We start from the raw sequence: 59067 nt of genomic DNA on the forward strand, positions 1-59067 counted from the left end.
GTGTGTTATACTGAGAGAGTGACTGACAGCTGTGTGTTATACTGAGGGAGTGACTGACAGCTGTGTGTTATACTGAGGGAGTGACTGACAGCTGTGTGTTATACTGAGGGAGTGACTGACAGCTGTGTTATACAGGGGGAGTGACTGACAGCAGTGCTATACTGAGGGAGTGACTGACAGCTGTGTTATACAGGGGGAGTTACTGACAACTGTGTGTTATACTGAGGGAGTGTGACAGACAGCTGTGTGTTATACTGAGGGAGTGACTGACAGCTGTGTGTTATACTGAGGGAGTAACTGACAGCTGTGTTATACAGGGGGAGTGACTGACAGCTGTGTGTTATACTGAGGGAGTGACTGACAGCTGTGTGTTATACTGAGGGAGTGACTGACAGCTGTGTTTTATACTGCGGGAGTGACTGACAGCAGTGCAATACTGAGGGAGTGACTGACAGCTGTGTGTTATACTGGGGGAGTGACTCACAGCTGTGTGTTATACTGAGGGAGTGACTGACAGCTGTGTTTTATACTGCGGGAGTGACTGAAAGCAGTGCAATACTGAGGGATTGACTGACAGCTGTGTGTTATACTGGGGGAGTGACTGACAGCTGTGTGTTATACTGAGAGAGTGACTGACAGCTGTGTGTTATACTGAGGGAGTGACTGACAGCTGTGTGTTATACTGAGGGAGTGACTGACAGCTGTGTGTTATACTGAGGGAGTGACTGACAGCTGTGTGTTATACTGAGGGAGTAACTGACAGCTGTGTTATACAGGGGGAGTGACTGACAGCTGTGTGTTATACTGAGGGAGTGACTGACAGCTGTGTGTTATACTGAGGGAGTGACTGACAGCTGTGTGTTATACTGAGGGAGTAACTGACAGCTGTGTTATACAGGGGGAGTGACTGACAGCAGTGCTATACTGAGGGAGTGACTGACAGCTGTGTTATACAGGGGGAGTTACTGACAGCAGTGCTCTACTGAGGGAGTGACTGACAGCTGTGTTATTCAAAGGGAGTGACTGACAGCTGTGCGTTATACTGAGGGAGTGACTGACAGCTGTGTGTTATACTGAGGGAGTGACTGACAGCTGTGTTATAACTTATACCGAGGGAGGACTGACACAGAAGGACACACACTGATACATGAGGGATAGGTGCTATACAGGGCTCAGGGCAGGACACAGTGATAGGGGACAGGGGTGTATACGTTATACAGCGCCCGGGACTGAACACAGTGATATGGGAGGGGGTGTATACGTTATACAGCGCTCAGGGCAGTACACAAGGACAGGGGCTGGGGGTGTATACGTTATACAGCGCCCGGGGCAGGACACAGTGGTAGTAGGGGACGGGGGTGTATAAGTTATACAGCGCGCAGGGCAGGACACAGTGACAGGGGATGGGGGTGTATACGTTATACAGCGCCCGGGGCAGGACACAGTGCTAGTAGGGGACGGGGTGTATACGTTATACAGCGCTCAGGGCAGAGCACAGTGACAGGGGCCGGGGGTGTATACGTTATACAGCGCTCAGGGCAGGGCACAGAGATATGGGAGGGGTGTGTATATGTTATACAGCGCCCGGGGCAGGTAGGGCAGGAGGAGGGAGAGAGGCCGGACCCTCCCAGTGTCCTCACCCCGCAGCCACAGACCCAGGACAGGAGGAGGAAGTGACAGAGAGACAGACAGAGCTGGAGGAGACATCTGCACAGCGTGAGGAGACTGTCAGCCCCCCTCCCCTAACTCTCTATAGTGCTGTACCCCCTCCCCTAACTCCCTGTAGTGCTGTACCCCCCTCCCCTAACTCTCTATAGTGCTGTACCCCCTCCCCTAACTCCCTGTAGTGCTGTACCCCCTCCCCTAACTCCCTGTAGTGCTTTACCCCCCTCCCCTAACTCCCTGTAGTGCTGTACCCCCTCCCCTAACTCCCTGTAGTGCTTTACCCCCCTCCCCTAACTCCCTGTAGTGCTGTACCCCCTCCCCTAACTCCCTGTAGTGCTGTACCCCCTCCCCTAACTCCCTGTAGTGCTTTACCCCCCTCCCCTAACTCCCTGTAGTGCTGTACCCCCTCCCCTAACTCTCTATAGTGCTGTACCCCCTCCCCTAACTCCCTATAGTGCTGTACCCCCCTCCCCTAACTCCCTATAGTGCTGTACCCCCCTCCCCTAACTCCCTGTAGTGCTGTACCCCCTCCCCTAACTCCCTGTAGTGCTGTACCCCCTCCCCTAACTCCCTATAGTGCTGTACCCCCTCCCCTAACTCCCTGTAGTGCTGTACCCCCTCCCCTAACTCCCTATAGTGCTGTACCCCCTCCCCTAACTCTCTATAGTGCTGTACCCCCTCCCCTAATTCCCTATAGTGCTGTACCCCCTCCCCTAACTCTCCATAGTGCTGTACCCCCCTCCCCTAACTCTCCATAGTGCTGTACCCCCTCCCCTAACTCCCCATAGTGCTGTACCCCCTCCCCTAACTCCCCGTAGTGCTGTACCCCCTCCCCTAACTCCCCGTAGTGCTGTACCCCCTCCCCTAACTCCCTGTAGTGCTGTACCCCCCCTCCCCAAACTCCCCGTAGTGCTGTACCCCCTCCCCTAACTCCCTGTAGTGCTGTACCCCCCCTCCCCAAACTCCCTGTAGTGCTGTACCCCCCTCCCCTAACTCCCTGTAGTGCTGTACCCCCCTCCCATAACTCCCTGTAGTGCTGTACCCCCCTCCCCTAACTCCCTGTAGTGCTGTACCCCCTCCCCTAACTCCCTATAGTGCTGTACCCCCTCCCCTAACTCCCCGTAGTGCTGTACCCCCTCCCCTTACTCTCCGTAGTGCTGTACCCCCCTCCCCTAACTCCCCGTAGTGCTGTACCCCCCCTTCCCCTAACTCCCTTTAGTGCTGTACCCCCCTCCCCTAACTCCCTGTAGTGCTGTACCCCCCTCCCCTAACTCCCTGTAGTGCTGTACCCCCCCTCCCCTAACTCTCTATAGTACTGTACCCCCCCTCCCCTAACTCCCTTTAGTGCTGTACCCCCTCCCCTAACTCCCTGTAGTGCTGTACCCCCCCTCCCCTAACTCCCTGTAGTGCTGTACCCCCCTCCCCTAACTCTCTATTGTGCTGTACCCCCCTCCACTAACTCCCCATAGTGCTGTACCCCCCCTCCCCTAACTCTCTATTGTGCTGTGCCCCCCCTCTCCTTAACTAATAATACATAGTAATTTACTAGCCAAGCCCGCTCAAAGCAAATGCTTCGAATGTGATTGCCTCTGTGTTTCTGTATGTGTGACAGAGAGAGATGTAGTTTCACTCGCTGACAGTAGATGGCAGTGTTTCGGTTACACACAGACACTAGATATAGATAACACATGGATGCTCCAGTAACTGGCTGATCGGTCAGTGTACAGTAAAAAGATAGACAGTCAATAGTTCTAGAGATAATGCTTACAGGCAACTTGTACAAACGATCGACACAAGTTTATACTGGCTTCCTCTTCCATGTCGACTATGACCCAGTTCACCTATTGACTGTCTTCTGTTGTTACTGTATATCAGCTGAATCAGTGTTCATGTCGGTGTCTGTGGTGCGCATGTGCCGGAAGGAAATCCCTACTTTATGCTAAAATGTAAATTCGCCCCATCAGGTGTTAGTGTAGGGTCTGTATTTCCCCCGCTACTGTCTTATGTAGGGTACACAGCACGACGACCCGCTCACGATGCACATCGTGAGCGGGTCGTCAGTGTCTCGTCCGACCCGCTCACGGTGACGCGGGGGGCACGACCCGCTCACGATGTGCACCGTGAGCGGGTCCGATCCAATGGCGACCCGCACCCGGCAGTATGGTCGTTATCCAGATCCTACCTGCAGCAGGTACGGTCTGAATAACGACCGACCCGCGGGGCTGCGCATCGGACTGGTATCGGTACACACCAGGACAGACAAGGGCCCAATCACCACACAATCTACATCCAAATGGTCGGAATTGGATCTAGATTGAGGGGATCGGGCCCTAGTCGTCCTGGTGTGTACCAGGCATTACTCCCTCCTCCTGGTGTCACTGTAACTCCCCGGGGGGCGGGTTTAGAAGCCCCTTCCCAATTCCTCTGTGATGTCTGGGCGTCTCGCATGTAATGTGATCACGTTCCTACACAGCAGAGAGGCAAGGATTCCCCAACCGGACACCAAACTTCTGCAAAAGCAATCTGTAACCCAAAATGACTGGAATGGTCACTGTTCTAGAATAATAGTAATACATCCCATAAACTACAATACAAGACCTGCTTCTAATTTCCTTATTCCCTATAGAAAATTAGCATGCACACGGCAGTGGTATGTGGTGCACACGGCAGTGGTATGTGGTGCACACGGCAGTGGTATGTGGTGCACACGGCAGTGGTATGTCCCGCACGCGGCAGTGGTATGTCCCGCACGCGGTAGTGGTATGTCCCGCACACGGCAGTGGTATGTCCCGCACACGGTACGGCTGTGGTATGTCCCGCACACGGCTGTGGTATGTCCCGCAGGCGGTAGTGGTATGTCCCGCACGCGGTACGGCATTGGTATGTGGTGCACACGGCAGTGGTATGTGGTGCACACGGCAGTGGTATGTGGTGCACACGGCATTGGTATGTGGTGCACACGGCAGTGGTATGTGGTGCACACGGCAGTGGTATGTGGTGCACACGGCAGTGGTATGTGGTGCACACGGCAGTGGTATGTGGTGCACACGGCAGTGGTATGTGGTGCACACGGCAGTGGTATGTGGTGCACACGGCAGTGGTATGTGGTGCACACGGCAGTGGTATGTGGTGCACACGGCAGTGGTATGTGGTGCACACGGCAGTGGTATGTGGTGCACGCGGCAGTGGTATGTCCCGCACGCGGCAGTGGTATGTCCCGCACGCGGCAGTGGTATGTCCCGCACGCGGCAGTGGTATGTCCCGCACGCGGCTGTGGTATGTCCCGCAGGCGGTAGTGGTATGTCCCGCACGCGGTACGGCATTGGTATGTGGTGCACACGGCAGTGGTATGTGGTGCACACGGCAGTGGTATGTGGTGCACACGGCAGTGGTATGTGGTGCACACGGCAGTGGTATGTGGTGCACACGGCAGTGGTATGTGGTGCACACGGCAGTGGTATGTGGTGCACACGGCAGTGGTATGTGGTGCACGCGGCAGTGGTATGTCCCGCACGCGGCAGTGGTATGTCCCGCACGCGGCAGTGGTATGTCCCGCACGCGGCAGTGGTATGTCCCGCACGCGGCAGTGGTATGTCCCGCACACGGGGGGTTATTCTAGTTCACTCTTTCTGACAAATTCCTTCTTAGATGGACAAAACCATGTGCACTGCAGGTGGGGCAGATGTTACTTGTGCAGAGAGAATTAGATTTGGGTGGGGTTTTACTTCAAAGAAAGATCTATATTAGAGTGTAAGAATAAAGCAGCCAGTATTTACCCTGCACAGAAACAAAATATCTCACCCAAATCTAATTCTCTCTGCACATGTTACATCTGCCCCCCTGCAGTGCACATGGTTTTGTCCATCTAAGAAGGATTTTGTCAGAAAGAGTGAAGTAGAATAAGGCCCACGGTACGGTAGTGGTATGTCCCGCACGCGGCAGTGGTATGTCCCACACACGGTACGGCTGTGGTATGTCCTGCACACGGCTGTGGTATGTCCCGCACACGACTGTGGTATGTCCCGCACACGGCTGTGGTATGTCCCGCACACGGTACGGCTGTGGTATGTCCCGCACACGGCTGTGGTATGTCCCGCACACGTCTGTGGTATGTACCGCAGGCGGTAGTGGTATGTCCCGCACGCGGTACGGCAGTGGTATGTGGTGCACACGGCAGTGGTATGTGGTGCACGCGGCTGTGGTATGTCCCGCAGGCGGTAGTGTTATGTCCCGCACGCGGTACGGTAGTGGTATGTGGTGCACACGGCAGTGGTATGTGGTGCACACGGCAGTGGTATGTGGTGCACGCGGCAGTGGTATGTCCCGCACGCGGCTGTGGTATGTCCCGCACGCGGCGGTGGTATGTCCGGCACGCGGCGGTGGTATGTCCGGCACGCGGCGGTGGTATGTCCCGCACGCGGCGGTGGTATGTCCCGCACGCGGCTGTGGTATGTCCCGCACGCGGCTGTGGTATGTCCCGCACGCGGTAGTGAATGTAAGTAGTAAAATGTCGCTGATAACCCGGGTGACTGCGTACTGGTTGTGCACATGGTGGGGCCATAATTGTGTATTTACAACTGAAGACCAAGGGCCCAATGTGTTGCTTAAGTGCGTGTGTCCTAGGGATGGCCATCGGTGCAGTCGCCATCGATGGTGATACTGCAACCAGTCTTCTATAGTAACAAACTATGTGGTGGATAACCATTGATAGTTTCTTTGACTTACTGGCCCATGGGCCAATCAGAATGTGGGGGTGGGGCTTCAGGGTTTTGTGGGGGGCGTGTCCCGGCACCTTTAGATAAAAAAAAAAAAAAAGTTCTGCTGTGCCATCGATGGAGGGAAACCAACTCGTTCTCCCCCATCAATCACAAAAGTATTTGACATCGGCCATAAACCATTGCCGATTTTGAATCATGGATGGTCGATGGCAATGCCTGATGTGTCCCGATGGTCACTGCTGGTGGACGCAGGTCGGACCCTTGGAGCTGGGGTAGGAGCTCAGGGGTGGTGACAGAAGGACATTAGGTGGGGCCCCGCTCACTCTCATGTCTCCCTCCACCTTACAGATATCTATGTGACCTATGACCTTCCAGGACGCCCCATACGCTCTGCACCAGTGATGTCCCCACAGCCAGCGGCACATTACCCACCAGACCTTCTGAGATGACATCTAGTGAGCTGCTGGGTCGGCCCTTCTACTGCCGGGAATGGGCTCTTCAGAGGCTTGGCCATTGTCTGGAGCGGCTGGGGGGAGCGCCCGCACCCGGGATCCTCATTACCGGTGCCCCTGGGGCAGGGAAGACTGCCCTGTGTACGGAGATCCTGTGGCCCACGTCTGAGGCAGGACGGAACTCCCGGCTCAGCTCCAGGATCCTGGCCTACCACTTCTGCCAGGCCCACACGCATGCCAGCCTCAACCCGCATCTCTTCATCCAGAGCCTGGCACAGCAGCTGCGGCACAGCCCACTCATCAAGGGGTACAGAGGAGAGGCGGACTCCGAGAGCTGCAAGGGGGACCTCAATGAGCTGTTCAAGAGGTGAGGACTCTGCTGTGCTCTGCAGGGTATCTATAATAACCTGAGTGCTGTGCTCTGCAGGGTATATATAATAACCTGAGCGCTGTGCTCTGCAGGGTATCTATAATAACCCGAGCGCTGTTCTCTGCAGGGTATATATAATAACCCGAGCGCTGTGCTCTGCAAGGTATATATAATAACCCGAGCGCTGTGCTCTGCAGTGTATCTATAATAACCCGAGCGCTGTTCTCTGCAGGGTATCTATAATAACCCGAGCGCTGTTCTCTGCAGTGTATCTATAATAACCCGAGCGCTGTGCTCTGCAGGGTATATATAATAACCTGAGTGCTGTGCTCTGCAGGGTATATATAATAACCTGAGTGCTGTGCTCTGCAGGGTATATATAATAACCCGAGCGCTGTTCTCTGCAGGGTATATATAATAACCCGAGCGCTGTTCTCTGCAGGGTATATATAATAACCCGAGCGCTGTTCTCTGCAGGGTATATATAATAACCCGAGCGCTGTTCTCTGCAGGGTATATATAATAACCCGAGCGCTGTTCTCTGCAGGGTATATATAATAACCCGAGCGCTGTTCTCTGCAGGGTATATATAATAACCCGAGCGCTGTTCTCTGCAGGGTATCTATAATAACCCGAGCGCTGTTCTCTGCAGGGTATATATAATAACCCGAGCGCTGTTCTCTGCAGGGTATATATAATAACCCGAGCGCTGTTCTCTGCAGGGTATATATAATAACCCGAGTGCTGTGCTCTGCATTGTATCTATAATAACCCGAGCGCTGTTCTCTGCAGGGTATATATAATAACCCGAGCGCTGTGCTCTGCAGGGTATATATAGTAACCCAAGTGTTGTGCTCTGCAGGGTACATGTAATAACACGAGCTCTGTGCTCTGCAGGGTGTCTATATATATATATATATATATATATATATATATATCTATATCTGAGTGCTGTGCTCTGCAGTGTATGTGTAATTGGGTGCTCTCAGGCGCTCTGCAGCGTATGTGAAATCGGGCGCTCTGCAGTGTATGTGTAATCGGGTGCTCTGCATGGTATATATAATAACCCGAGCGCTGTGCTCTGCAGCGTATGTGTAATCGGGTGCTCTGCATGGTATATATAATAACCCGAGCGCTGTGCTCTGCAGCATATGTGAAATCGGGCGCTCTGCAGTGTATGTGTAATCGGGTGCTCTGCATGGTATATATAATAACCCGAGCGCTGTGCTCTGCAGCGTATGTGTAATCGGGCGCTCTGCAGCGTATGTGTAATCGGGCGCACTGCAGCGCATGTGTAATCGGGCGCTCTGCAGCGCATGTGTAATCGGGCGCTCTGCAGCGCATGTGTAATCGGGCGCTCTGCAGCGCATGTGTAATCGGGCGCTCTGCAGCGCATGTGTAATCGGGAGCTCTGCAGCGCATGTGTAACCGGGCGCTCTGTAGCGTATGTGTAATTGGGTGCTCTGCAGCATATGTGTAACCTGGTGCTCTGCACCAGGTATAGCTAATAAATGTTCTGCTCTGGTTTATTTGCAGGGTTATCGTGTTGCCCCTGGAGGCTCTGCCGCCGCCATCGCAGAACCTGCTTTTGCTCGTTGACTCGGTGGATGAGATGTGCTGCTGTTGCCACTCGGACAGCTTTGATGCGGAGCCCAGATGCAGCATTGCGGAGCTGCTGGCCAATAACTGCGAACTACTGCCCCCATGGCTGCTGCTTGTGTGCTCTGCGCGGAGGGTGAACAAGTCTATCACCAGGATGTTCACAGGTGAGACACGCCCAGTACAGTCATGTGACAGGCAGCCTGGCATACCACAAGGGTGCGTGCCCCCCATAATGTCACACTGCCCCCACATGTCTCCTCCCAGAATGCCCATCACTAGACAGACGCAGAGCCTCCCCGTGTCATGGAAAGTGGTGCCGAGAGACGGAGACCCAGTGCTCAGCATGTGGGCACCGCTTACACAGGGCAGACTGGGTATTACACAGCGCTGTACAGTATGGGAGCAGTCACAGCGCCCCCTAGTGATAGAACACTGGTAATGGCTCTGATATTAGATCTGATCACTCTGGGATGCGCTGTACTGTATGTAATATATTCTGTCTGGGAGCAGTCACAGCGCCCCCTAGTGATAGAACACTGGTAATGGTCCTGATATGAGATCTGATCACTCTGGGATGCGCTGTACAGTATGTAATATATTCTGTCTGGGAGCAGTCACAGCGCCCCCTAGTGATAGAACACTGGTAATGGTCCTGATATGAGATCTGATCACTCTGGGATGCACTGTACAGTATGTAATATATTCTGTCTGGGAGCAGTCACAGCGCCCCCTAGTGATAGAACACTGGTAATGGCCCTGATATTAGATCTGATCACTCAGGGATGCGCTGTACTGTATGTAATATACTCTGTCTGGGAGCAGTCACAGCGCACCCTAGTGATAGAACACTGGTAATGGCTCTGATATTAGATCTGATCACTAAGGGATGCGCTGTACTGTATGTAATATATTCTGTCTGGGAGCAGTCACAGCGCCCCCTAGTGATAGAACACTGGTAATAGTCCTGATATTAGATCTGATCACTAAGGGATGAGCTGTACAGTATGTAATATATTCTGTCTGGGAGCAGTCACAGCGCCCCCTAGTGATAGAACACTGGTAATGGCCCTGATATGAGATCTGATCACTCTGGGATGCGCTGTACAGTATGTAATGTATTCTGTCTGGGAGCAGTCACAGCGCCCCCTAGTGATAGAACACTGGTAATGGCCCTGATATTAGATCTGATCACTCTGGGATGCGCTGTACAGTATGTAATATATTCTGTCTGGGAGCAGTCACAGCGCCCCCTAGTGATAGATCACTGGTAATGGCCCTGATATTAGATCGAATCACTCTGGGATGCGCTGTACAGTATGTACTCTGTCTGGGAGCAGTCACAATGCCCCCTAGTGATAGAACACTGGAAATGGCCCTGATATTAGATCTGATCACTCTGGGATGCGCTGTACAGTATATACTCTGTCTGGGAGCAGTCACAGCTCCCCCTAGTGATAGAACACTGGAAATGGCCCTGATATTAGATCTGATCACTCTGGGATGCGCTGTACAGTATATACTCTGTCTGGGAGCAGTCACAGTGCCCCCTAGTGATAGAACACTGGTAATGGCCCTGATATTAGATCTGATGCACTCAGGGATGCGCTGTACTGTATGTAATATATTCTGTCTGGGAGCAGTCACAGCGCCCCCTAGTGATAGAACACTGGTAATGGTCCTGATATGAGATCTGATCACTCTGGGATGCGCTGTACAGTATGTAATATATTCTGTCTGGGAGCAGTCACAGCGCCCCCTAGTGATAGAACACTGGTAATGGTCCTGATATGAGATCTGATCACTCTGGGATGCGCTGTACAGTATGTAATATATTCTGTCTGGGAGCAGTCACAGCGCCCCCTAGTGATAGAACACTGGTAATGGCCCTGATATTAGATCTGATCACTCAGGGATGCGCTGTACTGTATGTAATATACTCTGTCTGGGAGCAGTCACAGCGCACCCTAGTGATAGAACACTGGTAATGGCTCTGATATTAGATCTGATCACTAAGGGATGCGCTGTACTGTATGTAATATATTCTGTCTGGGAGCAGTCACAGCGCCCCCTAGTGATAGAACACTGGTAATAGTCCTGATATTAGATCTGATCACTAAGGGATGAGCTGTACAGTATGTAATATATTCTGTCTGGGAGCAGTCACAGCGCCCCCTAGTGATAGAACACTGGTAATGGCCCTGATATGAGATCTGATCACTCTGGGATGCGCTGTACAGTATGTAATGTATTCTGTCTGGGAGCAGTCACAGCGCCCCCTAGTGATAGAACACTGGTAATGGCCCTGATATTAGATCTGATCACTCTGGGATGCGCTGTACAGTATGTAATATATTCTGTCTAGGAGCAGTCACAGCGCCCCCTAGTGATAGATCACTGGTAATGGCCCTGATATTAGATCTAATCACTCTGGGATGCGCTGTACAGTATGTACTCTGTCTGGGAGCAGTCACAATGCCCCCTAGTGATAGAACACTGGAAATGGCCCTGATATTAGATCTGATCACTCTGGGATGCGCTGTACAGTATATACTCTGTCTGGGAGCAGTCACAGCTCCTTCTAGTGATAGAACACTGGAAATGGCCCTGATATTAGATCTGATCACTCTGGGATGCGCTGTACAGTATATACTCTGTCTGGGAGCAGTCACAGTGCCCCCTAGTGATAGAACACTGGTAATGGCCCTGATATTAGATCTGATGCACTCATGGATGCGCTGTACTGTATGTAATATATTCGGTCTGGGAGCAGTCACAGCGCCCCCTAGTGATAGATCACTGGTAATGGCCCTTATATTAGATCTGATCACTCTGGGATGCGCTGTACAGTATGTAATATACTCTGTCTGGGAGCAGTCACAGCGCCCCCTAGTGATAGAACACTGGTAATGGCCCTGATATTAGATCTGATCACTCTGGGATGCACTGTACAGTATATACTCTGTCTTGGAGCAGTCACAGTGCCCCCTAGTGATAGAACACTGGAAATGGCCTTGATATTAGATCTGATCACTCTGGGATGCACTGTACAGTATATACTCTGTCTGGGAGCAGTCACAGCACCCCCTAGTGATAGAACACTGGTAATGGCCCTGATATTAGATCTGATCACTCAGGGATGCGCTGTACTGTATGTAATATATTCTGTCTGGGAGCAGTCACAGCGCCCCCTAGTGATAGAGCACTGGTAATGGCCCTGATATTAGATCTGATCACTCTGGGATGCGCTGTACAGTATGTAATATACTCTGTCTGGGAGCAGTCACAGCGCCCCCTAGTGATAGAACACTGGTAATGGCCCTGATATTAGATCTGATCACTCTGGGATGCGCTGTACAGTATGTAATATATTCTGTCTGATAGCAGTCACAGCGCCCCCTAGTGATAGAACACTGGTAATGGCCCTGATATTAGATCTGATCACTCTGGGATGCGCTGTACAGTATGTAATATATTCTGTCTGGGAGCAGTCACAGCGCCCCCTAGTGATAGAACACTGGTAATGGCCCTGATATTAGATCTGATCACTCTGGGATGCGCTGTACAGTATGTAATATACTCTGTCTGGGAGCAGTCACAGCGCCCCCTAGTGATAGAACACTGGTAATGGCCCTGATATGAGATCTGATCACTTTGGAATGCGCTGTACAGTATATACTCTGTCTGGGAGCAGTCACAGCACCCCCTAGTGATAGAACACTGGTAATGGCCCTGATATTAGATCTGATCACTAAGGGATGCGCTGTACAGTACTGTTTGTAATATATTCTGTCTGGGAGCAGTCACAGCGCCCCCTAGTGATAGATCACTGGTAATGGCCCTGATATTAGATCTGATCACTCTGGGATGCGCTGTACAGTATGTAATATACTCTGTCTGGGAGCAGTCACAGCGCCCCCTAGTGATAGAACACTGGTAATGGCCCTGATATTAGATCTCATCACTCTGGGATGCGCTGTACAGTATGTAATATACTCTGCCTGGGAGCAGTCACAGCGCCCCCTAGTGATAGATCACTGGTAATGGCCCTGATATTAGATCTGATCACTCAGGGATGCGCTGTACAGTATGTAATATACTCTGCCTGGGAGCAGTCACAGCGCCCCCTAGTGATAGATCACTGGTAATGGTCCTGATATTAGATCTGATCACTAAGTGATGCGCTGTACAGTATGTAATATACTCTGTCTGGGAGCAGTCACAGCGCCCCCTAGTGATAGAACACTGTTAATGGTCCTGATATGAGATCTGATCACTCTGGGATGCGCTGTACAGTACTGTATGTAATATACTCTGTCTGGGAGCAGTCACAGCGCCCCCTAGTGATAGAACACTGGTAATGGCCCTGATATTAGATCTGATCACTCAGGGATGCGCTGTACTGTATGTAATATACTCTGTCTGGGAGCAGTCACAGCGCCCCCTAGTGATAGAACACTGGTAATGGCCCAGATATTAGATCTGATCACTCAGGGATGCGCTGCAACTATCTCAGGCGGATCTTCGTCACTGATCCTGAGAGTGTCCTGTGCACATAACTATTACAACCTATAATATATAACACATATGATGTCATTATATATTATAGGTTAGGAGGTGCACAGGTGATGTGTTCTGCACACCAGGTGTAGCGCAGTCGGTTATATGGTGCTTTCCTGTTATGTCAGCAGTGAGCTGTGACCTCAGGTATAAGGATTATAAGGTGGCTGCTCACTCCGGACAGGAAGTGCTGTATCCCTATCTGTATACACTCACAGCAAGCTCCTCCGCGCACCCTGATATATACACCTGTGCTCAGTCCCTATCTGCATACACTCACAGCAAGCTCCTCCGTGCACCCTGATATATACACCTGTGCTCTATCCATATCTGCATACACTCACAGCAAGCTCCTCTGTGCACCCTGATATATACACCTGTGTTCTATCCCTACCTGCATACACTCACAGCAAGCTCCTCTGTGCATCCTGATATATACACCTGTGCTCTATCCCTATCTGTATACACTCACAGCAAGCTCCTCCGCGCACCCTGATATATACACCTGTGCTCAGTCCCTATCTGCATACACTCACAGCAAGCTCCTCCGTGCACTCTGATATATACACCTGTGCTCTATCCCTATCTGTATACACTCACAGCAAGCTCCTCTGTTCACCCTGATATATACACCTGTGCTCTATCCCTATCTGTATACACTCACAGCAAGCTCCTCCGCGCACCCTGATATATACACCTGTGCTCAGTCCCTATCTGCATACACTCACAGCAAGCTCCTCCGTGCACCCTGATATATACACCTGTGCTCTATCCATATCTGCATACACTCACAGCAAGCTCCTCTGTGCACCCTGATATATACACCTGTGTTCTATCCCTACCTGCATACACTCACAGCAAGCTCCTCTGTGCATCCTGATATATACACCTGTGCTCTATCCCTATCTGTATACACTCACAGCAAGCTCCTCCGCGCACCCTGATATATACACCTGTGCTCAGTCCCTATCTGCATACACTCACAGCAAGCTCCTCCGTGCACTCTGATATATACACCTGTGCTCTATCCCTATCTGTATACACTCACAGCAAGCTCCTCTGTTCACCCTGATATATACACCTGTGCTCTATCCCTATCTGTATACACTCACAGCAAGCTCCTCCGCGCACCCTGATATATACACCTGTGCTCTATCCCTATCTGTATACACTCACAGCAAGCTCCTCCGCGCACCCTGATATATACACCTGTGCTCTATCCCTACCTGCATACACTCACAGCAAACTCCTCCGCGCACCCTGATATATACACCTGTGCTCTATCCCTATCTGTATACACTCACAGCAAGCTCCTCTGTGCACACTGATATGTACACCTGTGCTCTACCCCTATCTGTATACACTCACAGCAAGCTGTGCATCCTGATATATACACCTGTGCTCTATCCCTATCTGTATACACTCAAAGCAAGCTCCTCCGCGCACCCTGATATATACACCTGTGCTCTATCCCTATCTGTATACACTCACAGCAAGCTCCTCCGCGCACCCTGATATATACACCTGTGCTCTATCACTATCTGTATACACTCACAGCAAGCTCCTCCGCGCACCCTGATATATACACCTGTGCTCTATCACTATCTGCATACACTCACAGCAAGCTGTGCACCCTGATATATACACCTCTGCTCTATCCCTACCTGCATACACTCACAGCAAGCTCCTCTGTGCACTCTGATATATACACCTGTGCTCTATCCCTATCTGCATACACACACGGCAAGCTCCTCTGTGCATCCTGATATATACACCTGTGCTCTATCCCTATCTGTATACACTCACAGCAAGCTCCTCTGTGCACCCTGATATATACACCTGTGCTCTATCCCTACCTGTATACACTCACAGCAAACTCCTCTGTGCACCCTGATATATACACCTGTGCTCTATCCCTATCTGTATACACTCACAGCAAGCTCCTCTGTGCACCCTGATATATACACCTGTGCTCTATCCCTACCTGTATACACTCACAGCAAACTCCTCTGTGCACCCTGATATATACACCTGTGCTCTATCCCTATCTGCATACACACACGGCAAGCTCCTCTGTGCATCCTGATATATACACCTGTGCTCTATCCCTATCTGTATACACTCACAGCAAGCTGTGCACCCTGATATATACACCTGTGCTCTATCCCTATCTGTATACACTCACAGCAAGCTCCTCTGTGCACCCTGATATATACACCTGTGCTCTGTCCCTATATGTATACACTCACAGCAAGCTCCTCTGTGCACCCTGATATATACACCTGTGCTCTATCCCTATCTGTATACACTCACAGCAAGCTCCTCTGTGCACCCTGATATATACACCTGTGCTCTATCCCTATCTGTATACACTCACAGCAAGCTCCTCTGTGCACCCTGATATATACACCTATGCTCTATCCCTATCTGTATACTCACGGCAAGCTCCTCTGTGCACCCTGATATATACACCTGTGCTCTATCCCTACCTGTATACACTCACAGCAAGCTCCTCTGTGCACCCTGATATATACTCCTGTGCTCTATCCCTATCTGCATACACTCACAGCAAGCTCCTCTGTGCACCCTGATATATACACCTGTGCTCTATCCCTATCTGTATACACTCACAGCAAGCTCCTCTGTGCACCCTGATATATACACCTGTGCTCTATCCCTATCTGTATACTCACAGCAAGCTCCTCTGTGCACCCTGAGATATACACCTGTGCTCTATCCCTACCTGCATACACTCACAGCAAGCTCCTCTGTACACCCTGATATATACACCTGTGCTCTGTCCCTATCTGCATACACACACGGCAAGCTCCTCTGTGCACCCTGATATATACACCTGTGCTCTATCCCTATCTGTATACACACACAGCAAGCTCCTCTGTGCACCCTGATATATACACCTGTGCTCTGTCCCTATCTGCATACACTCACAGCAAGCTCCTCTGTGCACTCTGATATATACACCTGTGCTCTATCCCTATCTGTATACACTCACAGAAAGCTCCTCTGTGCTCCCTGATATATACACCTGTGCTCTATCCCTATCTGTATACACTCACAGCAAGCTTCTCTGTGCACTCTGATATATACACCTGTGCTCTATCCCTATCTGTATACACTCACAGCAAGCTCCTCTGTGCACTCTGATATATACACCTGTGCTCTATCCCTATCTGTATACACTCACAGCAAGCTCCTCTGTGCACCCTGATATATACACCTGTGCTCTATCCCTACCTGTATACACTCACAGCAAGCTCCTCTGTGCACCCTGATATATACACCTGTGCTCTATCCCTATCTGTATACACTCACAGCAAGCTCCTCTGTGCACCCTGATATATACACCTGTGTTCTATCCCTATCTGTATACACTCACAGCAAGCTCCTCTGTGCACCCTGATATATACACCTGTGCTCTATCCCTATCTGCATACACTCACAGCAAGCTCCTCTGTGCACCCTGATATCTACACCTGTGCTCTATCCCTACCTGTATACACTCACAGCAAGCTCCTCTGTGCACTCTGATATATACACCTGTGCTCTATCCCTATCTGTATACACTCACAGCAAGCTCCTCTGTGCACCCTGATATATACACCTGTGCTCTATCCCTATCTGTATACACTCACAGCAAGCTCCTCCGCACACCCTGATATATACACCTGTGCTCTATCCCTATCTGTATACACTCACAGCAAGCTCCTCTGTGCACCCTGATATATACACCTGTGCTCTATCCCTATCTGTATACACTCACAGCAAGCTCCTCTGTGCACTCTGATATATACACCTGTGCTCTATCCCTATCTGCATACACACACGGCAAGCTGTGCACCCTGATATATACACCTGTGCTCTATCCCTATCTGTATACACTCACAGCAAGCTCCTCTGTGCACCCTGATATATACACCTGTGCTCTATCCCTATCTGCATACACACACGGCAAGCTCCTCTGTGCACCCTGATATATACACCTGTGCTCTATCCCTATCTGTATACACTCACAGCAAGCTCCTCTGTGCACCCTGATATATACACCTGTGCTCTATCCCTATCTGCATACACTCACAGCAAGCTCCTCTGTGCACCCTGATATATACACCTGTGCTCTATCCCTATCTGTATACACTCACAGCAAGCTCCTCTGTGCACTCTGATATATACACCTGTGCTCTATCCCTATCTGCATACACTCACAGCAAGCTCCTCTGTGCACCCTGATATATACACCTGTCCTCTATCCCTATCTGTATACACTCACAGCAAGCTCCTCTGTGCACTCTGATATATACACCTGTGCTCTATCCCTACCTGCATACACTCACAGCAAGCTCCTCTGTGCACCCTGATATATACACCTGTGCTCTATCCCTACCTGTATACACTCACAGCAAGCTCCTCTGTGCACTCTGATATATACACCTGTGCTCTGTCCCTATCTGCATACACTCACAGCAAGCTCCTCTGTGCACCCTGATATATACACCTGTGCTCTATCCCTATCTGTATACACTCACAGCAAGCTCCTCTGTGCACTCTGATATATACACCTGTGCTCTATCCCTACCTGCATACACTCACAGCAAGCTCCTCTGTGCACCCTGATATATACACCTGTGCTCTATCCCTATCTGCATACATACACGGCAAGGTGCACACCCTGATATATACACCTGTGCTCTATCCCTATCTGTATACACTCACAGCAAGCTCCTCTGTGCACCCTGATATATACACCTGTGCTCTATCCCTATCTGCATACACTCACAGCAAGCTCCTCTGTGCACCCTGATATATACACCTGTGCTCTATCCCTACCTGTATACACTCACAGCAAGCTCCTCTGTGCACTCTGATATATACACCTGTGCTCTGTCCCTATCTGCATACACTCACAGCAAGCTCCTCTGTGCACCCTGATATATACACCTGTGTTCTATCCCTATCTGTATACACTCACAGCAAGCTCCTCTGTGCACTCTGATATATACACCTGTGCTCTATCCCTATCTGCATACATACACGGCAAGGTGCACACCCTGATATATACACCTGTGCTCTATCCCTATCTGTATACACTCACAGCAAGCTCCTCTGTGCACCCTGATATATACACCTGTGCTCTATCCCTATCTGTATACACTCACAGCAAGCTCCTCCGCGCACCCTGATATATACACCTGTGCTCTATCCCTATCTGTATACACTCACAGCAAGCTCCTCTGTGCACCCTGATATATACACCTGTGCTCTATCCCTATCTGTATACACACACAGCAAGCTCCTCTGTGCACCCTGATATATACACCTGTGCTCTGTCCCTATCTGCATACACTCACAGCAAGCTCCTCTGTGCACCCTGATATATACACCTGTGCTCTATCCCTATCTGTATACACTCACAGCAAGCTCCTCCGCGCACCCTGATATATACACCTGTGCTCTATCCCTATCTGTATACACTCACAGCAAGCTCCTCTGTGCACCCTGATATATACACCTGTGTTCTATCCCTATCTGTATACACTCACAGCAAGCTGTGCACCCTGATATACACACCTGTGCTCTATCCCTATCTGTATACACTCACAGCAAGCTCCTCTGTGCACCCTGATATATACACCTGTGCTCTATCCCTACCTGCATACACTCACAGCAAGCTCCTCTGTGCACCCTGATATATACACCTGTGCTCTATCCCTATCTGTATACACTCACAGCAAGCTCCTCTGTGCACCCTGATATATACACCTGTGTTCTATCCCTATCTGTATACACTCACAGCAAGCTCCTCTGTGCACTCTGATATATACACCTGTGCTCTATCCCTATCTGTATAAACTCACAGCAAGCTCCTCTGTGCACCCTGATATATACACCTGTGCTCTATCCCTATCTGTATACACTCACAGCAAGCTCCTCTGTGCACTCTTATATATATACCTGTGCTCTATCCCTATCTGTATACACTCACAGCAAGCTCCTCTGTGCACCCTGATATATACACCTGTGCTCTATCCCTGTCTGTATACACTCACAGCAAGCTCCTCTGTGCACCCTGATATATACACCTGTGTTCTATCCCTACCTGCATACACTCACAGCAAGCTATGCACCCTGATATATACACCTGTGCTCTATCCCTATCTGCATACACTCACAGCAAGCTCCTCTGTGCACCCTGATATATACACCTGTGCTCTATCCCTATCTGTATACACTCACAGCAAGCTCCTCTGTGCACCCTGATATATACACCTGTGCTCTATCCCTATCTGTATACACTCACAGCAAGCTCCTCTGTGCACTCTGATATATACACCTGTGCTCTATCCCTATCGGTATACACTCACAGCAAGCTCCTCTGTGCACCCTGATATATACACCTGTGCTCTATCCCTATCTGTATACACTCACAGCAAGCTCCTCTGTGCACCCTGATATATACACCTGTGCTCTATCCCTATATGTATACACTCACAGCAAGCTCCTCTGTGCACCCTGATATATACACCTGTGTTCTATCCCTTCCTGTATACACTCACAGCAAGCTCCTCTGTGCACTCTGATATATACACCTGTGCTCTATCCCTATCTGTATACACTCACAGCAAGCTCCTCTGTGCACCCTGATATATACACCTGTGCTCTATCCCTATCTGTATACACTCACAGCAAGCTCCTCTGTGCACCCTGATATATACACCTGTGCTCTATCCCTATCTGTATACACTCACAGCAAGCTCCTCTGTGCACCCTGATATATACACCTGTGCTCTATCCCTATCTGCATACACTCACAGCAAGCTCCTCTGTGCACCCTGATATCTACACCTGTGCTCTATCCCTATCTGTATACACTCACAGCAAGCTCCTCTGTGCACCCTGATATATACACCTGTGCTCTATCCCTATCTGTATACACTCACAGCAAGCTCCTCTGTGCACCCTGATATATACACCTGTGCTCTATCCCTATCTGTATACACTCACAGCAAGCTCCTCCGCGCACCCTGATATATACACCTGTGCTCTATCCCTATCTGTATACACTCACAGCAAGCTCCTCTGTGCACCCTGATATATACACCTGTGCTCTATCCCTATCTGTATACACTCACAGCAAGCTCCTCTATTCACTCTGATATATACACCTGTGCTCTATCCCTATCTGCATACACACACGGCAAGCTGTGCGCCCTGATATATACACCTGTGCTCTATCCCTATCTGTATACACTCACAGCAAGCTCCTCTGTGCACCCTGATATATACACCTGTGCTCTATCCCTATCTGCATACACACACGGCAAGCTCCTCTGTGCACCCTGATATATACACCTGTGCTCTATCCCTATCTGTATACACTCACAGCAAGCTCCTCTGTGCACCCTGATATATACACCTGTGCTCTATCCCTATCTGCATACACTCACAGCAAGCTCCTCTGTGCACCCTGATATATACACCTGTGCTCTATCCCTATCTGTATACACTCACAGCAAGCTCCTCTGTGCACTCTGATATATACACCTGTGCTCTATCCCTATCTGCATACACTCACAGCAAGCTCCTCTGTGCACCCTGATATATACACCTGTGCTCTATCCCTATCTGTATACACTCACAGCAAGCTCCTCTGTGCACTCTGATATATACACCTGTGCTCTATCCCTATCTGCATACATACACGGCAAGGTGCACACCCTGATATATACACCTGTGCTCTATCCCTATCTGTATACACTCACAGCAAGCTCCTCTGTGCACCCTGATATATACACCTGTGCTCTATCCCTATCTGCATACACTCACAGCAAGCTCCTCTGTGCACCCTGATATATACACCTGTGCTCTATCCCTACCTGTATACACTCACAGCAAGCTCCTCTGTGCACTCTGATATATACACCTGTGCTCTGTCCCTATCTGCATACACTCACAGCAAGCTCCTCTGTGCACCCTGATATATACACCTGTGCTCTATCCCTATCTGTATACACTCACAGCAAGCTCCTCCGCGCACCCTGATATATACACCTGTGCTCTATCCCTATCTGTATACACTCACAGCAAGCTCCTCTGTGCACCCTGATATATACACCTGTGTTCTATCCCTATCTGTATACACTCACAGCAAGCTGTGCACCCTGATATATACACCTGTGCTCTATCCCTATCTGTATACACTCACAGCAAGCTCCTCTGTGCACCCTGATATATACACCTGTGCTCTATCCCTACCTGCATACTCACAGCAAGCTCCTCTGTGCACCCTGATATATACACCTGTGCTCTATCCCTATCTGTATACACTCACAGCAAGCTCCTCTGTGCACCCTGATATATACACCTGTGTTCTATCCCTATCTGTATACACTCACAGCAAGCTCCTCTGTGCACTCTGATATATACACCTGTGCTCTATCCCTATCTGTATAAACTCACAGCAAGCTCCTCTGTGCACCCTGATATATACACCTGTGCTCTATCCCTATCTGTATACACTCACAGCAAGCTCCTCTGTGCACTCTGATATATACACCTGTGCTCTATCCCTATCTGTATACACTCACAGCAAGCTCCTCTGTGCACCCTGATATATACACCTGTGCTCTATCCCTGTCTGTATACACTCACAGCAAGCTCCTCTGTGCACCCTGATATATACACCTGTGTTCTATCCCTACCTGCATACACTCACAGCAAGCTATGCACCCTGATAGATACACCTGTGCTCTATCCCTATCTGCATACACTCACAGCAAGCTCCTCTGTGCACCCTGATATATACACCTGTGCTCTATCCCTATCTGCATACACTCACAGCAAGCTCCTCTGTGCACCCTGATATATACACCTGTGCTCTATCCCTATCTGTATACACTCACAGCAAGCTCCTCTGTGCACCCTGATATATACACCTGTGCTCTATCCCCATCTGTATACACTCACAGCAAGCTCCTCTGTGCACTCTGATATATACACCTGTGCTCTATCCCTATCGGTATACACTCACAGCAAGCTCCTCTGTGCACCCTGATATATACACCTGTGCTCTATCCCTATCTGTATACACTCACAGCAAGCTCCTCTGTGCACCCTGATATATACACCTGTGCTCTATCCCTATATGTATACACTCACAGCAAGCTCCTCTGTGCACCCTGATATATACACCTGTGTTCTATCCCTTCCTGTATACACTCACAGCAAGCTCCTCTGTGCACTCTGATATATACACCTGTGCTCTATCCCTATCTGTATACACTCACAGCAAGCTCCTCTGTGCACCCTGATATATACACCTGTGCTCTATCCCTATCTGTATACACTCACAGCAAGCTCCTCTGTGCACCCTGATATATACACCTGTGCTCTATCCCTATCTGTATACACTCACAGCAAGCTCCTCTGTGCACCCTGATATATACACCTGTGCTCTATACCTACCTGTATACACTCACAGCAAGCTCCTCTGTGCACCCTGATATATACACCTGTGCTCTATCCCTATCTGCATACACTCACAGCAAGCTCCTCTGTGCACCCTGATATATACACCTGTGCACCCTGATATATACACCTGTGCTCTATCTCTATCTGTATACACTCACAGCAAGCTCCTCCACGCACCCTGATATATACACCTGTGCTCTATCCCTATCTGTATACACTCACAGCAAGCTCCTCTGTGCACCCTGATATATACACCTGTGCTCTATCCCTATCTGTATACACTCACAGCAAGCTCCTCTGTGCACCCTGATATATACACCTGTGCTCTATCCCTATCTGTATACACTCACAGCAAGCTCCTCTGTGCACCCTGATATATACACCTGTGCTCTGTCCCTATATGTATACACTCACAGCAAGCTCCTCTGTGCACCCTGATATATACACCTGTGTTCTATCCCTTCCTGTATACACTCACAGCAAGCTCCTCTGTGCACTCTGATATATACACCTGTGCTCTATCCCTATCTGTATACACTCACAGCAAGCTCCTCTGTGCACCCTGATATATACACCTGTGCTCTATCCCTATCTGTATACACTCACAGCAAGCTCCTCTGTGCACTCTGATATATACACCTGTGCTCTATCCCTATCTGTATACACTCACAGCAAGCTCCTCTGTGCACCCTGATATATACACCTGTGCTCTATCCCTACCTGTATACACTCACAGCAAGCTCCTCTGTGCACCCTGATATATACACCTGTGCTCTATCCCTATCTGTATACACTCACAGCAAGCTCCTCTGTGCACCCTGATATATACACCTGTGTTCTATCCCTATCTGTATACACTCACAGCAAGCTCCTCTGTGCACTCTGATATATACACCTGTGCTCTATCCCTACCTGCATACACTCACAGCAAGCTCCTCTGTGCACTCTGATATATACACCTGACCTGTGCTCTATCCCTACCTGCATACACTCACAGCAAGCTCCTCTGTGCACTCTGATATATACACCTGTGCTCTATCCCTATCTGCATACACTCACAGCAAGCTCCTCTGTGCACCCTGATATATACACCTGTGTTCTATCCCTACCTGCATACACACACAGCAAGCTCCTCTGTGCACTCTGATATATACACCTGTGCTCTATCCCTACCTGCATACACACACGGCAAGCTGTGCGCCCTGATATATACACCTGTGTTCTATCCCTATCTGCATACACTCACAGCAAGCTCCTCTGTGCATCCTGATATATACACCTGTGCTCTATCCCTACCTGCATACACACATGGCAAGCTGTGCGCCCTGATATATACACCTGTGTTCTATCCCTACCTGCATACACTCACAGCAAGCTCCTCTGTGCACCCTGATATATACACCTGTGCTCTATCCCTATCTGCATACACTCACAGCAAGCTCCTCTGTGCACCCTGATATATACACCTGTGCTCTATCCCTATCTGTATACACTCACAGCAAGCTGTGCGCCCTGATATATACACCTGTGTTCTATCCCTATCTGCATACACTCACAGCAAGCTCCTCTGTGCATCCTGATATATACACCTGTGCTCTATCCCTACCTGCATACACACATGGCAAGCTGTGCACCCTGATATATACACCTGTGTTCTATCCCTACCTGCATACACTCACAGCAAGCTTTTCTGTGCACTCTGATATATACACCTGTGCTCTATCCCTATCTGCATACACTCACAGCAAGCTCCTCTGTGCACCCTGATATATACACCTGTGCTCTATCCCTATCTGCATACACTCACAGCAAGCTCCTCTGTGCACCCTGATATATACACCTGTGCTCTATCCCTATCTGCATACACTCACAGCAAGCTCCTCCGCACACCCTGATATATACACCTGTGTTCTATCCCAGCAAGCTCCTCACCTGTATATTCCGCTGTGAGTGATCCATCTCATCCTGTTCCCCGCAGGTTTCCGCAGGCTGTGTCTGGACGACCTCCGCAAAGCTCATATCGTCCATGATGTTCAGCAGTACATCCTGTGCCGCCTGGACCGGGAAGAGGCTCTCCGGCAGCACCTGACGGTCGACACTGCAGAGATGCTTAACCAGCTGCACATAAAGAGCAACGGCTGCTTCCTCTACCTGGAGCGCGTGCTGGATGGCATCTCCGAGGGGGCCATCGTCCTCCGAGAGATCCGCCATATCCCTGGCACCTTGAACGGACTCTATCTTTGGCTGTGCCAGCGGCTTTTCTCTGGTCGGCAGTTCTGCCAGGTGCAGACGCTGCTTAATGTCATCTTGGCTTCTCCGTCTCCTCTGTTACCTTCTGAGCTGCACCAGGCAGTCTGGACAAAGCAGATGAAAGGGTGGAGCCCTGAGGAATTCAGCAAGATTCTGGATTCCATTTCCATGCTGCTGCGCCCACTATGTGCCCCCGACAGACTAGTCCTCTTCCATCACAGCTTTTCCGAATGGCTCTTGGATGTGAAATACTGTACTCAGAAGTACCTGTGCAATGTCTCTGAGGGTCACTGTATGCTTGCCATGAGTCTATCAGCACGAGCACCACATCTGAAGCCTGCTGAGGTCCATGAACTAGCCCGGCATCTTCTACTGTCTGACCTCCGAGGGCTAGAACCTTCTCACTTAGCGCTATGGCTTTTGTGGACAGGGGTTCCTGTATCGGACTGTTTGGCCTCAAACTTTCCCCTAGAGTTGGAAGTTCTGCAGCTGCTTCTGCTCGCCAGGAGTAAGGTGGATGGCGATTTGGTTGTGGAGGCCTCCTGTGCTCTAAAGAAGACTCTCCAGCAAGCTGGTTCTGTGGAAATGCTGATCGAGAGTGGGAATGGGCTGAACCAGCGGGATCGAGCTGGGAGGACTCTGCTTGCCGCTGCAGCCCATGCTGGGAATCTGGAGGCTGTTAAGCTGATGCTGTCTAGAGGAGCAAACCTGGAGGCTACAGATGAAGATGGGCAAACTCCTTTGGGCCTAGCAGCCCACCAAGGACATGTGGAAGTGGTAGAGCTCCTCCTTAAACATAGGGCCTGCTATGACCACACTGACAACCGTGCGTGGACACCCCTACGGTCTGCTTCTTGGGGTGGCCACACTGAGGTGGTAGAAGCACTACTTGCTTCTGGAGCTCAGCCTGATATTTCTGGCCCTGATGGAAGAACAGCACTAAGAGCAGCAGCTTGGGGAGGTCATGAGGCCACGGTGAAGGCCTTACTAAGAGCAGGGGTGGAGGTAGACCGTGCCGATGTCGAGGGCCGCACTCCTCTTATGGCAGCTGCATACATGGGTCATCATACAGTTGCGAAGCTGCTGCTTGAATCCGGTGCGGATGTGAATAAGTGTGATCTAGAAGGACGCACCGCCCTCGCTGTGGCCTGTCTGTGTGTGTCTGCAGGACACGGGCACTCAGAGCTGGTGTCTCTCTTGTTGGAACATGGTGCAGACCCGGAGCTGCCAGACCAGGAGGGGGCAACACCACTACTAGTTGCTGCGTATGAGGGTCAGGAAGAAGTTGCGGAGCTCCTGCTTGAGGCTGGAGCTGACCCTGACCGGCCAGGAAAGGCACGGATGACACCACTACTGGCCGCTGCCTCAGTAGGCCATGCTGAGACAGTGAGGGTCTTATTGCTGTGGGGTGCTGCTACAGATGTCACAGATACAGAAGGGAGGTCAGCACTGGTGCTGGCAGCTGCTGCAGCTAGAGGAGAAGAGGCTGTCAGGGTCTTACTGGACAGGGGCCTTAATGAGAACCACCAGGACCACTTGGGCTGGAGCCCGCTGCACTGGGCAGCCTGTGAAGGAAGGAGAAATGTCTGCCGTGCCCTTGTAGAAGGAGGCACTAAAATGGGCATAAGAGACAACGAGGGGTATACAGCTCTTCTTCTGGCAGCTCAGGAGGGTCACACAGGATGCGTAGAGTTACTGCTTAACCGAGGGTCTCCCCTAGACCAGCGGGGCAGAGATGGCATGACCGCTCTGTGCTTTGCTGCTCTAGGGGGAAATAAAAGTACAGTCGAATTACTGCTGAGAAAGGGATCGGACCCTGATATTAAGACTGGCCAAGGCAAGCCCCTCCTGTACCTGTTGGCTCTGCAAGGGCAAACTGACATTGTGAACGTTCTGTTGGAGAATGGTGCTGACCCCGAGGGTAGGGACCCAGAGGAACGCACAGCTTTACACGCCTCCTGCTGGCAGGGAGACTTGGAAATGGCTCAGCTTCTTCTGGGCAAGGGAAGAGCCAATTGCAATGCCTTTGACAAAGAAGGGAGAACCCCATTATACTGCACAGCTTGGAGAGGACATGCCAGTATTGCCCAACTGCTGCTAGAGAACGGGGCATTCACTGATGCCCAGTGCTCCCAAGGAGCAACTCCTCTGTGTATTGCAGCCCAGGAAGGGCATGGGGAGCTGGCCAGAGTGTTGTTGGAGGAAGGAAAAGCCAGCCCCTTCCATGCTGACCATTATGGACGCACCCCCATAAGAGTAGCAGGCAAAGGTGGGCATATAGCAATAGTGACTCTTTTGGAGAAACATGGGGTTCCTTCCTACCATGGGTATATTGGGAGGACACCAGAGAAAGACTCATCCAGAAAAGAGAAAATGGAAGCAGGTGCAGATAGTTGGTCTACACTTTCCCCAGTGTCAACCAACAGCCACTCGCTTGACAACTCCCTGAAGAGCTCTAGAGGGTCCATTATGACCTCATCCACATACCATTCCCAGGCCACAGTCCCCATGGACATCCTCACCTTTACTCAGCAGGTCCAGCAACACTCTCTTCCACGCAGTCGTTCTCGCCAAGCTATTGCCATCATGGATGTGCCTGGTTCCCAAGGTCTTCCTGATTTCATGGCCACTCTGTCGGCAGATGCACCTACCTCACTACATAGTCCCACAGTGCATTACGAACTTAATATATGGGAAGCAATTGGCAGGCCTGGCCAAAATCCAAGTTCTCCAGACCGTGAGCTGAAGAGGAATGGCATTCTCACAAACCCAAAATATGGAAGCCCTCCATACGCTCATCGGAAAACCACTGAGAGTACGCACCTTCAGGAGAGGATGGGTAACTCTGGCTTATTTTGCAGCAAGGTGAGAGACACTGGCTATTGCCAAAATAAAACCAGTAGCTCCGGATATTCATCAAGCCAGGCTGGCACAGAGAAAGACTTTGAGCACAGGAAGATCACCGACTCTCCAGAGAATATCAAGAACACTATGCACTACACTACCAAGACTGGGGAACCCCTGCGCTCTCACCAAGTAATATGCAACCCTGTGCACTCTCCGAGGAAATGGAATGACCTGATAACCTCACCAAAGAGACCTGTGGAATCTGTATCTCCTTCCAAAAAATCACTGAACATTGTAACCTCTCCTCTAAAATCTGAAGATAAACCTTGTGCTGCAAAAAGACCTGAGGACTTTTCATACTCTCCAAGAAGACCTAGGGACACAGTGTATTCCATGAGTAAGACCAAAGAATGTCATCCGTGGTCTCCTAGAATGGCTGAGGACACTGTGCATTCTCCAAGTAAGACCAAAGAATGTCATCCGTGGTCTCCTAGAATGGCTGAGGACACTGTGTATTCTCCAAGTAAGACCAAAGTATGTAATCCGTGGTCTCCTAGAACGGCTGAGGACACTGTGCATTCCCAGAGTAAGACCAAACAAATTCAACCATACTCTCCTAATAAGGGTCGGGACCAGGCCTTCTCCCCAGATAAACTGCACCCTCCCATCATCTCCATCACCACCATGGACCCACAACTACACCTCAAACAGGCCATTAAGTTGCAGTTCGAAGGGCGCACGTGTGGATTCAACTACAGGAAGGAGACACCACTGTGAGGTCTGTACAATAATTACAATTTCTTGAGTTTTTAATGTTGATGTGAGGAGGGGAATGAAGGCAGCAGGAAGCCACAGACTGAGAATTATATAGTGGGAGGAGCAGGATGCCCAGCAGCACAGAGTATATCAGGAGATGTGTGATGTGTCAGTGAGGACAGGGCTGCATGTGACAGGGGCAGTGACAGGATGTGAGGGGGGGAATGGAGGCAGCAGGAAGCCACAGACTGAGAGTTATATAGTGAGAGGAGCAGGGTCCCGAGCAGCACAGAGTATATCAGGAGATGAGTGATGTGTCAGTGAGGACAAGGCTGCATGTGACAGGGGCAGTGACAGGATGTGAGGAGGGGAATGGGGGCAGCAGGAAGCCACAGACTGAGAGTTATATAGTGGGAGGAGCAGGGTTCCCAGCAGCACAGAGTATATCAGGAGATGAGGGATGTGTCAGTGAGGACATGGCAGCATGTGACAGGGGCAGTGACATGATGTGAGGAGGGGAATGGGGGCAGCAGGAAGCCACAGACTGAGAGTTATATAGTGGGAGGAGCAGGGTGCCCAGCAGCACAGAGTATATCAGGAGATGAGTGATGTGTCAGTGAGGACAGGACTGCATGTGACAGGGGCAGTGACATGATGTGAGGAGGGGAATGGAGGCTGCAGGAAGCCACAGACTGACAGTTATATAGTGGGAGGAGCAGGGTCCCCAGCAGCACAGAGTATATCAGGAGATGAGTGATGCGTCAGTGAGGACAGGGCTGCATGTGACAGGGGCAGTGACATGATGTGAGGAGGGAAATGAAGGCAGCAGGAAGCCACAGACTGAGAGTTATATAGTGGGAGGAGCAGGGTCCCAGCAGCACAGAGTATATCAGGAGATGAGTGATGTGTCAGTGAGGACAGTGCTGCATGTGACAGGGGCAGTGACATGATGTGAGGAGGGAAATGAAGGCAGCAGGAAGCCACAGACTGAGAGTTATATAGTGTGAGGCACAGGGTCCCCCAGCAGCACAGAGTATATCAGGAGATGGGGGATGTGTCAGTGAGGACAGGGCTGCATGTGACAGGGGCAGTGACAGGATGTGAGGAGGGGAATGGAGGCAGCAGAAAGCCACAGACTGAGAGTTATATAGTGGGATGAGCAGGGTCCCCAGCAGCACAGAGTATATCAGGAGATGAGTGATGTGTCAGTGAGGACAGGGCTGCATGTGACAGGAGCAGTGACATGATGTGAGGAGGGGAATGGAGGCAGCAGGAAGCCACAGACTGAGCGTTATACAGTGGGAGGAGCAGGGTCCCCAGCAGCACAGAGTATATCAGGAGATGATTGATGTGTCAGTGAGGACAGGGCTGCATGTGACAGGGGCAGTGACATGATGTGAGGAGGGGAATGGAGGCAGCAGGAAGCCACAGACTGAGAGTTATATAGTGGGAGGAGCAGGGTCCCCCAGCAACACAGAGTATATCAGGAGATGAGTGTTACTGTAGTGTGTGTGCAGTGTATGAGATGTTCAGTATTTGTACTACCAGTGACATGGTGCCTGTAACCTTTTTAGAGGTCTCGAATGCTTGGGAACAGGTTACGTTTGGGTGTGGAATATTGGGTAGTAGGTGTACAATGGTGTATAATGATGATCCCTGTAGTAATGTTATATATAGGGGATGGATAATGGTGATCCCTGTAGTAATGTTATATATCGGGGGTGGATAATGATGATCCCTGTAGTAATGTTATATATCGGGGGTGGATAATGATGATCCCTGTAGTAATGTTATATATCGGGGGTGGATAATGGTGATACCTGTAGTAATGTTATATATCGGGGGTGGCTAATGGTGATACCTGTAGTAATGTTATATATCGGGGGTGGATAATGGTGATACCTGTAGTAATGTGTTATATCGGGGTGGATAATGATGATACCTGTAGTAATGTTATATATCGGGGGTGGATAATGATGATACCTGTAGTAATGTTATATATCGGGGGTGGATAATGGTGATACCTGTAGTAATGTTATATATCGGGGGTGGATAATGGTGATACCTGTAGTAATGTTATATATCGGGGGTGGATAATGGTGATACCTGTAGTAATGTTATATATCGGGGGTGGATAATGGTGTTCCCTGTAGTAATGTTATATATCGGGGGTGGATAATGGTGATACCTGTAGTAATGTGTTATATCGGGGGTGGATAATGGTGATCCCTGTAGTAATGTCATATATCGGGGGTGGATAATGGTGATACCTGTAGTAATGTTATATATCGGGGGTAGATAATGGTGATCCCTGTAGTAATGATATATATCGGGGGTGGATAATGATGATCCCTGTGGTAATGTTATATATCGGGGTGGATAATGGTGATACCTGTAGTAATGTGTTATATCGGGGTGGATAATGGTGATACCTGTAGTAATGTGTTATATTGGGGGTGGATAATGGTGATACCTGTAGTAATGTTATATATCGGGGGTGGATAATGGTGATACCTGTAGTAATGTTATATATCGGGGGTGGATAATGGTGATACCTGTAGTAATGTTATATATCGGGGGTGGATAATGGTGATACCTGTAGTAATGTTATATATCGGGGGTGGATAATGGTGATACCTGTGGTAATGTTATATATCGGGGGTGGATAATGGTGATACCTGTAGTAATGTTATATATCGGGGGTGGATAATGGTGATACCTGTAGTAATGTTATATATCGGGGGTGGATAATGGTGATACCTATAGTAATGTTATATATCGGGGGTGGATAATGGTGATCCCTGTAGTAATGTGTTATATCGGGGGTGGATAATGATGATCCCTGTAGTAATGTTATATATAGGGGATGGATAATGGTGATCCCTGTAGTAATGTTATATATCGGGGGTGGATAATGGTGATACCTGTAGTAATGTGTTATATCGGGGGTGGATAATGGTGATACCTGTGGTAATGTTATATATCGGGGATGGATAATGGTGATACCTGTAGTAATGTGTTATATCGAGGTGGATAATGGTGATAACTGTAGTAATGTTATATATCGGTGATACCTGTAGTAATGTGTTATATCGGGGTGGATAATGATGATACCTGTAGTAATGTGTTATATCGGGGGTGGATAATGGTGATACCTGTAGTAATGTTATATATCGGGGGTGGATAATGATGATCCCTGTGGTAATGTTATATATCGGGGTAGATAATGGTGATACCTGTAGTAATGTGTTATATCGGGGGTGGATAATGGTGATACCTGTAGTAATGTTATATATCGGGGGTGGATAATGGTGATACCTGTAGTAATGTTATATATCGGGGGTGGATAATGGTGATACCTGTAGTAATGTTATATATCGGGGGTGGATAATGGTGATACCTGTAGTAATGTTATATATCGGGGGTGGATAATGGTGATACCTGTAGTAATGTTATATATCGGGGGTGGATAATGGTGATACCTGTAGTAATGTTATATATAGGGGGTGGATAATGGTGATACCTGTAGTAATGTGTTATATCGGGGGTGGATAATGATGATCCCTGTAGTAATGTTATATATAGGGGATGGATAATGGTGATACCTGTAGTAATGTTATATATAGGGGGTGGATAATGGTGATACCTGTAGTAATGTGTTATATCGGGGGTGGATAATGGTGATACCTGTGGTAATGTTATATATCGGGGGTGGATAATGGTGATCCCTGTAGTAATGTTATATATCGGGGATGGATAATGGTGATCCCTGTAGTAATGTTATATATCGGGGGTGGATAATGGTGATCCCTGTAGTAATGTTATATATCGGGGGTGGATAATGGTGATACCTGTAGTAATGTTATATATCGGTGATACCTGTAGTAATGTGTTATATCGGGGTGGATAATGATGATACCTGTAGTAATGTCATATATCGGGGGTGGATAAGGTTGTTCCCTGTAGTAATGTTATATATCGGGGGTGGATAATGGTGATACCTGTAGTAATGTCATATATCAAGGGTGGATAATGGTGATACCTGTAGTAATGTTATATATCGGGGGTGGATAATGGTGATACCTGTAGTAATGTTATATACCGGGGGTGGATAATGGTGATCCCTGTAGTAATGTTATATATCGGGGGTGGATAATGGTGATACCTGTAGTAATGTCATATATCAAGGGTGGATAATGGTGATACCTGTAGTAATGTTATATATTGGGGGTGGATAATGGTGATACCTGTAGTAATGTTATATACCGGGGGTGGATAATGGTGATCCCTGTAGTAATGTTATATATCGGGGGTGGATAATGGTGATACCTGTAGTAATGTTATGTATCGGGGGTGGAGAATGGTGATACCTGTAGTAATGTTATATATCGGAGGTGGATAATGGTGATACCTGTAGTAATGTTATATATCGGTGATACCTGTAGTAATGTTATATATCGGGGGTGGATAATGGTGATACCTGTAGTAATGTGTTATATCGGGGGTGGATAATGGTGATACCTGTAGTAATGTTATATATCGGGGGTGGATAATGGTGATACCTGTAGTAATGTTATATATCGGGGGTGGATAATGACAATGACTATAGTAATATATATAATACACACACACACTATCAGGGTAGGTTGTGTATTGCCAGGTGCTGTGCAGGTGTCAGACTCACTCTTATGTCCATCCCCAGGTGACGCAGGCATTCTGCAGGACCAGGCTGGTGGTACAGGATCGGGGGCTGCGGGTGACGCAGGCATTCTGCAGGACCAGGCTGGTGGTACAGGATCGGGGGCTGCGGGTGACGCAGGCATTCTGCAGGACCAGGCTGGTGGGTACAGGATCGGGGGCTGCTGAGGATCCTGCGCTGATGGCTGCGGGAGCAGGACTGGGGGCAGCTGGGCTGTTCCGGACCTCATCCTATAACATTGTGCTAAGGACGTATTTAACCTGTTCTGTCAGCATCTATACTGCTACCCGCCATGTGTCATCATGCGTCGGCGAAGGAGGACTCCTATAACCGAATAAACCTTCTACTTTTATCTGTTGTATATAACTGTATATAGGAGGCTTCTCACTTCCTACCCGTCGTATAATCATTGGGATGCATTATGTCAACATGGTCAACGGTCGACACAAGCAAAAGGTTTACATTGGAATTGTCAACATGAGTTTTTCAGGTTTTGGTGTCTGTACCCGTCTCCTGCACTTGGCACACTGTTATATTCTCCCTCTCTGCCCACGTGGATGGTGAAGTTTGAACAAGTCAGTTTAAAGAAAAAAAAAAAATCAAGAACAAACTCATGTCAACCTTTTTCCATGTTGACATATTAACATAGACACTTCCATCCTAATTATTGCATCCCCTTGTATACACGGACACCCAGGGATACAGTAACACAGCATTGATACATAAGAGAGAAACATCTAAATGACCGGAACATTTTATAAGGTGTGTCAGCTGATCCTGCAGATACATAGGGCGGGTCTGCGGTGGACGGTGTGTCGGCTGATCCTGCAGATACATAGGGCGGGTCTGCGGTGGACGGTGTGTCGGCTGATCCTGCAGATACATAGGGCGGGTCTGCGGTGGACGGTGTGTCGGCTGATCCTGCCGATACATAGGGCGGGTCTGCGGTGGACGGTTTGTCGGCTGATCCTGCAGATACATAGGGCGGGTCTGCGGTGGACGGTGTGTCGGCTGATCCTGCAGATACATAGGGCGGGTCTGCGGTGGACGGTGTGTCGGCTGATCCTGCAGTTACATAGGGCGAGTCTGCGGTGGACGGTTTGTCGGCTGATCCTGCCGATACATAGGGCGGGTCTGCGGTGGACGGTGTGTCGGCTGATCCTGCCGATACATAGGGCGGGTCTGCGGTGGACGGTGTGTCGGCTGATCCTGCCGATACATAGGGCGGGTCTGCGGTGGACGGTGTGTCGGCTGATCCTGCCGATACATAGGGCGGGTCTGCGGTGGACGGTGTGTCGGCTGATCCTGCGGATACATAGGGCGGGTCTGCGGTGGACGGTGTGTCGGCTGATCCTGCCGATACATAGGGCGGGTCTGCGGTGGACGGTGTGTCGGCTGATCCTGCCGATACATAGGGCGGGTCTGCGGTGGACGGTGTGTCGGCTGATCCTGCCGATACATAGGGCGGGTCTGCGGTGGACGGTGTGTCGGCTGATCCTGCCGATACATAGGGCGGGTCTGCGGTGGACGGTGTGTCGGCATTATTTGTTTGGAACATCTCGCCCATAGTCCAGTCGTTGGGGAAGGGGGGTGGGGGAAACCCATATTACAAGCACCCGGAACACTTGGACCCAAAAGGATTTAAACCCGGAACATTCCCAGATCAGGTGCCGGAAGCTGCCATGCACTGAGGGCTTGTATCCCCTTCCCCCAAATCTCACTGACCAGGCTGGAGTCGGGTACAACCCTGAATCGGTTGAATACTTAAACACATTAAAGAAGACGCATATGATACCGTGTCCCTGGAACTCCTGGGCAAACGATTTATAGTAATGCACAAACCTAGCTGGTGCACAGGTGCAGTCATTACTAAATGACATATTACCCAGACCCCCTAGCTGGTGCACAGGTGCAGTCATTACTAAATGACATATTACCCAGACCCCCTAGCTGGTGCACAGGTGCAGTCATTACTAAATGACATATTACCCAGACCCCCTAGCTGGTGCACAGGTGCAGTCATTACTAACTCACATTTCCATGTTACTGTACGTAGCTGGTGAACAGGTGCAGACATTACTAACTCACATTTCCATGTTACTGTACTTAGCTGGTGCACAGGTGCAGTCATTACTAACTCACATTTCCATGTTACTGTACCTAGCTGGTGCACAGGTGCAGTCATTTCTAACTCACATTTCCATGTTACTGTTCCTAGCTGGTGCACAGATGCAGCTATTACTAACTCACATTTCCATGTTACCTAGCTGGTGCACAGGTGCAGCCATTACTAACTCACATTTCCATGTTACTGTTCCTAGCTGGTGCACAGGTGCAGTCATTACTAACTCACATTTCCATGTTACTGTTCCTAGCTGGTGCACAGGTGCAGTCATTACTAACTCACATTTCCATGTTACTGTACGTAGCTGGTGCACAGGTGCAGACATTACTAACTCACATTTCCATGTTACTGTACGTAGCTGGTGCACAGGTGCAGACATTACTAACTCACATTTCCATGTTACTGTACGTAGCTGGTGCACAGGTGCAGACATTACTAACTCACATTTCCATGTTACTGTACCTAGCTGGTGCACAGGTGCAGACATTACTAACTCACATTTCCATGTTACTGTACCTAGCTGGTGCACAGGTGCAGTCATTACTAACTCACATTTCCATGTTACCTAGCTGGTGCACAGGTGCAGTCATTACTAACTGCCACATTTCGCAGATCGTGTAGCTGGTGCACAGGTGTAGTTATTCCTAACCGATCCACAGGTGGTGTGGAAGACATGGACTGGTGGTAGGTCCCCAGGACTGGTTTGGCCACCCCTACCCTAAAAGTTTGGAGCCCTTGATAATAAAATGAATTTTAAATAAATTAAATCATTTGTATTTATTAACAGTTTCTGAAGTAGTCATTTACTAACAGGTGTGAATTAATAGATGGGCAATGTCTAGGTAGTCATTAGGTCGACAGCATTGGGTCAACAGGTACAACGGACCGATCGATGAAAGGTCAACAGATTCAAAAGCTCAAAACTTAAAAGGTCTACACATTTTTGGGGTTACTGTGTCCAAAATGTACCTGTGGGATTTCTAAGCCGCCTACGGTCATTAAATACTAGATGCTGCTGGCTATGACATAGCGCACCTTGCGGCTCCATGACATCATTTATGTGGGACTATGTCACACATGGGTACAATGTGATCTCTCAGTGTCCTTGGTATACTAAAGTTCATTCTTCATTTACCTGATACTGAAATACTTTAATACAGTTGTGCATGCTGTCAGCGACCAGGACAAGGTAGTCCTGCCAGGACGCCAGGCCCCTGGGGCTGCTGAGGCCTTCTGCTACTATACACCGGGCAGGTTTTTTGCCAGCTGGGTAGTAGTAAATGGAATGTTTCTGGCCCCAGTCTGTCACCAAGACCCCTCCTTCATTGTCAACACAAACTCCCCATGGATTAAAGAGCGTCGGCCCAGGTGTATCCTTCAACCCCAGAACCTTGAGAAGCTTCAAGTCTTCTTGTAGCACCTTCACACAGCAGCCGCCATCTAGGCCTCTCTCGGAGACAGCCAGTAGCCCTTGGCTGTTGGAACTGATGAGGTAGGGCTTGTTGAATCCAGTTACCCTTGTACTCTCCTTCTGACGTCCAGTGCTGGTGTCCAGAGTGAGTGCGCAGATGGCTCCCAGTTTCATATCGGCTACTATGAACTCATCTCTATGGTTGGCAGTGATGCCACGTGGAGTGCCCCAGTTTCTGGAGATAACTTGCAGGAGGCGCCCATGCTTACTGTACACATCCACCGTGCGGTCAGTGGAGTTGGTCAACGCAACCAGCCCCCGATTGCTCACGGCAACATCAAAGTAATTCTTTGCTTCCAGTGCAAACTGTTGAAGGATTTTACCTTTTGTATCCATCACTTGTAGCCTCCTGTTTCCATAATCCACCACATAAACGGAACCGGTGTTTGTGGCATGTATACCATGGGGAAGATTCAACTCGGCTCGTCCAGATCCGAACTTGCCAAATTGCTTAACAAGCTTTGTGACCCCATCACCATTGTCTAGAGGGCAGTCATTGAGATAAAGCTCACTCTTCCTCAGACACTTGGGAGGTGAGGCTAGTTGAGAAGACTTTGAAGTCTTCCTGAAGCACTGGGTGGGCTTAATGCGGCTTCTGATTTCACGAAGGGCGCTGGAGGGTGTAGAGGTGGGTAGACTCCTGGAGTTGGACCTAGCGCTTGATGTGCTGGAAACAGACTCCCTTCTCTCCTTTGCAGATGATGGCCTGATTGGCCTTGAAGGAGCAGTCTGTGGCCTCTCAATCCTCTCTATGTAAGGCATTGATGATGACCTTGGTACAGGTTTCCAGGGTGAACATGGCTGCCACTTCTGATTTCTAGTTTTAGATCGTGGTCTACGCTTTTCACTGGCCAGAGCTTGCGTTTGTTGCTTTGACCTAATTTGAGATTTTTCAGGTGTTTGATTAATAATTGGGTGTCTTTTTCTGGATTCTATAGTGGGCAAATTAGGTGAATGAGAAAATGTTCCTGACTTGACGCTTGGCTTCTTATTTTTGGGAGACTCTATTATAAAGGTGTAGGATGAATTCACACTTTCGCTGGGAGACACTGATCTTGGAGGAACGTTCAAGTTGTCCTTACTTAGAGTATCCGACTTGTCATCAGACATTCGCATATAATCAAAGCTAAGTGGTGTTTCGGGTGTTAATTGCGGTGAATCACTTTCCAAGGTTAAGTGAGGTGTTAAGTTGCTAGAACTATTTATTTGGTTCTGGTACTCCAATGACATCCAGGTAGTCAGCTGGTCTGCATCATTGTACTTCTTGGCAGATGGAACCCGGCTGTCTCGTATAGCCACTTTTCGACACGACTTTGGATCCCTCACACCATCTGTCTCTACTTCTTCCAAAGTGTCATCTGAGGCCTCAGAATCGCCTTCACTTACATAAGCTGCCGTTGCTCTAAACAGGGTATTGTGGTCAGGCAAGGCTGTGGGGGCTTCATCATTGCTAAAATGTGTCCATCCATCTATTACGGTCTTCCGGTTGTCATCTGTAGGACCATTTGCCCTTTTCACATTTTCTTGCTCCCTTCCTGCTGTTGTGTTGCTTACACGTAGATAGGAAGATTTGCTGCCCGGTGGTGATTCTTTAGGAAGTTTTCTGCTGAGTAGAGGGCGCTGAGACTTTTGGCCTTCTATAGTCTGCACCACAGATCCTGTACCACGCTGCTTACCCTGCTTGGTTGGACTCTCTTTAATATCAGATATCCATATTTTGGTGGCTGTTCGAGGACTTATTGCTGCATTGTCAGCTTCCATAACAGCTTGATCTTTGGAAGAGACCCTCAAAGGCTGAGCAGCAATATCTTCTTTCTTTGTTCCTGTAGATGATGACTTGGTGCTGGAGCCAGAACACTGGTCACTGTCCGTTTCCAGTAGGATTTTCACTCCAAGGAATCCAAGATCACCTGGGTTGGGCGGTTTGTCCTCCCATGGTGGTTTTTCATCACTCAGAAGAGTTGGAGTGTTTGTGCTTCTGCCCCAACTGGAGTTTGCTCTTCTGCTTAGGCAAGGAACGGAGAAGCCAAGAGATTGCTCCTCATAACGTATCTCCCCAAGCGTTGTAGACAGCAGAGGTTGAGGGAGGAAATTAACCTTTTTTAGACTGATATTAATACTATTCTTTCTTGTGAAAATGTTAGCTACCCTGAGCTGGATTTCCCTCATTACAGGCTCGCTGTCATTAGAGGTCCCCAGAGCCTGCTTGAGCTGAGAAGACACCATGGACATCTCCTGCACCATATGATTAATTTGACACACTCCGTTATGAAGAGCTACATCATTCTCCTGCTGAATGGAGGATAACAAATCTCGTAGCCTTCTGTGCTCCTCTTCCACATGGTTGAGGATCGTCTCCTCCTGCCTGAGGATGGAAAGTAGAGTCTTCTCAAATGATTTAGTTACTCTCTCGTGGTCTTTTGCCTGTTCAGCTTTGATCTGCTCCAGCTCCTGGCACGTCCGAGCAAGGTCATTCAGCAGAACTGTGAAGTCACTCATCTTCATTCACTGGATGAACTCCATCCACTCTAGGGCTTCTTAGTCTGGTGAGATCCTGTAAGCAAAAAGAGACAACCATTGCTAGGGTATACAGTAAGCTGGTGATGGCATCTGTGAGAACTACACTCATTTAGCAAGACCACAGTCAGTGTACAGTGTGAGTCATGTTCTAGATCAGTGGTTCCCAACCCAGGTCCTCAAGTGCTCCCAACAGTGCACATTTTCCAGGTAACCTTGGAGGTGCAATCATTATTCAGGCACATTTTAAAAGATCCACAGGTGGAGCTAATTATTTTACCTGTGATTCTGTGAGGAGACCTGGAAAATGTGCACTGTTGGGAGTACTTGAGGACCAGGATTGGGAACCACTGTTCTAGAATATTATATATTAGACAGTGTTGTAGAGTCATTCTTTACAACAGTGGTTCTTAAACTCAGTCCCCAAGGACCCCCAACAGTTCAGGTTTTCCAGGTCACTCAGCAGATGCACGGGTATATTTATTACTCACTGACACATTTCCCAGGTCGTCGGGCAGGTGCACAGGTGTAGTCATTACTCACTGACACATTTCCCAGGTCACCCGGCAGGTGCACAGGTGTACTTATTACTCACTGACACATTTATCAGGTCACCCCGGCAGGTGCACAGGTGTACTTATTACTCACTGACACATTTCCCAGGTCACCCAGCAGGTGCACAGGTGTACTCATTACTCACTGACACATTTCTCAGGTCACCCGGCAGGTGCACAGGTGTACTCATTTCTCACTGACACATTTCCCAGGTCACCCAGCAGGGGCACAGGTGTACTCATTACTCACTGACATGTCCCAGGTCACCCGGCAGGTGCATAGGTATACTCATTAGTCACTAAGACATTTTCCAGGTGCCTTAGCTGGTGCACATGTGTACTAATTGCTCATTGACACATTTTCCAGGTCACCCGGCAGGTGCACTCATTACTCACTGACACATTTTGAAAGATCCACAAGTGAAGCTAATTATTTCACTTGTGAATCCGTGAAGAGACCTGGATAACGGCAACTGTTTGGGGTCCTTGAGGACCGAGTTTGGGAACCACTGATATAGAATGTAGAGTTTGTATTATCTAGAATGTGAGGTATTAAAATGTGAGACATGCAGTGTTATAGAGGTGCAGAGTTATAGGGGTACAGTGTTATAGGAGTGCAATTTTATAGGGGTTCAGTATTATCATAGTGCAGTGTTATAGGGGTGCGGTGTAATCGTAGTGAAGTGTTATAGGGGTATGTTGTAATAGTAGTGCACTCTCTTAGGAGGTACTGTGTTGTGGGGTACAGTGTTATAGGGGTACACTAGTGCAGTGTTATATATAGTGTTCCAGTGTTGTATGGATACAGTTTTATAGGAGTGCAGTGATATAGTGGTGCAGTGTTATAGGGGTACAGTGTTACAGTAGTGCAGTGTAATAGTATTACAGTGTTATAGGGGTACAATGTTACAGTAGTGCAGTGTAATAGTATTACAGTGTTATAGGGGTACAGTTTTATAGTATTCTAGTGTTATAGGGGTGCAGTGTTATAGTATTCCAGTGTTATAGGCGTACAGTTTTATAGTAGTGTTATAGGGGTACAGTGTTATAGTATTCTAGTGTTATAGGGGTACAGTGTTACAATAGTGCACTCACTTAGGGGTACAGTGTTTTTTGTAGTAGTGCAGTGTTATAGGGGTACAGTGTTACAGTTGTGCAGTGTTATAGGGGGACAGTGTTGCAGTGGAATAGTAGTGCACTCTCAGGGGTACAGTGTTAATTGTAGTGCAGTGTTACAGTAGTGCAGTGTTATAGGGGTACAGTGTTATAGGGGTACAGTATTATAGTATTACAGTGCTATAGGGGTGCAGTGTTATAGTATTACAGTGCTATAGGGGTACAGTATTATAGTAATACAGTGTTATAGGGGTACAGTGTTATAGTATTACAGTGCTATAGGGGTACAGTATTATAGTGGTACAGTGTTATAGTATTACAGTGCTATAGGGGTACAGTATTATAGTAATACAGTGTTATAGGGGTACAGTGTTATAGTATTACAGTGCTATAGGGGTACAGTATTATAGTAATACAGTGTTATAGGGGTACAGTATTATAGTATTACAGTGTTATAGGGGTACAGTGTTATACCATCCATGTGCAGCCTCAGCCGGGGTGTGAGCTATGAGTGGTTCCCTCCATGCGCAGCCTCAGCCGGGGTGTGAGCTATGATTGGTTCCCTTCATGCGCAGCCTCAGCCGGGGTGTGAGCTATGATCGGTTCCCTCCATGCGCAGCCTCAGCCGGGGTGTGAGCTATGATCGGTTCCCTCCATGCGCAGCCTCAGCCGGGGTGTGAGCTATGATCGGTTCCCTCCATGCGCAGCCTTAGACGGGGTGTGAGCTATGATCGGTTCCCTCCATGCGCAGCCTCAGACGGGGTGTGAGCTATGATCGGTTCCCTCCATGCGCAGCCTCAGACGGGGTGTGAGCTATGAGCGGTTCCCTCCATGCGCAGCCTCAGCCGGGGTGGGAGCTATGAGCGGTTCCCTCCATGCGCATCCTCAGCCAGGGTGTGAGCTATGAGCGGTACCCTCCATGCGCAGCCTCAGCCGGGGTGTGAGCTATGAGCGGTACCCTCCATGCGCAGCCTCAGCCGGGGTGTGAGCTATGAGCTGTTCCCTCCATGCGCAGCCTCAGCCGGGGTGTGAGCTATGAGTGGTTCCCTCCATGTGCAGCCTCAGCCGGGGTGTGAGCTATGAGCGGTACTGTCCATGCGCAGCCTCAGCCGGGGTGTGAGCTATGAGTGGTACAGTCCATGCGCAGCCTCAGCCGGGGTGTGAGCTATGAGTGGTACCCCCCATGCGCAGCCTCAGCCGGGGTGTGAGCTATGAGCGGTTCCCTCCATGCGCAGCCTCAGCCGGGGTGTGAGCTATGAGCGGTTCCCTCCATGCGCAGCCTCAGCCGGGGTGTGAGCTATGAGCGGTACAGTCCATGCGCAGCCTCAGCCGGGGTGTGAGCTATGAGTGGTACAGTCCATGCGCAGCCTCAGCCGGGGTGTGAGCTATGAGTGGTTCCCTCCATGTGCAGCCTCAGCCGGGGTGTGAGCTATGAGCGGTACCGTCCATGCGCAGCCTCACCCGGGGTGTGAGCTATGAGTGGTTCCCTCCATGCGCAGCCTCAGCCGGGGTGTGAGCTATGAGTGGTTCCCTCCATGCGCAGCCTCAGCCGGGGTGTGAGCTATGAGCGGTTCCCTCCATGCGCAGCCTCAGCCGGGGTGTGAGCTATGAGCGGTACCATCCATGTGCAGCCTCAGCCGGGGTGTGAGCTATGAGTGTACCCTCCATGCGCAGCCTCAGCCGGGGTGTGAGCTATGAGTGGTTCCCTCCATGCGCAGCCTCAGCCGGGGTGTGAGCTATGACCGGTACCCTCCATGCGCAGCCTCAGCCGGGGTGTGAGCTATGAGCGGTTCCCTCCATGCGCAGCCTCAGCCGGGGTGTGAGCTATGAGTGGTTCCCTCCATGCGCAGCCTCAGCCGGGGTGTGAGCTATGAGCGGTACCCTCCATGCGCAGCCTCAGCCGGGGTGTGAGCTATGAGCGGTACCCTCCATGTGCAGCCTCAGCCGGGGTGTGAGCTATGAGCGGTACCCTCCATGCGCAGCCTCAGCCGGGGTGTGAGCTATGAGCGGTACCCTCCATGCGCAGCCTCAGCCGGGGTGTGAGCTATGAGCGGTATCCTCCATGTGCAGCCTCAGCCGGGGTGTGAGCTATGAGTGGTTCCCTCCATGTGCAGCCTCAGCCGGGGTGTGAGCTATGAGTGGTTCCCTCCATGCGCAGCCTCAGCCGGGGTGTGAGCTATGAGCGGTACCATGCATGCGCAGCCTCAGCCGGGGTGTGAGCTATGAGTGGTTCCCTCCATGTGCTGCCTCAGCCGGGGTGTGAGCTATGAGTGGTATCCTCCATGCGCAGCCTCAGCCGGGGTGTGAGCTATGAGCGGTACCCTCCATGTGCAGCCTCAGCCGGGGTGTGAGCTATGAGTGGTACAGTCCATGTGCAGCCTCAGCCGGGGTGTGAGCTATGAGCGGTACCCTCCATGCGTAGCCTCAGCCGGGGTGTGAGCTATGAGTGGTTCCCTCCATGCTCAGTCTCAGCCGGGGTGTGAGCTATGAGTGGTTCCCTCCATGCGCTGCCTCAGCCGGGGTGTGAGCTATGAGCGGTACCCTCCATGCGCAGCCTCAGCCGGGGTGTGAGCTATGAGTGGTTCCCTCCATGTGCAGCCTCAGCCGGGGTGTGAGCTATGAGCGGTACCCTCCATGCGCAGCCTCAGCCGGGGTGTGAGCTATGAGCGGTTCCCTCCATGCGCAGCCTCAGCCGGGGTGTGAGCTATGAGCGGTACCATCCATGCGCAGCCTCAGCCGGGGTGTGAGCTATGAGCGGTACCCTCCATGCGCAGCCTCAGCCGGGGTGTGAGCTATGAGCGGTTCCCTCCATGCGCAGCCTCAGCCGGGGTGTGAGCTATGAGCGGTACCATCCATGCGCAGCCTCAGCCGGGGTGTGAGCTATGAGTGGTTCCATCCATGCGCAGCCTCAGCCGGGGTGTGAGCTATGAGCGGTACCATCCATGCGCAGCCTCAGCCAGGGTGTGAGCTATGAGTGGTTCCCTCCATGTGCTGCCTCAGCCGGGGTGTGAGCTATGAGTGGTATCCTCCATGCGCAGCCTCAGCCGGGGTGTGAGCTATGAGCGGTACCCTCCATGTGCAGCCTCAGCCGGGGTGTGAGCTATGAGTGGTACAGTCCATGTGCAGCCTCAGCCGGGGTGTGAGCTATGAGCGGTACCCTCCATGCGTAGCCTCAGCCGGGGTGTGAGCTATGAGTGGTTCCCTCCATGCTCAGTCTCAGCCGGGGTGTGAGCTATGAGCGGTACCGTCCATGTGCAGTCTCAGCCGGGGTGTGAGCTATGAGTGGTACCGTCCATGCGCAGCCTCAGCCGGGGTGTGAGCTATGAGCGGTACCGTCCATGCGCAGCCTCAGGCGGGGTGTGAGCTATGAGTGGTACAGTCCATGCACAGCCTCAGCCGGGGTGTGAGCTATGAGCGGTTCCCTCCATGCGCAGCCTCAGCCGGGGTGTGAGCTATGAGCGGTACAGTCCATGCGCAGCCTCAGCCGGGGTGTGAGCTATGAGCGGTACCGTCCATGCGCAGCCTCAGCCGGGGTGTGAGCTATGAGTGGTACCCTCCATGCGCAGCCTCAGCCGGGGTGTGAGCTATGAGTGGTACCTTCCATGTGCAGCCTCAGCCGGGGTGTGAGCTATGAGCAGTACCGTCCATGCGCAGCCTCAGCCGGGGTGTGAGCTATGAGCAGTACCGTCCATGCGCAGCCTCAGCCGGGGTGTGAGCAATGAGTGGTACGGTCCATGCGCAGCCTCAGCCGGGGTGTGAGCTATGAGCGGTACGGTCCATGCGCAGCCTCAGCCGGGGTGTGAGCTATGAGTGGTACCGTCCATGCGCAGCCTCAGCCGGGGTGTGAGCTATGAGCGGTTCCCTCCATGCGCAGCCTCAGCCGGGGTGTGAGCTATGAGCGGTACAGTCCATGCGCAGCCTCAGCCGGGGTGTGAGCTATGAGCGGTACCGTCCATGCGCAGCCTCAGCCGGAGTGTGAGCTATGAGTGGTACCCTCCATGCGCAGCCTCAGCCGGGGTGTGAGCTATGAGTGGTACCTTCCATGTGCAGCCTCAGCCGGGGTGTGAGCTATGAGCAGTACCGTCCATGCGCAGCCTCAGCCGGGGTGTGAGCTATGAGCAGTACCGTCCATGCGCAGCCTCAGCCGGGGTGTGAGCAATGAGTGGTACGGTCCATGTGCAGCCTCAGCCGGGGTGTGAGCTATGAGCGGTACAGTCCATGCGCAGCCTCAGCCGGGGTGTGAGCTATGAGTGGTACCGTCCATGCGCAGCCTCAGCCGGGGTGTGAGCTATGAGCAGTACCGTCCATGCGCAGCCTCAGCCGGGGTGTGAGCTATGAGCGGTACTGTCTATGTGCAGCCTCAGCGCAGTGTGAGCTATGAGTGGTTCCCTCCATGCGCAGCCTCAGCCGGGGTGTGAGCTATGAGCGGTACCCTCCATGCGCAGCCTCAGCCAGGGTGTGAGCTATGAGTGGTACCCTCCATGCGCAGCCTCAGCACAGTGTGAGCTATGAGCGGTACTGTCTATGTGCAGTCTCGCCCGGGGTGTGAGCTATGAGTGGTACCCTCCATGTGCAGCCTCAGCCGGGGTATGAGCTATGATTGGTACTGTCTATGTGCAGCCTCAGCGCAGTGCGAGCTATGAGCGGTACTGTCTATGTGCCGCCTCAGCCGGGGTGTGAGCTATGAGCGGTACTGTCTATGTGCAGCCTCAGCCGGGGTGTGAGCTATGAGCGGTACTGTCTATGTGCCGCCTCAGCCGCGGTGTGAGCTATGAGTGGTTCCCTCCATGCGCAGCCTCAGCGCAGTGCGAGCTATGATCGGTACTGTCTATGTGCAGCCTCAGCGCAGTGTGAGCTATGAGCGGTACTGTCTATGTGCAGCCTCAGCCGGGGTGTGAGCTATGAGCGGTACTGTCTATGTGCAGCCTCAGCGCAGTGTGAGCTATGAGCGGTACTGTCTATGTGCAGCCTCAGCGCAGTGTGAGCTATGAGCAGTACTGTCTATGTGCCGCCTCAGCCGCGGTGTGAGCTATGAGCAGTTCCGTCCATGCACAGCCTCAGCCGGGGTGTGAGCTATGAGTGGTACCCTCCATGCGCAGCCTCAGCCGGGGTGTGAGCTATGAGTGGTACCTTCCATGTGCAGCCTCAGCCGGGGTGTGAGCTATGAGCAGTACCGTCCATGCGCAGCCTCAGCCGGGGTGTGAGCTATGAGCAGTACCGTCCATGCGCAGCCTCAGCCGGGGTGTGAGCAATGAGTGGTACGGTCCATGTGCAGCCTCAGCCGGGGTGTGAGCTATGAGCGGTACAGTCCATGCGCAGCCTCAGCCGGGGTGTGAGCTATGAGTGGTACCGTCCATGCGCAGCCTCAGCCGGGGTGTGAGCTATGAGCAGTACCGTCCATGCGCAGCCTCAGCCGGGGTGTGAGCTATGAGCGGTACTGTCTATGTGCAGCCTCAGCGCAGTGTGAGCTATGAGTGGTTCCCTCCATGCGCAGCCTCAGCCGGGGTGTGAGCTATGAGCGGTACCCTCCATGCGCAGCCTCAGCCAGGGTGTGAGCTATGAGTGGTACCCTCCATGCGCAGCCTCAGCACAGTGTGAGCTATGAGCGGTACTGTCTATGTGCAGTCTCGCCCGGGGTGTGAGCTATGAGTGGTACCCTCCATGTGCAGCCTCAGCCGGGGTATGAGCTATGATTGGTACTGTCTATGTGCAGCCTCAGCGCAGTGCGAGCTATGAGCGGTACTGTCTATGTGCCGCCTCAGCCGGGGTGTGAGCTATGAGCGGTACTGTCTATGTGCAGCCTCAGCCGGGGTGTGAGCTATGAGCGGTACTGTCTATGTGCCGCCTCAGCCGCGGTGTGAGCTATGAGTGGTTCCCTCCATGCGCAGCCTCAGCGCAGTGCGAGCTATGATCGGTACTGTCTATGTGCAGCCTCAGCGCAGTGTGAGCTATGAGCGGTACTGTCTATGTGCCGCCTCAGCCGCGGTGTGAGCTATGATCGGTACTGTCTATGTGCAGCCTCAGCCGGGGTGTGAGCTATGAGCGGTACTGTCTATGTGCAGCCTCAGCGCAGTGTGAGCTATGAGCGGTACTGTCTATGTGCAGCCTCAGCCGGGGTGTGAGCTATGAGCGGTACTGTCTATGTGCAGCCTCAGCGCAGTGTGAGCTATGAGCGGTACTGTCTATGTGCCGCCTCAGCCGCGGTGTGAGCTATGATCGGTACTGTCTATGTGCAGCCTCAGCGCAGTGTGAGCTATGATCGGTACTGTCTATGTGCCGCCTCAGCGCAGTGTGAGCTATGAGCGGTACTGTCTATGTGCCGCCTCAGCCGCGGTGTGAGCTATGATCGGTACTGTCTATGTGCAGCCTCAGCCGCGGTGTGAGCTATGATCGGTACTGTCTATGTGCCGCCTCAGCCGCGGTGTGAGCTATGATCGGTACGGTCTATGTGCAGCCTCAGCGCAGTGTGAGCTATGAGCGTTACTGTCTATGTGCCGCCTCAGCCGGGGTGTGAGCTATGATCGGTACTGTCTATGTGCAGCCTCAGCGCAGTGTGAGCTATGAGCGTTACTGTCTATGTGCCGCCTCAGCCGGGGTGTGAGCTATGATCGGTACTGTCTATGTGCAGCCTCAGCGCAGTGTGAGCTATGAGCGTTACTGTCTATGTGCCGCCTCAGCCGGGGTGTGAGCTATGAGCAGTTCCGTCCATGCACAGCTGTATAATGATCCCGGATGAGATCACTGTGGGCTGCAAATTGCTGGGATGGGATCCTTTCGGAGCCTCTGTCCCTGGATGTTAATTTCATATTGCAGAATATCACTATAAAAGTCCAAACCTCAGCAATCAGCAAATGGGCCCAATAATGTTGTATATTCCCTGTAATGCCCCAGTATCTGCGGGCCCCATAGTGTCCTATGTGTGTCTGCGTAGAAACAATGATGGTTAGATGAAAATGAAGTCGCCTCTGCTAAAACATGGCTATTCTTAATATCTGGACTGTTATGATGCCTTTGGAAACACTGACCTTGTGTATATTTAACATGTATATTTAACAAGGTTGCTAGACAAATGTGTTTAGTGGGTGTGGTACATTTTGTCAACATTGAAAAAGTGAAAATGAGAAAGTTGACATGGTCGTTCTAAATCGTTCTGTGTGCAAATCAGCGCAGGACTCTGGAGAGCTGCAGAAGTGGGTATTTACTAGCTGCAGTTATCCTGAACAATGGCTGCAGAGGCACTTCCTGTACAACAAACACTTCCTGTATGTCAGTGGACGGCAATGATGCAACTTCCGCTATCCACACACAACCACACATCTACATTCAATTCATTTAAAATAAAGAACAAAAAACATGTGTGTGGTGTGTGGTGTGAGACTCAGTGACGGGTGTGTGGTGTGAGACTCAGTGACGGGTGTGTGGTGTGAGACTCAGTGACGGGTGTGTGGTGTGAGACTCGGGGACGGGTATGTGGTGTGAGACTCAGTGACGGGTGTGTGGTGTGAGACTCAGTGACGGGTGCGTGGTGTGAGACTCAGTGACGGGTGCGTGGTGTGAGAGTCAGTGACGGGTGTGTGAGACTTGTGGATGGGTGAGGTTAGACTCGGGGATGGGTGCATGGTGTGAGACTCGGGGGACGGGTGCGTGAGGTTAGACTCGGGGATAGGTGCATGGTGTGAGATTGGGGATGGGTGCGGGGTGCAAGACTCAGGGACGGGTGCGTACTGTGAGATTTGGGGACGGGTGCATGGTATGAGACTCGGGGACGGGTGCATGGTGTGAGACTGGGATGGGTGCGTGGTCTGGTGACAGGTGTGTGGTGTGAGACCCGGTGACCGGAGCATGGTATGAGACTCTGGGGTAAGTGCGTGGTCTAGTGACAGGTGCGTGGTGTGAGACCCAATGACAGGTGTGTAGTATGGAGACTTGTGACAGATGTGTGGTGTGAGATCTGGTGACAGATGTGTGGTGTGAGATCCGGTGACAGGTGTGTGGTGTGAGACCCGGTGACATGTGTGTGGTGTGAGACCGGGTGACAGGTGTGTGGTGTGAGACTGGGTGACAGGTGTGTGGTGTGAGACTGGGTGACAGGTGTGTGGTGTGAGACTGGGTGACAGGTGTGTGGTGTGAGATTCTGTGACAGGTGTGTGGTGTGAGACCCGGTGACAGGTACGTGGTGTGAGACCTGGTGACAGGTGTGTGGTGTGAGACCGGGTGACAGGTGTGTGGTGTGAGACTCGGTGACAGGTGTGTGGTGTAGGACTCGGTGACAGGTGTGAGATTGGGTGACAGGTGTGTGGTGTGAGATTGGGTGACGTGTGTGGCTTAAGACCTGGTGTCAGGTGCTTGGTGTGAGACTTGGTGACAGGTGTGTGTTGTGAGACTCGGTGACAGGTGTGTGTTGTGAGACTCGGTGACAGGTGTGTGTTGTGAGACTCGGTGACAGGTGTGTGTTGTGAGACTCGGTGACAGGTGTGTGTTGTGAGACTTGGTGACAGGTGTGTGGTGTGAGACTCGGTGACAGGTGTGTGGTGTGAGACTCGATGACATGAGTGTGGTGTGAGACTCAGTGACAGGTGCGTGGTGTGAGATTGGGTGACGTGAGTGGCTTAAGACCTGGTGTCAGGTGCTTGGTGTGAGACTCGGTGACAGGTGTGTGGTGTGAGACTCAATGACAAGTGTGTGGTGTGAGACTCAATGACAAGTGTGTGGTGTGAGACTCAATGACAGGTGTGTGATGTGAGACTCAGTGACAGGTGCGTGGTGTGAGATTGGGTGACGTGAGTGGCTTCAGACCTGGTGTCAGGTGCTTGGTGTGAGACTCGGTGACAGGTGTGTGATGTGAGACTCGGTGACAGGTGTGTGTTGTAAGACTTGGTGACAGGTGTGTGTTGTGAGACTCGGTGACAGGTGTGTGGTGTGAGACTCGGTGACAGGTGTGTGGTGTGAGACTCGGTGACAGGTGTGTGGTGTGAGACTCGGTGACAGGTGTGTGTTGTGAGACTCGGTGACAGGTGTGTGGTGTGAGACTCGGTGACAGGTGTGTGGTGTGAGACTCGGTGACAGGTGTGAGATTGGGTGACAGGTGTGTGGTGTGAGATTGGGTGACGTGTGTGGCTTAAGACCTGGTGTCAGGTGCTTGGTGTGAGACTCGGTGACAGGTGTGTGTTGTGAGACTCGGTGACAGGTGTGTGTTGTGAGACTCGGTGACAGGTGTGTGGTGTGAGACTCAATGACAGGTGTGTGGTGTGAGACTCAATGACAGGTGTGTGGTGTGAGACTCGGTGACAGGTGTGTGGTGTGAGACTCGGTGACAGGTGTGTGGTGTGAGACTCAGTGACAGGTGCGTGGTGTGAGACTCAGTGACAGGTGCGTGGTGTGAGATTGGGTGACGTGAGTGGCTTAAGACCTGGTGTCAGGTGCTTGGTGTGAGACTCGGTGACAGGTGTGTGATGTGAGACTCGGTGACAGGTGTGTGTTGTAAGACTTGGTGACAGGTGTGTGTTGTGAGACTCGGTGACAGGTGTGTGGTGTGAGACTCAATGACAGGTGTGTGGTGTGAGACTCAATGACAGGTGTGTGGTGTGAGACTCAATGACAGGTGTGTGGTGTGAGACTCAATGACAGGTGCGTGGTGTGAGACTCAGTGACAGGTGCGTGGTGTGAGATTGGGTGACGTGAGTGGCTTAAGACCTGGTGTCAGGTGCTTGGTGTGAGACTCGGTGACAGGTGTGTGATGTGAGACTCGGTGACAGGTGTGTGTTGTAAGACTTGGTGACAGGTGTGTGTTGTGAGACTCGGTGACAGGTGTGTGGTGTGAGACTCGGTGACAGGTGTGAGATTGGGTGACAGGTGTGTGGTGTGAGATTGGGTGACGTGTGTGGCTTAAGACCTGGTGTCAGGTGCTTGGTGTGAGACTCGGTGACAGGTGTGTGATGTGAGACTCGGTGACAGGTGTGTGTTGTAAGACTTGGTGACAGGTGTGTGTTGTGAGACTCAGTGACAGGTGTGTGGTGTGAGACTCGGTGACAGGTGTGAGATTGGGTGACAGGTGTGTGGTGTGAGATTGGGTGACGTGTTTGGCTTGAGACCTAGTGTCAGGTGCTTGGTGTGAGACTCGGTGACAGGTGTGTGTTGTGAGACTCGGTGACAGGTGTGTGTTGTGAGACTCGGTGACAGGTGTGTGGTGTGAGACTTAATGACAGGTGTGTGGTGTGAGACTCAATGACAGGTGTGTGGTGTGAGACTCAATGACAGGTGTGTGGTGTGAGACTCAGTGACAGGTGCGTGGTGTGAGATTGGGTGACGTGAGTGGCTTAAGACCTGGTGTCAGGTGCTTGGTGTGAGACTCGGAGACAGGTGTGTGATGTGAGACTCGGTGACAGGTGTGTGTTGTGAGACTCGGTGACAGGTGTGTGTTGTGAGACTCGGTGACAGGTGTGTGGTGTGAGACTCAATGACAGGTGTGTGGTGTGAGACTCAATGACAGGTGTGTGGTGTGAGACTCAATGACAGGTGTGTGATGTGAGACTCAATGACAGGTGTGTGGTGTGAGACTCAATGACAGGTGTGTGGTGTGAGACTCAGTGACAGGTGCGTGGTGTGAGATTGGGTGACGTGAGTGGCTTAAGACCTGGTGTCAGGTGCTTGGTGTGAGACTCGGTGACGTGAGTGGCTTAAGACCTGGTGTCAGGTGCTTGGTGTGAGACTCGGTGACAGGTGTGTGATGTAAGACTCGGTGACAGGTGTGTGTTGTGAGACTCGGTGACAAGTGTGTGTTGTGAGACTCGGTGACAGGTGCGTGGTGTGAGACTCGGTGACAGGTGCGTGGTGTGAGACTCGGTGACAGGTGCGTGGTGTGAGACTCGGTGACAGGTGCGTGGTGTGAGACTCGGTGACAGGTGCGTGGTGTGAGACTCGGTGACAGGTGCGTGGTGTGAGACTCAGTGACAGGTGCGTGGTGTGAGACTCAGTGACAGGTGCGTGGTGTGAGATTGGGTGACGTGAGTGGCTTAAGACCTGGTGTCAGGTGCTTGGTGTGAGACTTGGTGACAGGTGCGTGGTGTGAGACTCGGTGACAGGTGCGTGGTGTGAGACTCGGTGACAGGTGCGTGGTGTGAGACTCGGTGACAGGTGCGTGGTGCGAGATTTGGTGACAGGTGCGTGGTGTGAGACTCAGTGACAGGTGCGTGGTGTGAGATTGGGTGACGTGAGTGGCTTAAGACCTGGTGTCAGGTGCTTGGTGTGAGACTCGGTGACAGGTGTGTGATGTGAGACTCAGTGACAGGTGCGTGGTGTGAGACTCAGTGACAGGTGCGTGGTGTGAGATTGGGTGACGTGAGTGGCTTAAGACCTGGTGTCAGGTGCTTGGTGTGAGACTTGGTGACAGGTGTGTGATGTGAGACTCGGTGACAGGTGTGTGGTGTGAGACTCGGTGACAGGTGCGTGGTGTGAGACTCGGTGACAGGTGCGTGGTGTGAGACTCGGTGACAGGTGCGTGGTGTGAGACTCAGTGACAGGTGCGTGGTGTGAGATTGGGTGACATGAGTGGCTTAAGACCTGGTGTCAGGTGCTTGGTGTGAGACTCGGTGACAGGTGTGTGATGTGAGACTCGGTGACAGGTGCGTGGTGTGAGATTGGGTGACGTGAGTGGCTTAAGACCTGGTGTCAGGTGCTTGGTGTGAGACTCGGTGACAGGTGTGTGATGTGAGACTCGGTGACAGGTGTGTGGTGTGAGACTCGGTGACAGGTGCGTGGTGTGAGACTCGGTGACAGGTGCGTGGTGTGAGACTCGGTGACAGGTGCGTGGTGTGAGACTCGGTGACAGGTGCGTGGTGTGAGACTCGGTGACAGGTGCGTGGTGTGAGACTCGGTGACAGGTGCGTGGTGTGAGACTCGGTGACAGGTGCGTGGTGTGAGATTTGGTGACAGGTGTCGGATGGGGGGGACAGTGTGCAAGAAAAGTAACATAGTCCTGGAATTTTGGATTAGAAATTCACCTAGTACTGGTGACAAAGAGAGGGGCTAGAGGTGTCCAGTGTATGAATAGGGTCACTGTTAGATAATTGCCCTGCACCCCAATAGGTGCTTCTGCAGGGGTCCCATTGCCCAAGATGATGGGTGCTTGGCCACTCTTAGTCAGTGTCAGGTGAGGTGGAGGTGTTGGGTTACCCCAGGGGGTGGCACCGGTTGTGCTCATATACCTCACCACCATATTGCACCACATAGTCGTTGGGCTTGTTGGAAGGTCTCTGCACAGTCCTGACTGAGGTCTGGATGCGAATGGTCCGCCCAGGGGAAATTGGTCTTAAGTAAGGAGATGATCTATGAGTGCAACCTGGAATTATACAGTATATTGTTCTCAACATGGTCTAAGTTTGAAAAACGTGGTGGGAATGATTGTGTGGGGCTCGTCTAGACAGATGGATTTCCCTCTCCCGAACAATGTCCTCTAAGTCCTTCTCAAGTTGCACTATAAATACACCAGAACCATAAAGTGCAGCCCTTTGCGCTTGTCACTCACCTGTACATACAATATACGGTACCTGTCACTCACCTGTACATACAGTATACTGTACCTGAGAACACATACAGATCTCAATGCAACCCCCAAGCGCTTCATTCACTCACCTGTACAGTATACTGTACCTGAGAACACATACAGATCTGTGCAACCCCAAGCACTTCATTCACTCTCCTGTATATATACTGTACCTGAGATCACATACAGAGCTCAGTGCAACCCCCAAGCGCTTCATTCACTCACCTGTACATATACTGTACCTGAGAACACATACAGATCTCAGCATAATCCCTCTACACACCTGTCACTCACCTGTACATACAGTATACTGTACCTGAGATCACATACAGATCTCAGTGCAACCCCCAAGCGCTTCATTCACTCACCTGTACATATACTGTACCTGAGATCACATACAGATCTCAGTGCAACCCCCAAGCCCTTCATTCACTCACCTGTACATATACTGTACCTGAGATCACATACAGATCTCAGTGCAACCCCCAAGCCCTTCATTCACTCACCTGTACATATACTGTACCTGACATCACATAGAGATCTCAGTGCAACCCCCAAGCCCTAAATTCACTCACCTGTTTATATACCTGTCACTCACCTGTACATACAGTATACTGTACCTGAGAACAAAGACTTTATTGTAAACACCAAGCCAACCGGTCACTCACCTGTACATGTACCTGAGATGATATACAGGGCTCATGTAATCCCTCAGCCCACCTGTCTCTCACCTGTACATGTACCTGAGATCATATACAGGGCTCATGTAATCCCTCAGCCCACCTCTCTCACCTGTACATGTACCTGAGATCATATACAGGGCTCATGTAATCCCCCAGCCCACCTCTCTCACCTGTACATGTACCTGAGATCATATACAGGGCTCATGTAATCCCTCAGCCCACCTATCTCTCACCTGTAAACATTAATAAACCCTCAGAAAAGTCATCACCTATAGATACACCTCACAACAGAGACACCCAGTGTAACTCTCCACCCTTCTCTCACATATCCATAGATACACCAGAGAACCTTAGTGTAATTACTCAGTACTCATGTCACATACCTGAACATACAAATGAGTACATAGAGATTCCTAGTGTAATCCCCCAGCCCACCTGTCACTCACCTGAACATACACATGAGAACATATAGAGATTCATAGTGTAATCCCCCAGCCCACCTGTCACTCACCTGAACATACACATGAGAACATATAGAGATTCATAGTGTAATCCCCCAGCCCACCTGTCACTCACCTGAACATACACATGAGTACATAGAGACTCCTAGTGTAATCCCCCAGCCCACCTGTCACTCACCTGAACATACACATGAGAACATACAGAGACTCATAGTGTAATCCCCCAGCCCACCTGTCACTCACCTGAACATACACATGAGAACATACAGAGACTCATAGTGTAATCCCCCAGCCCACCTGTCACGCACCTGAACATACACATGAGAACATATAGAGATTCATAGTGTAATCCCCCAGCCCACCTGTCACTCACCTGAACATACACATGAGAACATATAGAGATTCATAGTGTAATCCCCCAGCCCACCTGTCACTCACCTGAACATACACATGAGTACATAGAGACTCCTAGTGTAATCCCCCAGCCCACCTGTCACTCACCTGAACATACACATGAGAACATACAGAGACTCATAGTGTAATCCCCCAGCCCACCTGTCACTCACCTGAATATACACATGAGAACATACAGAGACTCATAGTGTAATCCCCCAGCCCACCTGTCACTCACCTGAACATACACATGAGAACATACAGAGACTCATAGTGTAATCCCCCAGCCCACCTGTCACGCACCTGAACATACACATGAGAACATATAGAGATTCATAGTGTAATCCCCCAGCCCACCTGTCACTCACCTGAACATACACATGAGAACATATAGAGATTCATAGTGTAATCCCCCAGCCCACCTGTCACTCACCTGAACATACACATGAGAACATATAGAGACTCATAGTGTAATCCCCCAGACCTCTATTCACTCACCTGTGCATACACCTGGGAACATGACAGGTCTCCCTCGCAGTCTGTCTCTTCCCCTGGGTAGAGATCTGGTTACTAACAACAACCAACAGATCCTGTCTCCGGCTTACAGCTATAGCAAGGAAATGTATCTCCCAGCAGATGGGAGGGAGGGGCAGGAGACAGGTGGAGAGCTGGGGACAGCGACACAAGGTGTGCTCATGTTACCTGCCCTACACAGAGAGGGGGACGGCGACACAAGGTGCGCTCATGTTACCTGCCCGACAGAGAGGGGGACGGCGACACAAGGTGTGCTCATGTTACCTGCCCTACACAGAGGGGGACAGCGACACAAGGTGTGCTCATGTTACCTGTCATACACAGAGGGGGACAGCGACACAAGGTGTGCTCATGTTACCTGTCATACACAGAGGGGGACAGCGACACAAGGTGTGCTCATGTTACTTGCCCTACACAGAGGGGGACAGCGACACAAGGTGTGCTCATGTTACCTGTCATACACAGAGGGGGACGGTGACACAAGGTGTGCTCATGTTACCTGTCATACACAGAGGGGGACGGCGACACAAGGTGTGCTCGTGTTACCTGTCATACACAGAGGGGGACGGCGACACAAGGTGTGCTCATGTTACCTGTCATACACAGAGGGGGACGGCGACACAAGGTGTGCTCGTGTTACCTGCCCTACACAGAGGGGGACGGCGACACAAGGTGTGCTCGTGTTACCTGTCATACACAGAGGGGGACGGCGACACAAGGTGTGCTCATGTCACCTGTCATACACAGAGGGGGACGGCGACACAAGGTGTGCTCGTGTCACCTGCCCTGCACAGAGGGGGACGGCGACACAAGGTGTGCTCATGTCACCTGTCATACACAGAGGGGGACGGCGACACAAGGTGTGCTCGTGTTACCTGTCATATTATTATTATTATTATAATTTTATTTATAAGGCGCCACAAGTGTTTCGCAGCGCCGTACAAAGGAACAATACAGGGAAACAAAACTTGGCATAACATTGAATAAATAACAAAAATACAGTACAAATAAAGAGCGCCACAGATCAATACACATTACAGCTTGGGTACAAGTAGTGAGGACTCAATCAACATACAACTAGAGGCTTGATGCCAATGATGGAGATGAGTATGCAGATGAAGATGGTCACTGAGTGTTGGAGTAAAGGAGAGCTGTGAGTGACATGTGAAGAGAAGTGGGCTTTGACAACAGGAGGGAAGAGGGCCCTACTCGGAGGAGCTTACAATCTAGTAGGATACAAAATAGCGACACAAGGTGTGCTCATGTCACCTGTCATACACAGAGGGGGACAGCGACACAAGGTGTGCTCATGTTACCGGTCATACACAGAGGGGGACAGCGACACAAGGTGTGCTCGTGTCACCGGTCATACACAGAGGGGGACAGCGACACAAGGTGTGCTCGTGTTACCTGTCATACACAGAGGGGGACAGCGACACAAGGTGTGCTCGTGTTACCTGTCATACACAGAGGGGGACGGCGACACAAGGTGTGCTCGTGTTACCTGTCATACACAGAGGGGGACGGCGACACAAGGTGTGCTCATGTTACCTGTCATACACAGAGGGGGACAGCGACACAAGGTGTGCTCATGTTACCGGTCATACACAGAGGGGGACAGCGACACAAGGTGTGCTCATGTTACCTGTCCTACACAGAGGGGGGACAGCGACACAAGGTGCGCTCATGTTACCTGTCCTACACAGAGGGGGGACAGCGACACAAGGTGCGCTCATGTTACCTGTCATACACAGAGGGGGACAGCGACACAAGGTGTGCTCATGTTACCTGTCCTACACAGAGGGGGACAGCGACACAAGGTGTGCTCATGTTACCGGTCATACACAGAGGGGGACAGCGACACAAGGTGTGCTCCTGTTACCGGTCATACACAGAGGGGGACAGCGACACAAGGTGTGCTCGTGTTACCGGTCATACACAGAGGGGGACAGCGACACAAGGTGTGCTCGTGTTACCTGTCATACACAGAGGGGGACAGCGACACAAGGTGTGCTCGTGTTACCTGTCATACACAGAGGGGGACAGCGACACAAGGTGTGCTCATGTTACCTGTCATACACAGAGGGGGACAGCGACACAAGGTGTGCTCATGTTACCTGTCCTACACAGAGGGGGACAGCGACACAAGGTGTGCTCATGTTACCTGTCCTACACAGAGGGGGGACAGCGACACAAGGTGCGCTCATGTTACCTGTCATACACAGAGGGGGACAGCGACACAAGGTGTGCTCATGTTACCTGCCCTACACAGAGGGGGACAGCGACACAAGGTGTGCTCATGTTTCCGGTCATACACAGAGGGGTACAGTGACACAAGGTGCGCTCATGTTACCTGCATTAGACAGAGGGGGACAGTAAGACAAGGTGCGCTCATGTTACCTGCCCTACACAGAGGGGGACAGCGACACAAGGTGTGCTCATGTTACCTGCCCTACACAGAGGGGGACAGCGACACAAGGTGTACTCATGTTACCTGTCATACACAGAGGGGGACAGCGACACAAGGTGCGCTCATGTTACCTGTCATACACAGAGGGGGACAGCGACACAAGATGCGCTCATGTTCCCTGTCATACACAGAGGGGGACAGCGACACAAGGTGCGCTCATGTTACCTGCCCTACACAGAGGGGGACAGCGACACAAGGTGTGCTCATGTTACCTGCCCTACACAGAGGGGGACAGCGACACAAGGTGTACTCATGTTTCCGGTCATACACAGAGGGGTACAGTGACACAAGGTGCGCTCATGTTACCTGCATTAGACAGAGGGGGACAGTAAGACAAGGTGTGCTCATGTTACCGGTCATACACAGAGGGGGACAGCGACACAAGGTGTGCTCATGTTACCTGCATTAGACAGAGGGGGACAGTAAGACAAGGTGTGCTCATGTTACCGGTCATACACAGAGGGGGACAGCGACACAAGGTGTGCTCATGTTACCTGCACTAGACAGCGGGGGACAGCGACCCACGCGCCCCCCCACCCTCCATTCACAAGGCAGTTTGTTTCCCTACACTGCTGCCGCCTCTGCTTGTCTGCTGGACCCAGTGAGCTCAGCTGTTATTGCCGCCTCTGCTTGTTGCTGGACCCAGTGAGCTCAGCTGTTATTGCCGCCTCTGCTTGTCTGCTGGACCCAGTGAGCTCTGCTGCTATTGCCGCCTTTGCTTGTCTGCTGGACCCAGTGAGCTCAGCTGTTATTGCCGCCTATGCTTGTCTGCTGGACCCAGTGAGCTCTGCTGCTATTAC

General features: G+C 50.9%; 1 protein-coding gene across 1 annotated transcript; it reads left to right on the forward strand.

Moving 5' to 3' along the window:
- Positions 1-1535: 1535 nt before the first annotated feature.
- Positions 1536-33754, forward strand: LOC146058332 (uncharacterized). The gene is made up of 5 exons (XM_083170608.1): positions 1536-1716; positions 6732-7202; positions 8742-8971; positions 24829-28725; positions 33406-33754. Exons 2-4 carry the CDS (start codon positions 6829-6831, stop codon positions 28722-28724), a joined length of 4500 nt encoding a protein of 1499 aa, XP_083026734.1. The 5' UTR covers positions 1536-1716; positions 6732-6828; the 3' UTR covers position 28725; positions 33406-33754.
- Positions 33755-59067: the final 25313 nt, after the last annotated feature.

The sequence above is a fragment of the Crinia signifera genome, chromosome 2, assembly GCF_055691185.1.
Source record: "Crinia signifera chromosome 2, ASM5569118v1, whole genome shotgun sequence".
NCBI lineage: Eukaryota > Metazoa > Chordata > Amphibia > Anura > Myobatrachidae > Crinia > Crinia signifera.

Bases quoted from the DNA above. Each gene is read 5' to 3' on its own strand.
- LOC146058332 (XM_083170608.1), top strand. From the start codon at position 6,829: ATGACATCTAGTGAGCTGCTGGGTCGGCCCTTCTACTGCCGGGAATGG. The intron at 7,203-8,741 runs GTGAGGACTCTG...GTTTATTTGCAG, and splicing joins CTCAATGAGCTGTTCAAGAG to GGTTATCGTGTTGCCCCTGG. The intron at 8,972-24,828 runs GTGAGACACGCC...TGTTCCCCGCAG, and splicing joins TATCACCAGGATGTTCACAG to GTTTCCGCAGGCTGTGTCTG.